Source organism: Rana temporaria (assembly GCF_905171775.1).
Source record: "Rana temporaria chromosome 2 unlocalized genomic scaffold, aRanTem1.1 chr2k, whole genome shotgun sequence".
NCBI lineage: Eukaryota > Metazoa > Chordata > Amphibia > Anura > Ranidae > Rana > Rana temporaria.
Window position 1 is genome coordinate 792,072 of NW_024404415.1, and position 52,262 is coordinate 844,333.

At 57.4% G+C, this 52,262-nt stretch overlaps 2 protein-coding genes across 2 annotated transcripts; one reads left to right on the forward strand and one right to left on the reverse strand.

Moving 5' to 3' along the window:
* Positions 1-8,108: 8,108 nt before the first annotated feature.
* On the forward strand, positions 8,109-9,584 carry LOC120921647 (proline-rich extensin-like protein EPR1). The gene has a single exon (XM_040334162.1). The coding sequence runs from the start codon at positions 8,109-8,111 to the stop codon at positions 9,582-9,584; it is 1,476 nt and encodes a 491-aa protein (XP_040190096.1).
* A 19,575-nt stretch (positions 9,585-29,159) lies between these two features.
* MAB21L3 (mab-21 like 3) lies at positions 29,160-45,542 on the reverse strand. Its single transcript, XM_040334150.1, has 6 exons — positions 44,660-45,542; positions 38,444-38,584; positions 35,518-35,809; positions 33,803-33,984; positions 31,826-32,020; positions 29,160-30,082 (listed from the first exon to the last, which is right to left on the reverse strand). The coding sequence occupies exons 1-6, from the start codon at positions 44,864-44,866 to the stop codon at positions 29,822-29,824; spliced, it is 1,278 nt and encodes a 425-aa protein (XP_040190084.1). The 5' UTR covers positions 44,867-45,542; the 3' UTR covers positions 29,160-29,821.
* Positions 45,543-52,262: the final 6,720 nt, after the last annotated feature.

Genomic DNA, 52,262 nt, shown 5'->3' on the forward strand with positions numbered 1-52,262 from the left:
TGTTTGGGGACCCGGGTCCTGTCCCAGGGGAGTGTTTGGGGACCCGGGTCCTGTCCCAGGGGGAGTGTTTGGGGACCCGGGTCCTGTCCCAGGGGAGTGTTTGGGGACCCGGGTCCTGCCCCAGGGGGAGTGTTTGGGGACCCGGGTTCTGCCCCAGGGGAGTGTTTGGGGACCCGGGTCCTGTCCCAGGGGAGTGTTTGGGGACCCGGGTCCTGCCCCAGGGGGAGTGTTTGGGGACCCGGGTTCTGCCCCAGGGGAGTGTTTGGGGACCCGGGTCCTGTCCCAGGGGAGTGTTTGGGGACCCGGGTCCTGCCCCAGGGGGAGTGTTTGGGGACCCGGGTTCTGCCCCAGGGAAGTGTTTGGGGACCCGGGTCCTGCCCCAGGGGGAGTGTTTGGGGACCCGGGTTCTGCCCCAGGGAAGTGTTTGGGGACCCGGGTCCTGCCCCAGGGGGAGTGTTTGGGGACCCGGGTTCTGCCCCAGGGGAGTGTTTGGGGACCCGGGTCCTGTCCCAGGGGAGTGTTTGGGGACCCGGGTCCTGCCCCAGGGGGAGTGTTTGGGGACCCGGGTCCTGTCCCAGTGGAGTGTTTGGGGACCCGGGTCCTGTCCCAGGGGAGTGTTTGGGGACCCGGGTCCTGTCCCAGGGGAGTGTTTGGGGACCCGGGTCCTGCCCCAGGGGAGTGTTTGGGGACCCGGGTCCTGCCCCAGGGGGAGTGTTTGGGGACCCGGGTCCTGTCCCAGGGGGAGTGTTTGGGGACCCGGGTCCTGTCCCAGGGGAGTGTTTGGGGACCCGGGTCCTGTCCCAGGGGAGTGTTTGGGGACCCGGGTCCTGTCCCAGGGGGAGTGTTTGGGGACCCGGGTCCTGTCCCAGGGGAGTGTTTGGGGACCCGGGTCCTGCCCCAGGGGGAGTGTTTGGGGACCCGGGTTCTGCCCCAGGGGAGTGTTTGGGGACCCGGGTCCTGTCCCAGGGGAGTGTTTGGGGACCCGGGTCCTGCCCCAGGGGGAGTGTTTGGGGACCCGGGTTCTGCCCCAGGGGAGTGTTTGGGGACCCGGGTCCTGCCCCAGGGGACATGTATCAATAAAAAAAAGTTTTAAAAACGGCAGTTTTTTTCGGGAGCAGTGAATTTAATAATGCTAAAAGTGAAACAATAAAAGTGAAATATTCCTTTAAATTTTGTACCTGGGGGGAGTGTATAGTATGCATGTAAAGTAGCGCATGTTTCCCGTGTTTAGAACTGTCCCTGCACAAAGTGTAATTTCTGAAGGAATAAAAGTCATATAAGACTGCTTGCGGCTATCATGAATTCTCGGGTCCCGGGGCAATATGGATGAAAATCATTGAGACCAATAGCATGGCTTTGACCGATTACGGCTCTCTGTACTGACGGCGCTGTGATTGGCCAAAGCATGCGGGTCATAGTGCATGCTTGGCCAATCATCAGCCAACAGTGCCCTGCGATGCCGCAGTGAATTATGGGGAGTGACGCGCAACTCGAATTTGGCGCAAACGGCCCGTAACGTTCGATCTTCATCAGCCAATGTTGGAGTCAAACTCGAAGCTCCTCCCTAATCACCATAGATAGATTTGTGCATTGCATGACTCTATCTCTGGTCGCCGCCCCCTATTCAGGAGTCCGGCCCCTTTTCGGGAGTCCGCCCCCTATTCAGGAGTCCGGCCCCTTTTCGGGAGTCCGCCCCCTATTCAGGAGTCCGGCCCCTTTTCGGGAGTCCGGCCCCTTTTCAGGAGTCCTCCCCCGATTCAGGAGTCCGGCCCCTATTCAGGAGTCCGGCCCCTTTTCGGGAGTCCGCCCCCTATTCAGGAGTCCGGCCCCTTTTTCGGGCGCCTGAATTGCAGTGGGCCATCGGCTCTAATAAGCGCGCAAAAAGGTGAAGAGCGGGCGCCATGCTGGGCATTCACAGTGCACTCAGCGTTGTGTTAGGAAAGCGAATGAATATTCTCTTTCTTCGCCAATCAGGTGCTCGGGTCTGTTATCTGTCACCTGATTGGCTGAAACGACAGGCGCTGTTATTGGACACCTATCAGGCATCCAATCATAGCAGAGGACGGGAGAAGACATTGAGGAGTGTGGAGAACATCGCCGCTGTGACCCGCTGCCCTTCCGAGACAGGGTAAGTGCCGGGCGGGCGGGGATGCACACTGGCAGCAATTGATGGGCACAGTGGTTGCGTTTGATGGGCACAGTGGCTGCATTTGATGGGCACAGTGGTTGCGTTTGATAGGCACAGTGACTGCGTTTGATGGGCACAGTGGCTGTATTTGATAGGCACAGTGACTGCGTTTGATGGGCACAGTGACTGCGTTTGATGGGCACAGTGGCTGTGTTTGATGGGCACAGTGGTTGCGTTTGATAGGCACAGTGACTGCGTTTGATGGGCACAGTGGCTGTATTTGATAGGCACAGTGACTGCGTTTGATGGGCACAGTGACTGCGTTTGATGGGCACAGTGGTTGCGTTTGATGGGCACAGTGGCTGTGTTTGATGGGCACAGTGGCTGTGTTTGATGGGCACAGTGGTTGCGTTTTGTGTCACAGTGGTTGCGTTTGATGGGCACAGTGACTGCGTTTGATGGGCACAGTGGCTGTGTTTGATGGGCACAGTGACTGCGTTTGATGGGCACAGTGGCTGTATTTGATAGGCACAGTGGCTGCGTTTGATGGGCACAGTGGTTGCGTTTGATGGGCACAGTGGCTGTGTTTGATGGGCACAGTGGTTGCGTTTTGTGGCACAGTGGCTGCGTTTGATGGGCACAGTGGTTGCGTTTTGTGTCACAGTGGTTGCGTTTGATGGGCACAGTGGTTGCGTTTTGTGTCACAGTGGCTGTGTTTGATGGGCACAGTGGCTGTGTTTGATGGGCACAGTGGCAGCAATTGAGGGGCACACTGGCAGCAATTGATGGGCACAGTAGCGGCAATTGATGGGCACACTGGCAGCAATTGATGGGCACACTGGCAGCAATTGATGGGCACAGTAGCGGCAATTGATGGGCACAGTGGTTGCGTTTGATGCGCACAGTGGCTGCGTTTGATGTTTTTTTCAGTTTGTGCCCCCCCAAAAAATGTGAGCACCAGCCGCCACCCCTTTTACCCATAACCTGACCTTGCGTTGTCCTTCTCAATCTCATACCTCCAGCTTAGTGCCCGGCGGCCACCTGGTGGTAGAAGAGGGAAGTACAACCAGACCGAACTTCGGGAGAAGTCACTACACTGTCCACTCCTGACAAGGGATACGGCGAGGATCTCCCTGACCACACCCCCAGGGGGCGCTACAATCACAGATAAAATACCAATAAAATACAATTACGCTTTTGGTTGTGAGACGACAAGATGTGGGAAATGGGGTATGAATACTTTTTCCAGGCACTGTAGATTTTATATACATTGGCCCAAATTCACGTAGAGCGGCGCATCTTTAGACCGGCGTAGCGCATCTCATATGCGCTACGCCAACGTAAATCAGTGAGGCAAGAACAGTGGGGTAGATTCAGGTAGCAATTGCGTCTGCGTAACCATAGTTACGCAGCGCAATTGCTTACTTGCGCCGGCGTTTCGAATGCTCCTGATTCAGGAACCTCGTTACGCCGACTGCAGCCTAAGATATGCGCGACATAAGGCTCTTATGCCCGCATATCTTAGGCTGCATTCTTACGTTGGCCGCTAGGTGGCGTTCCCGCTGTGCTCTGCGTATAGTATGCAAATTGCATACTCACGCCGATTCACAACCCTACGCGAGCCCTGCATACGCAGTTTACGTCGTTTGCGTACGTCGTTTTTTTGCGTAAGGCTGCCCCTTCTATAGCAGGGGTAGCCAATGCTAAAGTATACCCGTCGTTCCCGCGTCGCAAAATTTGAAATTTACGTCGTTTGCGTAAGTGAATCGTGAATGGCGCTGGACGCCATTCACGTTCACTTTGAAGCAAATGACGTCCTTGCGACGTCATTTACCGCAGTGCACGTCGGGAAAGTTTCCCGACGGAGCATGCGCACTACGCTCGGCGCGGGAACGCGCCTAATTTAAATGATTCCCGCCCCCTACGGGATCATTTAAATTGCGTGCGCTTGCGCCGGGCATTTTGCCGGCGCGCCCGTGCAATTTACGGAGCTTCTGCTCCGTGAATCAAGGGCAGCGGAGCAAATTTGCGGGGGCGCAGGGCAAAAACGTTGCCCTGCGCCTCCGTAATAAATGCGCAAATCTACTTGAATCCGGCCCAGTATTCACAAAGCACTCGCTCCCAAACTTGCGCCGGCGTAATGTAAATTGGCCGGCGTAAACCCGCCTAATTCAAAGTAGGAAGGCAGTTGGTGTGATCTAATAAAATGACGCGTGACCCCATGTAAATGAAGGGCCGAACGAACGGCGCATGCGCGCGCATGCTCAGAATCACGTCGCATATACTCCCTAAGATACGTCGGCTCAATGCGTACGACGCAAACGTAACCTACGCCCAACCCCATTCACGTACGACTTACGTAAACGGCGTAGATCACTGCGACGGGCGCAAGTACGTTCGTGAATTGGTGTATCTCGGTCATTTGCATATTCCAATGCGTAAATCTACTAAAGCGCCCCTTGCGGCCAGCGTAAATATGCGCCCAAGATACGACGGCGTAGGAGACTTACGTCGGTTGGATGGAGCCGAAATTCAGGCGTATCTGGTTTCAAGAATACGGCGCAGAGATACGACGGCGCATATTTGCACTTACGCGGCGTATAAGAAGATACTTTGGCGTAAGTCTTTGTGAATCCCGGCCGTTGTATTCATATTTTTGTTACACTTTCTATACTTTTCATGATACATTGTATATCACACACCCCGTGTACATTGTATACAGACTGATAAGGGCTCATTAAAGGGCCGGCGCCCTCCCCTCCCCCAGGCATTGTATATAATGAACTTCACATCCCATAAACCAACATCATAAAGAGACTTTACAACCCGGAGAGCGGAATATTCCGGATCGGATCCGCCCCGTCCGAAAATCCTCCACTGGGGGGGGTGAAGTATAAAGAAACCCGGGAATATATACAAAGCGGGGGATGGGACGTTCTCCCGGGGGGTCAGCTTACCCCAATCAGACCGACATGACCCCGGGGTCACCACACCCCCTGTTTTCCCCAATCAGACGGACATGACCCCGGGGTCACCACACCCCCTGTGTTCCCCCAATCAGACCCACATGACCCCGGGGTCACCACACCCCCTGTGTTCCCCCAATCAGACCCACATGACCCCGGGGTCACCACACCCCCTGTGTTACCCCAATCAGACCGACATGACCCCGGGGTCACCACACCCCCTGTTTTCCCCAATCAGACGGACATGACCCCGGGGTCACCACACCCCCTGTTTTCCCCAATCAGACGGACATGACCCCGGGGTCACCACACCCCCTGTTTTCCCCAATCAGACGGACATGACCCCGGGGTCACCACACCCCCTGTGTTACCCCAATCAGACGGACATGACCCCGGGGTCACCACACCCCCTGTTTTCCCCAATCAGACGGACATGACCCCGGGGTCACCACACCCCCTGTTTTCCCCCAATCAGACGGACATGACCCCGGGGTCACCACACCCCCTGTGTTCCCCCAATCATTCCGACATGACCCCGGGGTCACCACACCCCCTGTGTTCCCCCAATCAGACCCACATGACCCCGGGGTCACCACACCCCCTGTGTTCCCCCAATCAGACCCACATGACCCCGGGGTCACCACACCCCCTGTGTTACCCCAATCAGACGGACATGACCCCGGGGTCACCACACCCCCTGTTTTCCCCAATCAGACGGACATGACCCCGGGGTCACCACACCCCCTGTGTTACCCCAATCATTCCGACATGACCCCGGGGTCACCACACCCCCTGTGTTCCCCCAATCAGACGGACATGACCCCGGGGTCACCACACCCCCTGTTTTCCCCAATCAGACGGACATGACCCCGGGGTCACCACACCCCCTGTGTTACCCCAATCAGACGGACATGACCCCGGGGTCACCACACCCCCTGTTTTCCCCCAATCAGACCCACATGACCCCGGGGTCACCACACCCCCTGTGTTCCCCCAATCATTCCGACATGACCCCGGGGTCACCACACCCCCTGTTTTCCCCAATCAGACGGACATGACCCCGGGGTCACCACACCCCCTGTGTTCCCCCAATCAGACCCACATGACCCCGGGGTCACCACACCCCCTGTGTTCCCCCAATCATTCCGACATGACCCCGGGGTCACCACACCCCCTGTGTTACCCCAATCAGACGGACATGACCCCGGGGTCACCACACCCCCTGTTTTCCCCAATCAGACGGACATGACCCCGGGGTCACCACACCCCCTGTGTTACCCCAATCAGACGGACATGACCCCGGGGTCACCACACCCCCTGTGTTCCCACAATCAGACCCACATGACCCCGGGGTCACCACACCCCCTGTGTTCCCACAATCAGACCCACATGACCCCGGGGTCACCACCCCCCCTGTGTTCCCCAATCAGACCCACATGACCCCGGGGTCACCACACCCCCTGTGCTCCCCCAATCATTCCGACATGACCCCGGGGTCACCACACCCCCTGTTTTCCCCAATCAGACGGACATGACCCCGGGGTCACCACACCCCCTGTGTTACCCCAATCATTCCGACATGACCCCGGGGTCACCACACCCCCTGTTTTCCCCCAATCAGACCCACATGACCCCGGGGTCACCACACCCCCTGTTTTCCCCCAATCATTCCGACATGACCCCGGGGTCACTACACCCCCTGTGTTCCCCCAATCAGACCGACATGACCCCGGGGTCACCACACCCCCTGTGTTCCCCCAATCATTCCGACATGACCCCGGGTCACCACACCCCCTGTGTTCCCCAATCATTCCAACATGACCCCAGGGTCACCACACCCCCTGTGTTCCCCCAATCATTCCGACATGACCCCGGGGTCACCACACCCCCTGTGTTCCCCCAATCATTCCGACATGACCCCGGGGTCACCACACCCCCTGTGTTCCCCCAATCATTCCGACATGACCCCGGGGTCACCACACCCCCTGTGTTCCCACAATCATTCCGACATGACCCCGGGGTCACCACACCCCCTGTGTTCCCCCAATCATTCCGACATGACCCGGGGTCACCACACCCCCTGTGTTCCCTCAATCATTCCGACATGACCCCGGGGTCACCACACCCCCTGTGTTCCCCCAATCAGACCCACATGACCCCGGGGTCACCACACCCCCTGTGTTCCCCCAATCACACCCACATGACCCCGGGGTCACCACACCCCCTGTGTTCCCTCAATCATTCCGACATGACCCCGGGGTCACCACACCCCCTGTGTTCCCCCAATCAGACCCACATGACCCCGGGGTCACCACACCCCCTGTTTTCCCCCAATCAGACCCACATGACCCCGGGGTCACCACACCCCCTGTTTTCCCCCAATCATTCCGACATGACCCCGGGGTCACCACACCCCCTGTGTTCCCACAATCAGACCCACATGACCCCGGGGTCACCACACCCCCTGTGTTCCCACAATCAGACCCACATGACCCCGGGGTCACCACACCCCCTGTGTTCCCCCAATCATTCCGACATGACCCCGGGGTCACCACACCCCCTGTTTTCCCCCAATCATTCCGACATGACCCCAGGGTCACCACACCCCCTGTTTTCCCCCAATCAGACCCACATGACCCCGGGGTCACCACACCCCCTGTGTTCCCCCAATCATTCCGACATGACCCCGGGGTCACCACACCCCCTGTTTTCCCCAATCAGACGGACATGACCCCGGGGTCACCACACCCCCTGTGTTACCCCAATCAGACGGACATGACCCCGGGGTCACCACACCCCCTGTTTTCCCCAATCAGACCCACATGACCCCGGGGTCACCACACCCCCTGTGTTCCCCCAATCATTCCGACATGACCCCGGGGTCACCACACCCCCTGTTTTCCCCCAATCAGACCCACATGACCCCGGGGTCACCACACCCCCTGTTTTCCCCCAATCATTCCGACATGACCCCGGGGTCACTACACCCCCTGTGTTCCCCCAATCAGACCGACATGACCCCGGGGTCACCACACCCCCTGTGTTCCCCCAATCATTCCGTCATGACCCCGGGTCACCACACCCCCTGTGTTCCCCAATCATTCCAACATGACCCCAGGGTCACCACACCCTCTGTGTTCCCCCAATCATTCCGACATGACCCCGGGGTCACCACACCCCCTGTGTTCCCCCAATCATTCCGACATGACCCCGGGGTCACCACACCCCCTGTGTTCCCTCAATCATTCCGACATGACCCCGGGGTCACCACACCCCCTGTGTTCCCCCAATCAGACCCACATGACCCCGGGGTCACCACACCCCCTGTGTTCCCCCAATCACACCCACATGACCCCGGGGTCACCACACCCCCTGTGTTCCCTCAATCATTCCGACATGACCCCGGGGTCACCACACCCCCTGTGTTCACCCAATCAGACCCACATGACCCCGGGGTCACCACACCCCCTGTTTTCCCCCAATCAGACCCACATGACCCCGGGGTCACCACACCCCCTGTTTTCCCCCAATCATTCCGACATGACCCCCGGGTCACCACACCCCCTGTGTTCCCCCAATCAGACCCACATGACCCCGGGGTCACCATACCCCCTGTGTTCCCCCAATCATTCCGACATGACCCCGGGGTCACCACACCCCCTGTTTTCCCCCAATCATTCCGACATGACCCCGGGGTCACCACACCCCCTGTGTTCCCCCAATCATTCCGACATGACCCCGGGGTCACCACACCCCCTGTGTTCCCCCAATCATTCCGACATGACCCCGGGGTCACCACACCCCCTGTGTTCCCCCAATCATTCCGACATGACCCCGGGGTCACCACACCCCCTGTTTTCCCCCAATCATTCCGACATGACCCCGGGGTCACCACACCCCCTGTGTTCCCACAATCAGACCCACATGACCCCGGGGTCACCATACCCCCTGTGTTCCCCCAATCATTCCGACATGACCCCGGGGTCACCACACCCCCTGTGTTCCCCCAATCATTCCGACATGACCCCGGGGTCACCACACCCCCTGTGTTCCCCCAATCATTCCGACATGACCCCGGGGTCACCACACCCCCTGTGTTCCCCCAATCATTCCGACATGACCCCGGGGTCACCACACCCCCTGTTTTCCCCCAATCATTCCGACATGACCCCAGGGTCACCACACCCCCTGTGTTCCCACAATCAGACCCACATGACCCCGGGGTCACCATACCCCCTGTGTTCCCCCAATCATTCCGACATGACCCCGGGGTCACCACACCCCCTGTGTTCCCCCAATCATTCCGACATGACCCCGGGGTCACCACACCCCCTGTGTTCCCCCAATCATTCCGACATGACCCCGGGGTTACCACACCCCCTGTGTTCCCCCAATCAGACCCACATGACCCCGGGGTCACCACACCCCCTGTTTTCCCCCAATCATTCCGACATGACCCCGGGGTCACCACACCCCCTGTGTTCCCCTAATCAGACCCACATGACCCCGGGGTCACCACACCCCCTGTTTCCCCCAATCAGACCCACATGACCCCGGGGTCACCACACCCCCTGTTTTCCCCCAATCAGACCGACATGACCCCGGGGTCACCACACCCCCTGTGTTCCCCCAATCATTCCGACATGACCCCGGGGTCACCACACCCCCTGTGTTCCCCCAATCATTCCGACATGACCCCGGAGTCACCACACCCCCTGTGTTCCCCCAATCATTCCGACATGACCCCGGGGTCACCACACCCCCTGTGTTCCCCCAATCATTCCGACATGACCCCGGGGTCACCACACCCCCTGTGTTCCCCAATCATTCCGACATGACCCCGGGGTCACCACACCCCCTGTGTTCCCCCAATCATTCCTACATGACCCCGGGGTCACCACACCCCCTGTGTTCCCCCAATCATTCCGACATGACCCGGGGTCACCACACCCCCTGTGTTCCCCCAATCATTCCGACATGACCCCGGGGTCACCACACCCCCTGTGTTCCCACAATCATTCCGACATGACCCCGGGGTCACCACACCCCCTGTGTTCCCCCAATCATTCCGACATGACCCGGGGTCACCACACCCCCTGTGTTCCCCCAATCATTCCGACATGACCCCGGGGTCACCACACCCCCTGTGTTCCCACAATCAGACCCACATGACCCCGGGGTCACCACACCCTCTGTTTTCCCCCAATCAGACCCACATGACCCCGGGGTCACCACACCCCCTGTGTTCCCCCAATCAGACCGACATGACCCCGGGGTCACCACACCCCCTGTGTTCCCCCAATCAGACCCACATGACCCCGGGGTCACCACACCCCCTGTGTTGTTCTCTTCCTGGTCATTTCTGTAGTTTAATTTAATACTTTAAAGTTTTTTATTTTATATATGATAACTTTCCCGTATATCAGGAGCTCCACCCCGGGGGGCAGAAATAGAGGATATAAAATACATGCCCCCCCCCCCCCGATAGGGGATCAGCACTCCGGTGTTCACCCAATGCCCCTGAGATGGGGGTAGAGTGACACCCAGTGGTCATTCAGCTAAGTGCAGGGAGTGGTGATCACAATATAATAAAGATGAGAATTTTCTGCCTTTCCTCTTTGTGTTGGGGGATGGGGGGGGGGGCAGAATCTGGAGACGGACCCCCGACTGACAACGGGACACGAAAGTGGAGGGAAATCTGTGACATTGGAAGCATTTTGTCTCGATGGCACCAACACTGACTGTAGAGGAGTCCCTCTGACTCCAAGGACCGCCATCATTAACCCCTCCATACCTGGAGACCCCAATGGGCCCCTTCTCCTCGGGGTGAGGTGTACGCCAATGGGCCCCTTCTCCTCGGGGCGAGGTGTACGCCATTGGGCCCCTTCTCCTCGGGTGAGGTGTACCCCGATGTGCCCCTTCTCCTCGGGGTGAGGTGTACGCCAATGGGCCCCTTCTCCTCGGAGTGAGGTGTACGCCAATGGGCCCCTTCTCCTCGGGGTGAGGTGTACGCCATTGGGCCCCTTCTCCTCGGGGTGAGGTGTACGCCAATGGGTCCCTTCTCCTCGGGGTGAGGTGTACCCCAATGGGCCCCTTCTCCTCGGGGTGAGGTGTACGCCAATGGGCCCCTTCTCCTCGGGGTGAGGTGTACCCCGATGGGCCCCTTCTCCTCAGGGTGAGGTGTACGCCAATGGGCCTCTTCTCCTCGGGGTGAGGTGTACGCCATTGGGCCCCTTCTCGGGGTGAGGTGTACGCCAATGGGCCCCTTCTCCTCGGGGTGAGGTGTTCGCCAATGGGCCTCTTCTCCTCGGGGTGAGGTGTACGCCATTGGGCCCCTTCTCGGGGTGAGGTGTACGCCAATGGGCCTCTTCTCCTCGGGGTGAGGTGTTCGCCAATGGGCCTCTTCTCCTCGGGGTGAGGTGTACGCCATTGGGCCCCTTCTCCTCGGGGTGAGGTGTACCCCGATGTGCCCCTTCTCCTCGGGGTGAGGTGTACCCCTATGGGCACCTTCTCCTCGGGGTGAGGTGTACGCCAATGGGCCCCTTCTCCTCGGGGTGAGGTGTACCTCGATGTGCCCCTTCTCCTCAGGGTGAGGTGTACCCCAATGGGCCCCTTCTCCTCGGGGTGAGGTGTACCCCAATGGGCCCCTTCTCCTCGGGGTGAGGTGTACCCCAATGGGCCCCTTCTCCTCGGGGTGAGGTGTACCCCAATGGGCCCCTTCTCCTCGGAGTGAGGTGTACGCCAATGGGTCCCTTCTCCTCGGGGGCGAGGTGTACGTCAATGGGCCCCTTCTCCTCGGGGTGAGGTGTACACCAATGTGCCCCTTCTCCTCGGGGTGAGGTGTACGCCAATGGGCCCCTTCTCCTCGGGGTGAGGTGTACGCCAATGGGCCCCTTCTCCTCAGGGTGAGGTGTTCGCCAATGGGCCCCTTCTCCTCGGGGTGAGGTGTAGGCCAATGGGCCCCTTCTCCTCGGGGTGAGGTGTACGCCATTGGACCCCTTCTCCTCGGGGTGAGGTGTACGCCAATGGGCCCCTTCTCCTCGGGGTGAGGTGTACGCCAATGGGCCCCTTCTCCTCAGGTGAGGTGTACGCCAATGGGCCCCTTCTCCTCGGGGTGAGGTGTACCCCAATGGGCCCCTTCAGCTCGGGGTGAGGTGTACGCCAATGGGCCCCTTCTCCTCGGGGTGAGGTGTACGCCAATGGGCCCCTTCTCCCCGGGGTGAGGTGTACGCCAATGGGCCCCTTCTCCTCGGGGTGAGGTGTACCCCGACGGGCCCCTTCTCCACGGGGTGAGGTGTACGCCAATGGGCCCCTTCTTCTCAGGGTGAGGTGTTCGCCATTGGGTCCCTTCTCCTCGGGGTGAGGTGTACGCCAATGGGCCCCTTCTCCTCGGGGTGAGCTGTACGCCGATGGGCCCCTTCTCCTTGGGGTGAGGTGTTCGCCATTGGCTCCCTTCTCCTCGGGGTGTGGTGTACGCCAATGGGCCCCTTCTCCTCGGGGTGAGGTGTACGCCATTGGGTCCCTTCTCCTCGGGGTGTGGTGTACCCCGATGGGCCCCTTCTCCTCTGGGTGAGGTGTACACCAATGGGCCCCTTCTCCTCGGGGTGAGGTGTACGCCAATGGGCCCCTTCTCCTCGGGGTGAGGTGTTCGCCAATGGGCCCCTTCTCCTCGGGGTGAGGTGTACACCATTGGGTCCCTTCTCTTCGGGGTGAGGTGTACGCCAATGGGCCCCTTCTCCTCGGGGTGAGGTGTACACCAATGTGCCCCTTCTCCTCGGGGTGAGGTGTACGCCAATGGGCCCCTTCTCCTCGGGGTGAGGTGTACGCCAATGGGCCCCTTCTCCTCAGGGTGAGGTGTTCGCCAATGGGCCCCTTCTCCTCGGGGTGAGGTGTAGGCCAATGGGCCCCTTTTCCTTGGGGTGAGGTGTACGCCATTGGACCCCTTCTCCTCGGGGTGAGGTGAATGCCAATGGGCCCCTTCAGCTCGGGGTGAGGTGTACGCCAATGGGCCCCTTCTCCTCGGGGTGAGGTGTGCGCCAATGGGTCCCTTCTCCTCGGGGTGAGGTGTACGCCAATGGGCCCCTTCTCCTCGGGGTGAGGTGTACGCCAATGGGCCCCTTCTCCTCGGGGTGAGGTGTACGCCAATGGGCCCCTTCTCCCCGGGGTGAGGTGTACGCCAATGGGCCCCTTCTCCTCGGGGTGAGGTGTACCCCGATGGGCCCCTTCTCCACGGGGTGAGGTGTACGCCAATGGGCCCCTTCTCCTCAGGGTGAGGTGTTCGCCATTGGGTCCCTTCTCCTCGGGGTGAGGTGTACGCCAATGGGCCCCTTCTCCTCGGGGTGAGCTGTACGCCGATGGGCCCCTTCTCCTTGGGGTGAGGTGTTCGCCATTGGCTCCCTTCTCCTCGGGGTGTGGTGTACGCCAATGGGCCCCTTCTCCTCGGGGTGAGGTGTACGCCATTGGGTCCCTTCTCCTCGGGGTGAGGTGTACCCCGATGGGCCCCTTCTCCTCTGGGTGAGGTGTACACCAATGGGCCCCTTCTCCTCGGGGTGAGGTGTTCGCCAATGGGCCCCTTCTCCTCGGGGTGAGGTGTACGCCATTGGGTCCCTTCTCCTCGGGGTGAGGTGTACCCCGATGGGCCCCTTCTCCTCTGGGTGAGGTGTACACCAATGGGCCCCTTCTCCTCGGGGTGAGGTGTTCGCCAATGGGCCCCTTCTCCTCGGGGTGAGGTGTACACCATTGGGTCCCTTCTCTTCGGGGTGAGGTGTACGCCAATGGGCCCCTTCTCCTCGGGGTGAGGTGTACCCCGATGGGCCCCTTCTCCTCTGGGTGAGGTGTACACCAATGGGCCCCTTCTCCTCGGGGTGAGGTGTACGCCAATGGGCCCCTTCTCCTCGGGGTGAGGTGTTCGCCAATGGGCCCCTTCTCCTCGGGGTGAGGTGTACACCATTGGGTCCCTTCTCTTCGGGGTGAGGTGTACGCCAATGGGCCCCTTCTCCTCGGAGTAAGGTGTTCGCCAATGGGCCCCTTCTCCTCGGGGTGAGGTGTACACCATTGGGTCCCTTCTCTTCGGGGTGAGGTGTACGCCAATGGGCCCCTTCTCCTCGGGGTGAGGTGTACGCCAATGGGCCCCTTCTCCTCGGGGTGAGGTGTACGCCATTGGGCCCCTTCTCCTCGGGGTGAGGTGTACGCCAATGGGCCCCTTCTCCTCGGGGTGAGGTGTACGGCAATGGGCCCCTTCTCCTCGGGGTGAGGTGTACGCCAATGGGCCCCTTCTCCTCGGGGTAAGGTGTACGCCATTGGGCCCCTTCTCCTCGGGGTGAGGTGTACGCCAATGGGCCCCTTCTCCTCGGGGTGAGGTGTACGCCATTGGGCCCCTTCTCCTCGGGGTGAGGTGTACGCCATTGGGCCCCTTCTCCTCGGGGTGAGGTGTACGGCAATGGGCCCCTTCTCCTCGGGGTGAGGTGTACGCCGATGGGCCCCTTCTCCTCGGGGTGAGGTGTACGCCATTGGGCCCCTTCTCCTCGGGATGAAGTATATGCCATTGGGCCCCTTCTCCTCGGGGTGAGGTGTACGCCATTGGACCCCTTCTCCTCGGGGTGAGGTGTACGGCAATGGGCCCCTTCTCCTCGGGGTGAGGTGTACGCCGATGGGCCCCTTCTCCTCGGGGTGAGGTGTACCCCAATGGGCCCCTTCTCCTCGGGGTGAGGTGTACGGCAATGGACCCCTTCTCCTCGGGGTGAGGTGTACGGCAATGGGCCCCTTCTCCTCGGGGTGAGGTGTACGGCAATGGGCCCCTTCTCCTCGGGGTGAGGTGTACGCCAATGGGCCCCTTCTCCTCGGGGTGAGGTGTACGGCAATGGGCCCCTTCTCCTCGGGGTGAGCTGTTCGCCAATGGGCCCCTTCTCCTCGGGGTGAGGTGTGCGCCAATGGGCCCCTTCTCCTCGAGGTGAGGTGTACGCCAATGGGCCCCTTCTCCTCAGGTGAGGTGTACGCCAATGGGCCCCTTCTTCTCAGCGTGAGGTGTACGCCAATGGGCCCCTTCTCCTCTGGGTGAGCTGTTCGCCAATGGGCCCCTTCTCCTCGAGGTGAGGTGTACGCCATTGGGTCCCTTCTCCTCGGGGTGAGGTGTACGCCAATGGGCCCCTTCTCCTCGGGGTGAGGTGTACGCCATTGGGTCCCTTCTCCTCGGGGTGAGGTGTACGCCAATGGGCCCCTTCTCCTCGGGGTGAGGTGTACATCATTGAGCCCCTTCTCCTCGAGGTGAGGTGTACGCCATTGGGTCCCTTCTCCTCGAGGTGAGGTGTACGCCATTGGGCCCCTTCTCCTCGGGGTGAGCTGTTCGCCAATGGGCCCCTTCTCCTCGAGGTGAGGTGTACGCCAATGGGCCCCTTCCCCTCGGGGTGAGGTGTGCGCCAATGGGTCCCTTCTCCTCGGGGTGAGGTGTTCGCCAATGGGTCCCTTCTCCTCGGGGTGAGGTGTACGCCAATGGGCCCCTTCTCCTCGGGGTGAGGTGTACGTCATTGGGCCCCTTCTCCTCGGGGTGAGCTGTTCGCCAATGGGCCCCTTCTCCTCGGGATAAAGTATATGCCATTGGGCCCCTTCTCCTCGGGGTGAGGTGTACGCCAATGGGCCCCTTCTCCTCGGGATAAAGTATATGCCATTGGACCCCTTCTCCTCGGGGTGAGGTGTACGGCAATGGGCCACTTCTCCTCGGGGTGAGGTGTACGCCAATGGGCCCCTTCTCCTTGGGGTGAGGTGTACGCCAATGGTCCCCTTCTCCTCGGGGTGAGGTGTACGCCAATGGGCCCCTTCTCCTCGGGGTGAGGTGTACGGCAATGGACCCCTTCTCCTCGGGGTGAGGTGTACCCCGATGGGCCCCTTCTCCTCGGGGGAGGTGTACGGGGGGGTACTGATGTGAATAAGGACGAAGGCAGAAAGATCAGAATGAACACCCCAAATAAAATATTTGATTTTATTGATGCTGTAATTGTGTCTTTACACTGTTAACCAGAAACTCCTGAGGAAGCTCTAAAAAGCGAAACGTGTTGAGTGTTGTGATACATATAACCTTGATATGGATGGTCTCATTTCCTCATGTTTTTTACTTTTGTTAATAAAATATTCGATTTTATTGATGCTGTAATTGTGTCTTTACACTGTTTACCAGAAACTCCTGAAGAAGCTAAAAAAAAAGGTGAAACGTGTTGAGTGGTAGTGTCTGTATACATGCTGTGTTGTGGAACTTATAACCTTGACATGGATGGTCTCATTTCCTCATGTTTTCTTTTACTTTGTTAAAAAAATATTCGATTATATTGATGCTGTAATTGTGTCTTTACCAGAAATTCCTGAAGAAGCTCTAAAAAGTGAAACGTGTTGAGTGTTGTGGAACATATAACTTTGACATGGATGGTCTAATTTCCTCATGTTTTTTACTTTTGTTAATAAAATATTCGATTTTATTGATGCTGTAATTGTGTCTTTACACTGTTTACCAGAAACTCCTGAAGAAGCTCTAAAAAGCGAAACATGTTGAGTGCTGTGGAACATATAACCTTGACATGGATGGTCTCATTTCCTTTATTGATGCTGTAATTGTGTCTTCACACCGTTTCCACTCTGAACACCGTTAAAATCCTGAGGTTTGTTACCCCCCCTCATTTTTCGCTGTGGCACCTATTTGAGGGATATCAAACTCCCATTCCTCCTGCGACCGCTTGGAATCTGACTTTTTAGGTGGGGGTGCTCTGAACACACGTGTGACGTTTAATTTTCAAGTTTCTATACAGTTTTATAGCGGCCTCGCATAATATACATCTTACCAGAAACTCCTGAAGAAGCTCAAAAAAAAGGCGAAACGTGTTGAGTGGTAGTGTCTTTATACATGCTGTGTTGTGGAACTTATAACCTTGATATAGATGGTCTCATTTCCTCATGTTTTTTTTACTTTGTTAATAAAATATTAAATTTTTTTGAGGCTGTAATTGTGTCTTTACCAGAAACTCCTGAAGAAGCTCTAAAAAGCAAAACGTGTTGAGTGTTGTGGAACATATAACCGTCTCCACCCCCTCCTGACAGGAACCTGCTGGGCCCCTCCCACAGCTCTGCTCTCTCTCTCTCCTTGTGCTGGGGTAGTGGTCTTGTCTCTGCCCCCTCCTGTAGTGGGTGGAACCTACTGGGCCCCTCCCACAGCTCTGCTCTCTCTCCTTGTGCTGGGGTAGTGGTCTTGTCTCTGCCCCCTCCTGTAGTGGGTGGAACCTACTAGGCCCCTCCCACAGCTCTGCGCTCTCTCCTTGTGCAGGGAGACTGGTCTTGTCTCTGCCCCCTCCTGTAGTGGGTGGAACCTGCTGGGCCCCTCCCACAGCTCTTCTCTCCCTCTCTCCTTGTGCAGGGAGACTGGTCTTGTCTCCGCCCCCTCCCGTAGTGGGTGGAACCTGCTGGGCCCCTCCCACAGCTCTGCTCTCCCTCTCTCCTTGTGCAGGGAGACTGGTCTTGTCTCCGCCCCCTCCTGTAGTGGGTGGAACCTGCTGGGCCCCTCCCACAGCTCTGCTCTCTCTCTCCTTGTGCAGGGAGACTGGTCTTGTCTCTGCCCCCTCCTGTAGTGGGAGGAACCTGCTGGGCCCCTCCCACAGCTTTGCGCTCTCTCCTTATGCAGGGAGACTGGTCTTGTCTCCGCCCCCTCCTGTAGTGGGTGGAACCTGCTGGGCCCCTCCCACAGCTCTGCTCTCCCTCTCCTTGTGCAGGGAGACTGGTCTTGTCTCCGCCCCCTCCTGTAGTGGGTGGAACCTGCTGGGCCCCTCCCACAGCTCTGCTCTCTCTCTCCTTGTGCAGGGAGACTGGTCTTGTCTCTGCCCCCTCCTGTAGTGGGAGGAACCTGCTGGGCCCCTCCCACAGCTCTGCGCTCTCTCCTTGTGCAGGGAGACTGGTCTTGTCTCTGCCCCCTCCTGTAGTGGGAGGAACCTGCTGGGCCCCTCCCACAGCTCTGCGCTCTCTCCTTGTGCAGGGAGACTGGTCTTGTCTCTGCCCCCTCCTGTAGTGGGAGGAACCTGCTGGGCCCCTCCCACAGCTCTGCTCTCTCTCCTTGTGCAGGGAGACTGGTCTTGTCTCTGCCCCCTCCTGTAGTGGGAGGAACCTACTAGGCCCCTCCCACAGCTCTGCTCTCTCTCTCCTTGTGCAGGGAGACTGGTCTTGTCTCTGCCCCCTCCTGTAGTGGGTGGAACCTGCTGGGCCCCTCCCACAGCTCTGCTCTCTCTCTCCTTGTGCAGGGAGACTGGTCTTGTCTCCGCCCCCTCCTGTAGTGGGTGGAACCTGCTGGGCCCCTCCCACAGCTCTGCTCTCTCTCTCCTTGTGCAGGGAGACTGGTCTTGTCTCTGCCCCCTCCTGTAGTGGGAGGAACCTACTGGGCCCCTCCCACAGCTCTGCTCTCTCTCTCCTTGTGCAGGGAGACTGGTCTTGTCTCCGCCCCCTCCTGTAGTGGGTGGAACCTGCTGGGCCCCTCCCACAGCTCTGCTCTCTCTCTCCTTGTGCAGGGAGACTGGTCTTGTCTCTGCCCCCTCCTGTAGTGGGAGGAACCTGCTGGGCCCCTCCCACAGCTTTGCGCTCTCTCCTTATGCAGGGAGACTGGTCTTGTCTCCGCCCCCTCCTGTAGTGGGTGGAACCTGCTGGGCCCCTCCCACAGCTCTGCTCTCCCTCTCTCCTTGTGCAGGGAGACTGGTCTTGTCTCCGCCCCCTCCTGTAGTGGGTGGAACCTACTGGGCCCCTCCCACTGCTCTGCGCTCTCTCCTTGTGCTGGGGTAGTGGTCTTGTCTCTGCCCCCTCCTGTAGTGGGTGGAACCTGCTGGGCCCCTCCCACAGCTTTGCGCTCTCTCCTTATGCAGGGAGACTGGTCTTGTCTCCGCCCCCTCCTGTAGTGGGTGGAACCTGCTGGGCCCCTCCCACAGCTCTGCTCTCCCTCTCTCCTTGTGTAGGGAGACTGGTCTTGTCTCCGCCCCCTCCTGTAGTGGGTGGAACCTACTAGGCCCCTCCCACAGCTCTGCGCTCTCTCCTTGTGCTGGGGTAGTGGTCTTGTCTCTGCCCCCTCCTGTAGTGGGTGGAACCTACTGGGCCCCTCCCACAGCTCTGCGCTCTCTCCTTGTGCTGGGGTAGTGGTCTTGTCTCTGCCCCCTCCTGTAGTGGGTGGAACCTACTGGGCCCCTCCCACAGCTCTGCGCTCTCTCCTTGTGCTGGGGTAGTGGTCTTGTCTCTGCCCCCTCCTGTAGTGGGTGGAACCTGCTGGGCCCCTCCCACAGCTCTTCTCTCCCTCTCTCCTTGTGCAGGGAGACTGGTCTTGTCTCCGCCCCCTCCTGTAGTGGGTGGAACCTGCTGGGCCCCTCCCACAGCTCTGCTCTCTCTCTCTCCTTGTGCAGGGAGACTGGTCTTGTCTCTGCCCCCTCCTGTAGTGGGAGGAACCTGCTGGGCCCCTCCCACAGCTTTGCGCTCTCTCCTTATGCAGGGAGACTGGTCTTGTCTCTGCCCCCTCCTGTAGTGGGTGGAACCTGCTGGGCCCCTCCCACAGCTCTGCTCTCTCTCTCCTTGTGCTGGGGGAGTGGTCTTGTCTCTGCCCCCTCCTGTAGTGGGAGGAACCTACTGGGCCCCTCCCACAGCTCTGCGCTCTCTCCTTGTGCAGGGAGACTGGTCTTGTCTCTGCCCCCTCCTGTAGTGGGAGGAACCTACTGGGCCCCTCCCACAGCTCTCCGCTCTCTCCTTGTGCAGGGAGACTGGTCTTGTCTCCGCCCCCTCCTGTAGTGGGTGGAACCTGCTGGGCCCCTCCCACAGCTCTGCTCTCTCTCTCCTTGTGCAGGGAGACTGGTCTTGTCTCCGCCCCCTCCTGTAGTGGGTGGAACCTACTGGGCCCCTCCCACAGCTCTGCTCTCTCTCTCCTTGTGCAGGGAGACTGGTCTTGTCTCCGCCCCCTCCTGTAGTGGGTGGAACCTGCTGGGCCCCTCCCACAGCTCTGCTCTCTCTCTCCTTGTGCAGGGAGACTGGTCTTGTCTCTGCCCCCTCCTGTAGTGGGAGGAACCTGCTGGGCCTCTCCCACAGCTTTGCGCTCTCTCCTTATGCAGGGAGACTGGTCTTGTCTCCGCCCCCTCCTGTAGTGGGTGGAACCTGCTGGGCCCCTCCCACAGCTCTGCTCTCCCTCTCTCCTTGTGCAGGGAGACTGGTCTTGTCTCCGCCCCCTCCTGTAGTGGGTGGAACCTACTAGGCCCCTCCCACAGCTCTGCGCTCTCTCCTTGTGCTGGGGTAGTGGTCTTGTCTCTGCCCCCTCCTGTAGTGGGTGGAACCTACTGGGCCCCTCCCACAGCTCTGCGCTCTCTCCTTGTGCTGGGGTAGTGGTCTTGTCTCTGCCCCCTCCTGTAGTGGGTGGAACCTGCTGGGCCCCTCCCACAGCTTTGCGCTCTCTCCTTATGCAGGGAGACTGGTCTTGTCTCCGCCCCCTCCTGTAGTGGGTGGAACCTGCTGGGCCCCTCCCACAGCTCTGCTCTCCCTCTCTCCTTGTGCAGGGAGACTGGTCTTGTCTCCGCCCCCTCCTGTAGTGGGTGGAACCTACTAGGCCCCTCCCACAGCTCTGCGCTCTCTCCTTGTGCTGGGGTAGTGGTCTTGTCTCTGCCCCCTCCTGTAGTGGGTGGAACCTACTGGGCCCCTCCCACAGCTCTGCGCTCTCTCCTTGTGCTGGGGTAGTGGTCTTGTCTCTGCCCCCTCCTGTAGTGGGTGGAACCTACTGGGCCCCTCCCACAGCTCTGCGCTCTCTCCTTGTGCTGGGGTAGTGGTCTTGTCTCTGCCCCCTCCTGTAGTGGGAGGAACCTACTGGGCCCCTCCCACAGCTCTGCGCTCTCTCCTTGTGCTGGGGTAGTGGTCTTGTCTCTGCCCCCTCCTGTAGTGGGTGGAACCTGCTGGGCCCCTCCCACAGCTCTTCTCTCCCTCTCTCCTTGTGCAGGGAGACTGGTCTTGTCTCTGCCCCCTCCCGTAGTGGGTGGAACCTGCTGGGCCCCTCCCACAGCTCTGCTCTCCCTCTCTCCTTGTGCAGGGAGACTGGTCTTGTCTCCGCCCCCTCCTGTAGTGGGTGGAACCTGCTGGGCCCCTCCCACAGCTCTGCTCTCTCTCTCCTTGTGCAGGGAGACTGGTCTTGTCTCTGCCCCCTCCTGTAGTGGGAGGAACCTGCTGGGCCCCTCCCACAGCTTTGCGCTCTCTCCTTATGCAGGGAGACTGGTCTTGTCTCTGCCCCCTCCTGTAGTGGGTGGAACCTGCTGGGCCCCTCCCACAGCTCTGCTCTCTCTCTCCTTGTGCTGGGGGAGTGGTCTTGTCTCTGCCCCCTCCTGTAGTGGGAGGAACCTACTGGGCCCCTCCCACAGCTCTGCTCTCTCTCTCCTTGTGCAGGGAGACTGGTCTTGTCTCCGCCCCCTCCTGTAGTGGGTGGAACCTGCTGGGCCCCTCCCACAGCTCTGCTCTCTCTCTCCTTATGCAGGGAGACTGGTCTTGTCTCTGCCCCCTCCTGTAGTGGGAGGAACCTACTGGGCCCCTCCCACAGCTCTCCGCTCTCTCCTTGTGCAGGGAGACTGGTCTTGTCTCCGCCCCCTCCTGTAGTGGGTGGAACCTGCTGGGCCCCTCCCACAGCTCTGCTCTCTCTCTCCTTGTGCAAGGAGACTGGTCTTGTCTCTGCCCCCTCCTGTAGTGGGAGGAACCTGCTGGGCCCCTCCCACAGCTTTGCGCTCTCTCCTTATGCAGGGAGACTGGTCTTGTCTCCGCCCCCTCCTGTAGTGGGTGGAACCTGCTGGGCCCCTCCCACAGCTCTGCTCTCTCTCCTTGTGCAGGGAGACTGGTCTTGTCTCTGCCCCCTCCTGTAGTGGGTGGAACCTGCTGGGTCCCTCCCACAGCTCTGCTCTCTCTCTCCTTGTGCAGGGAGACTGGTCTTGTCTCTGCCCCCTCCTGTAGTGGGAGGAACCTGCTGGGCCCCTCCCACAGCTCTGCGCTCTCTCCTTGTGCAGGGAGACTGGTCTTGTCTCTGCCCCCTCCTGTAGTGGGAGGAACCTGCTGGGCCCCTCCCACAGCTCTGCTCTCTCTCCTTGTGCAGGGAGACTGGTCTTGTCTCCGCCCCCTCCTGTAGTGGGAGGAACCTGCTGGGCCCCTCCCACAGCTCTGCTCTCTCTCTCCTTGTGCAGGGAGACTGGTCTTGTCTCTGCCCCCTCCTGTAGTGGGAGGAACCTACTGGGCCCCTCCCACAGCTCTGCTCTCTCTCTCCTTGTGCAGGGAGACTGGTCTTGTCTCCGCCCCCTCCTGTAGTGGGTGGAACCTGCTGGGCCCCTCCCACAGCTCTGCTCTCTCTCTCCTTGTGCAGGGAGACTGGTCTTGTCTCCGCCCCCTCCTGTAGTGGGTGGAACCTGCTGGGCCCCTCCCACAGCTCTGCTCTCTCTCTCCTTGTGCAGGGGGTCTGGTCTTGTCTCTGCCCCCTCCTGTAGTGGGAGGAACCTACTGGGCCCCTCCCACAGCTCTCCGCTCTCTCCTTGTGCAGGGAGACTGGTCTTGTCTCCGCCCCCTCCTGTAGTGGGTGGAACCTGCTGGGCCCCTCCCACAGCTCTGCTCTCTCTCTCCTTGTGCAGGGAGACTGGTCTTGTCTCTGCCCCCTCCTGTAGTGGGAGGAACCTGCTGGGCCCCTCCCACAGCTCTGCTCTCTCTCCTTGTGCAGGGAGACTGGTCTTGTCTCCGCCCCCTCCTGTAGTGGGTGGAACCTGCTGGGCCCCTCCCACAGCTCTGCTCTCTCTCTCCTTGTGCAGGGAGACTGGTCTTGTCTCTGCCCCCTCCTGTAGTGGGAGGAACCTACTGGGCCCCTCCCACAGCTCTGCACTCTCTCCTTGTGCAGGGAGACTGGTCTTGTCTCTGCCCCCTCCTGTAGTGGGAGGAACCTGCTGGGCCTCTCCCACAGCTTTGCGCTCTCTCCTTATGCAGGGAGACTGGTCTTGTCTCCGCCCCCTCCTGTAGTGGGTGGAACCTGCTGGGCCCCTCCCACAGCTCTGCTCTCCCTCTCTCCTTGTGCAGGGAGACTGGTCTTGTCTCCGCCCCCTCCTGTAGTGGGTGGAACCTACTAGGCCCCTCCCACAGCTCTGCGCTCTCTCCTTGTGCTGGGGTAGTGGTCTTGTCTCTGCCCCCTCCTGTAGTGGGTGGAACCTACTGGGCCCCTCCCACAGCTCTGCGCTCTCTCCTTGTGCTGGGGTAGTGGTCTTGTCTCTGCCCCCTCCTGTAGTGGGTGGAACCTGCTGGGCCCCTCCCACAGCTTTGCGCTCTCTCCTTATGCAGGGAGACTGGTCTTGTCTCCGCCCCCTCCTGTAGTGGGTGGAACCTGCTGGGCCCCTCCCACAGCTCTGCTCTCCCTCTCTCCTTGTGCAGGGAGACTGGTCTTGTCTCCGCCCCCTCCTGTAGTGGGTGGAACCTACTAGGCCCCTCCCACAGCTCTGCGCTCTCTCCTTGTGCTGGGGTAGTGGTCTTGTCTCTGCCCCCTCCTGTAGTGGGTGGAACCTACTGGGCCCCTCCCACAGCTCTGCGCTCTCTCCTTGTGCTGGGGTAGTGGTCTTGTCTCTGCCCCCTCCTGTAGTGGGTGGAACCTACTGGGCCCCTCCCACAGCTCTGCGCTCTCTCCTTGTGCTGGGGTAGTGGTCTTGTCTCTGCCCCCTCCTGTAGTGGGAGGAACCTACTGGGCCCCTCCCACAGCTCTGCGCTCTCTCCTTGTGCTGGGGTAGTGGTCTTGTCTCTGCCCCCTCCTGTAGTGGGTGGAACCTGCTGGGCCCCTCCCACAGCTCTTCTCTCCCTCTCTCCTTGTGCAGGGAGACTGGTCTTGTCTCTGCCCCCTCCCGTAGTGGGTGGAACCTGCTGGGCCCCTCCCACAGCTCTGCTCTCCCTCTCTCCTTGTGCAGGGAGACTGGTCTTGTCTCCGCCCCCTCCTGTAGTGGGTGGAACCTGCTGGGCCCCTCCCACAGCTCTGCTCTCTCTCTCCTTGTGCAGGGAGACTGGTCTTGTCTCTGCCCCCTCCTGTAGTGGGAGGAACCTGCTGGGCCCCTCCCACAGCTTTGCGCTCTCTCCTTATGCAGGGAGACTGGTCTTGTCTCTGCCCCCTCCTGTAGTGGGTGGAACCTGCTGGGCCCCTCCCACAGCTCTGCTCTCTCTCTCCTTGTGCTGGGGGAGTGGTCTTGTCTCTGCCCCCTCCTGTAGTGGGAGGAACCTACTGGGCCCCTCCCACAGCTCTGCTCTCTCTCTCCTTGTGCAGGGAGACTGGTCTTGTCTCTGCCCCCTCCTGTAGTGGGAGGAACCTACTGGGCCCCTCCCACAGCTCTCCGCTCTCTCCTTGTGCAGGGAGACTGGTCTTGTCTCCGCCCCCTCCTGTAGTGGGTGGAACCTGCTGGGCCCCTCCCACAGCTCTGCTCTCTCTCTCCTTGTGCAAGGAGACTGGTCTTGTCTCTGCCCCCTCCTGTAGTGGGAGGAACCTGCTGGGCCCCTCCCACAGCTTTGCGCTCTCTCCTTATGCAGGGAGACTGGTCTTGTCTCCGCCCCCTCCTGTAGTGGGTGGAACCTGCTGGGCCCCTCCCACAGCTCTGCTCTCTCTCCTTGTGCAGGGAGACTGGTCTTGTCTCTGCCCCCTCCTGTAGTGGGTGGAACCTGCTGGGCCCCTCCCACAGCTCTGCTCTCTCTCTCCTTGTGCAGGGAGACTGGTCTTGTCTCTGCCCCCTCCTGTAGTGGGAGGAACCTGCTGGGCCCCTCCCACAGCTCTGCGCTCTCTCCTTGTGCAGGGAGACTGGTCTTGTCTCTGCCCCCTCCTGTAGTGGGAGGAACCTGCTGGGCCCCTCCCACAGCTCTGCTCTCTCTCCTTGTGCAGGGAGACTGGTCTTGTCTCCGCCCCCTCCTGTAGTGGGAGGAACCTGCTGGGCCCCTCCCACAGCTCTGCTCTCTCTCTCCTTGTGCAGGGAGACTGGTCTTGTCTCTGCCCCCTCCTGTAGTGGGAGGAACCTACTGGGCCCCTCCCACAGCTCTGCTCTCTCTCTCCTTGTGCAGGGAGACTGGTCTTGTCTCCGCCCCCTCCTGTAGTGGGTGGAACCTGCTGGGCCCCTCCCACAGCTCTGCTCTCTCTCTCCTTGTGCAGGGAGACTGGTCTTGTCTCCGCCCCCTCCTGTAGTGGGTGGAACCTGCTGGGCCCCTCCCACAGCTCTGCTCTCTCTCTCCTTGTGCAGGGGGTCTGGTCTTGTCTCTGCCCCCTCCTGTAGTGGGAGGAACCTACTGGGCCCCTCCCACAGCTCTCCGCTCTCTCCTTGTGCAGGGAGACTGGTCTTGTCTCCGCCCCCTCCTGTAGTGGGTGGAACCTGCTGGGCCCCTCCCACAGCTCTGCTCTCTCTCTCCTTGTGCAGGGAGACTGGTCTTGTCTCTGCCCCCTCCTGTAGTGGGAGGAACCTGCTGGGCCCCTCCCACAGCTCTGCTCTCTCTCCTTGTGCAGGGAGACTGGTCTTGTCTCTGCCCCCTCCTGTAGTGGGAGGAACCTACTGGGCCCCTTCCCCCAGCTCTCCGCTCTCTCCTTGTGCAGGGAGACTGGTCTTGTCTCTGCCCCCTCCTGTAGTGGGAGGAACCTACTGGGCCCCTCCCACAGCTCTCCGCTCTCTCCTCGTGCAGGGAGTGAATTACTTATATAGCGCTACAAATGTGAACTGAATCGCCTCAAGGCGCTTGGCATCCATTTCCCTTCTGTTTGACCCTCAGAATCGGGGGGTCCTTCGTTTTTTTCTGAAGGCCAGGTGATCAAAAATCCACACCAGACCCTTATCCGAGCACGTTAACCTGGCCGGCCGCAGAAAAGAGGGGGGGACAGAGAGCAGCCCCCCCCACTCTCCTGAACCGCACCAGGCCACATGCCCTCAACATGGGGAGGATGTTGATGGGGACAAGGGCCTCATCCCCACAACCCTTGCCCGGTGGTTGTGGGGGTCTGCGGGCAGGAGGGCTTATCAGAATCCGGAAGCCCCCTTTAACAAAGTTCTTTTAGTAAAAAAAATAAAAAAAAAATTCAGCGCCTTTTATGAGTCCGGCCCGCCGCTATGAATGATTCCACCTCCGAATGACGCCTGAGCTGTCTGACAGTTCTTAAATAACTGAGGGCCGTGGACGGGTGACCCCGCCCCCTCTGTCGCAACAGGGTTTCCGGCGGTCTCCCCGTGGTGTCATGAGCGACCCCGCCCCCCCCTCTGATGCATCAAGGAAACCCCCCCTTTTTTTCCTGCGGTCTGCCAGGTTGCGTGGTCGGATAAGGGGCTGGTGTGGATTTTTGGGGGGAACCCCATTGCATTTTTTTTATTTTGGCGTGGGGTTCCCCTTAATATTCATACCAGACCCAAAGGGCCTGGTAATGGACTGGGGGGGGGGGATGCCGTTTTTTTTCAATGAGTTTTCTCTGTATTGCCGGGACCTGACAATTCATGAATAGCTACGAGTAGTTTTAAATGACTTTTATTCCTTTAGAAATGTAGTTTTGTGCAGGGACAGTTCTAAACACGGGAAACATGCTCTACTATAGACACCCCCCAGGTACGAAATTTAAAGGAATATTTCACTTTTATTGTTTCACTTTAAGCATTATTAAATTCACTGCTCCCGAAAAAACGGAGCAGGACCCGGGTCCCCAAACACTCCCCTGGGGCAGGACCCGGGTCCCCAAACACTCCCCTGGGGCAGGACCCGGGTCCCCAAACACTTCCCTGGGGCAGGACCCGGGTCCCCAAACACTCTCCTGGGGACAGGACCTGGGTCCCCAAACACTCCCCTGGGGACAGGACCCGGGTCCCCAAACACTCTCCTGAGGCAGGACCCGGGTCCCCAAACACTCCCCTGGGGCAGGACCTGGGTCCCCAAACACTCCCCTGGGGCAGGACCCGGGTCCCCAAACACTCCCCTGGGGACAGGACCTGGGTCCCCAAACACTCCCCTGGGGACAGGACCCGGGTCCCCAAACACTCTCCTGAGGCAGGACCCAGGTCCCCAAACACTCCCCTGGGACAGGACCCGGGTCCCCAAACACTCCCCTGGGACAGGACCCGGGTCCCCAAACACTCCCCTGGGACAGGACCCCGGTCCCCAAACACTCCCCTGGGGCAGGACCCGGGTCCCCAAACACTCCCCTGGGACAAGACCCGGGTCCCCAAACACTCCCCTGGGGCAGGACCTGGGTCTTCAGGTATATATAGAATGTACAAGACGTAGAATATATTTTTTCTAAACATTGATAATTTTATTTACAGTTTATTGACCTCATTTACATGCAGTTCTGCAAAAATGTGTAGATACCCTTTAAGTGGAATGGGGGGGGGGGGGTATCGCTCTAGGGAGGGTGTCAGACATTTCCCGGTTGGTTTGGATGGAACGTCCGGGGGGGCTCTTGTCGGAGGTCTGGTGTCGGTGAAGATTGTCGGAGATCTGGTGTCGGAGAAGGTTGTCGGAGGTCTGGTGTCGGTGAAGGTTCTCGGAGGTCTGGTGTCAGTGAAGGTTGTCGGAGATCTGGTGTCGGAGAAGGTTGTCGGAGGTCTGGTGTCGGAGAAGGTTGTCGGAGGTCTGGTGTCGGAGAAGGTTGTCAGAGGTCTGGTGTCGGAGATCTGGTGTCGGTGAAGGTTGTCGGAGATCTGGTGTCGGTGAAGATTGTCGGAGGTCTGGTGTCGGTGAAGGTTGTCGGAGATCTGGTGTCGGAGAAGGTTGTCAGAGGTCTGGTGTCGGAGATCTGGTGTCGGAGAAGGTTGTCGGAGATCTGGTGTCGGAGAAGGTTGTTGGAGGTTAGGTGTCAGTGAAGGTTGTCGGAGGTCTGGTGTCGGTGAAGGTTGTCGGAGGTCTGGTGTTGGTGAAGGTTGTCGGAGGTCTGGTGTCAGTGAAGGTTGTCAAAGGTCTGGTTTCGGTGAAGGTTGTCGGAGGTCTGGTGTCAGAGGTCTGGTGTCGGTGAAGGTTGTCAAAGGTCTGGTTTCGGTGAAGGTTGTCGGAGGTCTGGTTCGGTGAAGGTTGTCGGAGGTCTGGTTCAGTGAAGGTTGTCGGAGGTCTGGTGTCGGTGAAGGTTGTCGGAGGTCTGGTGTCGGTGAAGGTTGTCGGAGGTCTGGTGTCGGTGAAGGTTGTCGGAGGTCTGGTGTCGGAGAAGGTTGTCAGAGATCTGGTGTCGGTGAAGGTTGTCGGAGAAGGTTGATGAATAGGGACGGACAGATTGGGGTCACAATGTACTTTTTATTATATTTATAGATCTCATCGTTTAGTTGGGTTTATTTCTCATATCAGGTCAATGGCCTCAGCAGAGGGATGAAGGGACGTCTATGAAGGGCCCCTGTTGGCTTCGTAGAGCGGTGAGTGACCCCCACCCTCCCATACAGACTCACCAGTAGGTCTGTCCTTGCCATGGCAGCCATGGAGAAATATCTCCTCATTATAGATAATCCACAGTCCATGGGCCACCTCTCCTTGGTCTGGGGACATCGCCTGTTGGCTCCATAGAGCAGTCCTTCACATAGGACCCTAACCCCCCATTACATCACCTGTTGGCTCCATAGAGCAGTCAGTGAGATACTCGGGTCAGTCAGTCAGAGGAGGTGGCATGCACAGAAGCTGGGCTGCACCCCGGAGGAGAAACCAGAGGTAGCCTATTGTTCCCTATGGGCTCTATGGGCTCCCTGGTTGCATAAATAGCTGTGCCTGCACGGGTCCCTTGCAATATGACCGTGGCCACCTGGGTAGGAGGGGCGTGGCACATGGAGTAACCAATACGTCAATTTATCTCTTGCCACTCTGAATGCCTGCAGGAGGAGGAGAAGCGGGATGAGAAACGGACGGTTCGGTTCCCCTAGGTGCTGCCCAGCCACCCCTCCCACCCAGACGGCCACCACCCACCGGACAGCTGCTTTGGACCCCAGGAGCCCCAGGCGCAGAGTAGGAGGAGGAAGTTAAATCCTCCTCTGCTCCCAACGCTAGGCAGAGAGGGAGTCGTGGCCATGACGGCACTGGTTGCAAGGCAGCTCTAGTAACCAGTGGCCAGAAATAGTCAGAGCCAGTGCTACCGCGGGTGCAGTCTGTCCCAGTCCCCTGCATTCCAGACTGCTCCCGGAGTCAGTTTTTTTTAATTGGGGGGGGCACAGTATAATTTTGGGGGGGTCATGGCCCCCCCTGCCCCCCCTAGTTATGCCACTGGATACGACCCTAAACACCCATTACACCCTCACCATCCAGGCTCAGTTACCAGCAGGTCTGTCCCTGTCATGGCAGTCATGAGGGAAATATCTCTTGATTAGGGAAGCTTTGTGACCAGTCCATGGGCCCTTGTTCCTCAGCTCCTCCCTGAAGGGCCCAGTAGAGCCGTGAGATACGATAGAGAGATATGATGGAGGAAGGAGTGCCCCTTTACTAAGGGAGGCTGGTGAAGAGTCCATTGTTCCGCAGTCCATGTTCCTCAGTAGCCCCTCCTTCACTCAGTCAGACCATGTGACGCCACAACTCCAAATGATAGGATAATCCTCGGGGGCCGGGTTCTGTGCAGAGGAGGTCACATGATTCGGAAAAGCCCATGGACAATTCAATGTCCACCATGCCCCCCTTGTACTGGGCTAGAGGGGCCCTTTGGGGGGCTCTTTATGTCCTGAGCTGAAGGAGGAGGGGCTTTCGGTGATGCCTCGCCTTCCGTGCTCCGCAGGGGCCGTCTTTAACAAGTAAAGGAGTGGCCGTGGAGTGAAGCCATGTCCAGAGAAGGCTTCTGCAAGAAGCGGGCCAGTTTGTCAGCGAGGTTGTCCAGCTGGTTGGCATCGGCATTTTTCAGCAGATTCGCCCGTCGGACAAAGTAATGGCGCAGGAAGCGTTGCCTGGAACATTTCAGAAGTCTGCGGACCAGGCGAAGGAAACAGGATCCGAAATCCAGCCATGACTTGGAGGACGGGTTCCGTTCACATTCCCAGAGGAGGACCATCTGCCGAGAAGAAAGAAAGATGGTGACACGGATATGGAGAGGCTCCTCCTACTATGGAGGGTCTCCTCCCACTATATGGAGGGTCTCCTCCCACTATATGGAGAGGCTCCTCCCACTATATGGAGAGTCTCCTTCCACTATATGGAGAGGCTCCTCCCACTATGGAGGGTCTCCTCCCACTATATGGAGTGTCTCCTCCCACAATATGAAGAGTCTCCTCCCAGTATATGGAGTGTCCCCTCCCACTGTATGGAGAGGCTCCTCCCACTATATGGAGGGTCTCGTCCCACTATATGAAGTGTCGCCTCCCACTATATGAAGTGTCGCCTCCCACTATATGAAGAGTCTCCTCCCACTATATAAAGAGTCTCCTCCCACTATATGGAGAGGCTCCTCCCACTATATGGAGAGGTTCCTCCCACTATATGGAGGGTCTCCTCTCACTATATGGAGTGTCTCCTCCCAGTATATGGAGGGTCTCCTCCCAGTATATGGAGGGTCTCCTCCCACTATATGGAGGGTCTTCTCCCACTATATGGAGTGTCTCCTCCCACTATATGGAGAGGCTCCTCCCACTATGGAGGGTCTCCTCCCACTATATGGAGAGTCTCCTCCCACTATATGGAGAGTCTCCTCCCACTATATGGAGAGGCTCCTCCCACTATATGACGAGTCTCCTCCCACTATATGGAGTGTTGCCTCCCACTATATGGAGAGTCTCCTCCCACTATATGGAGGGTCTCCTCCCACTATATGGAGAGTCTCCTCCCACTATATGGAGGGTCTCCTCCCACTATATGGAGAGTCTCCTCCCACTATATGGAGAGTCTCCTCCCACTATATGGAGTCTGTCTCCTCCCACTATATGAAGAGTCTCCTCCCACTATATGGAGGGTCTCCTCCCACTATATGGAGAGGCTCCTCCCACTATATGGAGGGTCTCCTCCCACTATATGGAGGGTCTCCTCCCACTATATGGAGAGTCTCCTCCCACTATATGGAGTCTGTCTCCTCCCACTATATGAAGAGTCTCCTCCCACTATATGGAGGGTCTCCTCCCACTATATGGAGGGTCTCCTCCCACTATATGAAGAGTCTCCTTCCACTATATGAAGAGTCTCCTCCCACTATATGGAGAGTCTCCTCCCACTATATGGAGAGTCTCCTCCCACTATATGGAGGGTCTCCTCCCACTATATGGAGAGTCTCCTCCCACTATATGGAGAGTCTCCTCCCACTATATGGAGGGTCTCCTCCCACTATATGGAGAGTCTCCTCCCACTATATGGAGGGTCTCCTCCCACTATATGGAGGGTCTCCTCCCACTATATGGAGTGTCTCCTCCCACTATATGGAGTCTGTCTCCTCCCACTATATGGAGAGTCTCCTCCCACTATATGGAGGGTCTCCTCCCACTATATGGAGGGTCTCCTCCCACTATATGGAGGGTCTCCTCCCACTATATGGAGTGTCTCCTCCCACTATATGGAGTCTGTCTCCTCCCACTATATAGAGTCTGTCTCCTCCCTCTTCAGTCACTGAGAGGTAGAGGTGGGGCGTCTGCCCCTCGGTCCTCAGGATGACCCTTGTTACTGCAAGGACCTCGGGATGTACAAATGAATACCCCCCAGTTTCGGGGGGGGGGACACGTAGTAAAATGATGGAACCCCCATAGACACAATATGAACCCCCATAGACACAATATGAACCCCATCTTTTCCTTTTCTAGAAGAATCGCGGTACCTGGAGATGTTGGGATGTGATGACGGGCCGAGTTCCGGGACACCAAACGTCCTCCTTCAACTGCCGAACGACCCGCAAACATTTCATCCGACACCCTCCGTCCTCCTCCATCCCCTCCAGCAGGAGGCGCTCAGCGCGCAGGAAGGACAACTGCCAGTGGTAATTGGTCCGAGCGATGAGGTCAAAGCCAAAGGACTGGAAGATTGAGGAAGGGATCAGATGTTAGTTATTTGGAGTGGAAGGATGAATGGAGGTCCGAGAGGGTAAGAGGGGTAAGAGAGGCGAGAGGGGTAAGAAGGGTAAGAGGGGTAAGAGAGCTAAGAGGGGTAAGAGGGGTAAGAGAGGTAAGAGGGGTAAGAGAGGTAAGAGGGGTAAGAGAGGTAAGAGAGGTAAGAGAGGTAAGAGGGGTAAGAGAGCTAAGAGGGGTAAGAGGGGTAAGAGAGGTAAGAGGGGTAAGAGGGGTAAGAGGGGTAAGAGTGGTAAGAGGGGTAAGAGAGCTAAGAGGGGTAAGAGGGGTAAGAGAGCTAAGAGGGGTAAGAGAGGTAAGAGAGCTAAGAGGGGTAAGAGGGGTAATAGAGGTAAGAGAGGTAAGAGGTGTAAGAGGGGTAAGAGAGGGGTAAGAGAGGGTAAGAGGGGTAAGAGAGGTAAGAGGGATAAGAGAGGTAAGAGAGGTAAGAAAGTAAGGGACAAACCATCAAACCATCAGGGGGGGGTGGAAGTGGGTGGGTATGGTTTATATTATCAACTAAATAAAACGAGAATACGTAAAATAATTAATATAATGGGAGGGGGAGGGGAAAAAAATACATAAAACAATATGTGAAACACCACAAATGATGCAAAACCAAAAGTGGAGACGGAATTATGAATAAAATCATGAGCAAGTCTCTTGCTGTGGTTGAGTCTGAGGTGGAAAAAAAAGAGGGGTAAGAGAGGTGAGAGGGGTAAGAGATGTAAGAGGGGTAAGAGAGCTAAGAGAGGTAAGAGGGGTAAGAGAGGTAAGAGAGGTAAGAGATGTAAGAGGGGTAAGAGAGGTAAAAGAGGGGTAAGAGAGGGGTAAGAGAGGGTAAGAGGGGTAAGAGAAGTAAAAGAGGGGTAAGAGGGGTAAGAGAGGTAAGAGAGGGTAGGAGAGGGTAAGAGAGGGGTAAGAGAGGTAAGAGGGGTAAGAGAGCTAAGAGGGGTAAGAGAGGTAAGAGAGGGGTAAGAGTGGTAAGAGAGGTAAGAGGGGTTAGAGAGGTAAGAGGGGTAAGAGAGGTAAGAGGGGTAAGAGAGGTAAGAGAGGGGTAAGAGTGGTAAGAGAGGTAAGAGGGGTTAGAGAGGTAAGAGGGGTAAGAGAGCTAAGAGGGGTAAGAGAGGTAAGAGAGGGGTAAGAGTGGTAAGAGAGGTAAGAGGGGTTAGAGAGGTAAGAGGGGTAAGAGAGGTAAGAGAGGTAAGAGGGGTAAGAAAGGTAAGAGGGGTAAGAGAGGTAAGAGGGGTAAGAGAGGTAAGAGAGGGTAGGAGAGGGTAAGAGAGGGGTAAGAGAGGTAAGAGGGGTAAGAGAGCTAAGAGGGGTAAGAGAGGTAAGAGAGGGGTAAGAGTGGTAAGAGAGGTAAGAGGGGTTAGAGAGGTAAGAGGGGTTAGAGAGGTAAGAGGGGTAAGAGAGGTAAGAAAGGTAAGAGGGGTAAGAGGGGTAAGAGGGGTAAGAGAGGTAAGAGAGGTAAGAGTGGTAAGAGGGGTAAAGAGAGGTAAGAGGGGTAAGAGATGTAAGAGGGGTAAGAGAGGTAAGAGGGGTAAGAGAGGTAATAGAGGTAAGAGGGGTAAAGAGAGGTAAGAGGGGTAAGAGGGGTAAGAGGGGTAAGAGAGGTAAGAGGGGTAAGAGAGGTAAGAGGGGTAAAGAGGGGTAAGAGAGATAATAGGAATCATTTTTATTCGGATTTTCCATCACCAGAAATATCTTATAAAAGTCTCCACATTTTGGTGTCACTGCCGTCCTCCCACCTTCACACATCTCGCCTTGTCCTTGGAGGGCCATCTTTTGAAGAAGCGGGGCCAGCGGGCCGATCGGGGCCAACCGCTGGGAACTTCTACCACAGGAACCAACTCCACGTCCACCGTCTGGATGGAAGTCTCCACATTCACTCTGATGATCGGGCCAATGGACTCCATCACACTCACCTTGTCTGTAGGAGGGCAAAACATGGACAGTGGTGAGCAATTATAATGAGAGTCACCTCTCCATGTTCCAGCATCAGTCCTGTCCTTCACTCAGCGTGCTGCCGCCATCCAAGAGGCAAATCTCATGACTCCTGTGCTCCTATCTCACCAGTTCCCATGTGTCTCTAGTGACCTCTGTGTGCTCCCATCTCACCAGTGACCCCTGTGTCTCCAGTGACCCCTGTGTGCTCCCATCTTACAAGTGACCCCTGTGCTTTCAGTGACCCATGTGTCTCCAGTGACCCCTATCTCACCAGTGACCCCTGTGTGCTCCTATCTCACCACTGACCCCTGTGTCTCTAGTGGCCCCTGTGTGCTCCTATCTCTCCAGTGACTCCTGTGTCTCCAGTGGCCCCTGTGTGCTCCTATCTCACCAGTTCCCCTGTGTCTCCAGTGACCCCTGTGCCTTCAGTGACCCCTGTGTCTCCAGTGACCCCTGTGTCTCCAGTGACTCCTGTGCCTTCAGTGACCCCTGTGTCTCCAGTGACCCCTGTGCCTTCAGTGACCCCTGTGTGCTCCTATCTTGCCAGTGACCCCTGTGTCTCTAGTGACCTCTGTGTGCTCCTATTTCACCAGTGACCTCTGTGCCTTCAGTGACCCCTGTGTGCTCCTATCTTGCCAGTGACCCCTGTGTCTCCAGTGACCCCTGTGTCTCTAGTGACCTCCGTGTGCTCCTATCTCGCCAGTGACCCCTGTGTCTCCAGTGACCCCTGTGTCTCCAGTGACCTTTGTGTGCTCCTATCTCATCAGTGACCCCTGTGTCTCCAGTGACCCCTGTGTCTCTAGTGACCTCTGTGTGCTCCTATCTCACCAGTGACCCCTGTGTCTCCAGTGACCCCTGTGTCTCCAGTGACCTTTGTGTGCTCCTATCTTGCCAGTGACCCCTGTGTCTCTAGTGACCTCTGTGTGCTCCTATCTCGCCAGTGACCCCTGTGTCTCCAGTGACCTCTGTGTACTCCTATCTCACCAGTGACCCCTGTGTCTCCAGTGACCCCTGTGTCTCTAGTGACCTCTGTGTGCTCCTATCTCACCAGTGACCCCTGTGTCTCCAGTGACCCCTGTGCCTTCAGTGACCCCTGTGTCTCCAGTGACCCCTGTGCCTTCAGTGACCCCTGTGTGCTCCTATCTTGCCAGTGACCCCTGTGTGCTTCTATCTCACCAGTGACTCCTGTGTTTTAAGGGACCCCTATGCCCTTCTGTGTCTTCATATAGCCTGGTGACCCCTGTGCAATCCACTTGTGTCTCCTCACAGTCTCCAGTACATCCAGCCATTGTCTGGCCAGCTACACCCCACCCTCAGGTACTCTCCTCCAATCACTTGGACTCTCCTCTTCTCTGTCACAAAGGGAGGAGCTGACTTCCTGAGAACTGGTAACTCTAATTATTCTAATAATTGGGTTCCGATGAAATGAAATCAGATGAGAGTCTTTTGATCGTGGAAGGATTGGCAATAGAAACGATCGTAGGTTCAGAGATGGAGGGGAGACAGGTCCTCTTACCAGACAGGTGACAGGCGGGAATGGCTCGGAGGAGGAGCCCATGGAAGACGTTCACCACTCGGGCGGGCACCACATCCCCCTGAATGTTCACATCCCCGTCATGCCACTGGGGGGTGCTCTTCTGGAACTGCTCCACTTCCAGCCATTGGTGGAGTTTCTCGGGCTCCATGACCGGGGTGAGGAGGCGGACCCCACTGGGGGTGTAATACCGCCAACGCCGAGAACGTCTATGGCGGAAACCACTGAGGCCTCGAAGGGGAACTGTGACCAGAAGCTGGGAGGGCGCCATCACCTGTCAGGAGGAATAGAGAGAGACATGACCCCGCTGAGAAATCAGCAACCGGACCGCACTATTGTGATAGTAGTGACAGTGCTGGGTATATATAGTATAATATACAATGAAGATTTTGGACATAGAAAAGGGGGGATGGGGTGGATGGGTGGGGGGGAGGTTGTACCGGTGGGTGAGGATCAAGTAATTGATGCTGTGATTGATTCCCCCCCCCCCGTGATAATTGTCTGTCCAGAACTCCTCCCCATTCTCTGATATTACACCCGGAACACACAGTCGGGGTCCTGGCGAGGATCCGGGTTGAGGGGGGGAGGGATCAGCATGCAGCGGATCAGGGTGACACCCACTTTCTATAAATTCCCGGTTACCTGTATACAGGGGTGCAGTGAGCGGCGCCCCCTCAGCAGCGCCATCCAGTGGGCCAGTAAGTCCGGCTGTTCCTGATTTCACACGCAGCGAAGGAGAGAGAGAAGATGTGACAATGACAGGAAAGGACCGCCTGCCAGCCAGGTAGTGTAATGGGGTCCCTCTTATGTCCCTCCCCATCCGATCCCTTCCCCAAAGTGCCACACAGGTGGTGTAATGGGGTCCCTCTTATGTCCCTCCCCATCTGATCCCTTCCCCAAAATGCCAGACTGGTAATGTAATAAGGTCCCTCCTATGTCCCTTCCCATCAGATCCCTTCCCTAAAATGCCAGACAGGTATTGTAATAGGGTCCCTCTTATGTCCCTCCCCATCTGATCCCTCCCCCAAAGTGCCAGACAGGTAGTGTAATGGGGTCCCTCTTATGTCCCTCCCCATCTGATTCCTCCCTTATGGTGCTGGATATGTGATGTAATGGGCCCCACTTATGTCCCGCCCATCTGATCTCTCCCTTACAGTGCCAGACAGGTACTGTAATGGGGTCCCCCTTATGTCCCTCTTCATCTGATCCCTTCCCCAAAATGCCAGACAGGTAGTGTAATGGGGTCCCTCTTATGTCCCTCCCCATCTGATCACTTCCCCAAAGTGCCAGACAGGTGGTGTAATGGGGTCCCTCTTATGTCCCTCCCCATCCGATTCCTTCCCTAAAATGCCAGACAGGTATTGTAATAGGGTCCCTCTTATGTTCCTCCCCATCTGATCTCTCCCTTACAGTGCCAGACAGGTAGTGTAATGGGGTCCCTCTTATGTCCCTCCCCATCTAATCCCTCCCCAAAGATCCAGACAGGTGGTGTAATGGGGTCCCTCTTATGTCCCTCCCCATCCGATTCCTTCCCTAAAATGCCAGACAGGTAGTGTAATGGGTCCCTCTTATGTTCCTCCCCATCTGATCCCTCCCCCAAAGTGCTAGACAGGTGGTGTAATGGGGTCCCTCTTATGTCCCTCCCCATCTGATTCCTCCCTAATGGTGCTGGATATGTGATGTAATGGGCCCCACTTATGTCCCGCCCATCTGATCTCTCCCTTACAGTGCCAGACAGGTAGTGTAATGGGGTCCCTTTTATGTCCCTCCTTATCTGATCCCTTCCCCAAAATGCCAGACAGATAGTGTAATGGGGTCCTTCTTATGTCCCTCCCCATCCGATCCCTTCCCCAAAATGCCAGACAGGTAGTGTAATGGGGCCCCTTTTATGTCCCCACCTATCTGATCCCTCCCTCACAATGCCAGACAGGTGGTGTAATGGGGACCCTCTTATGTCTCTCCCCATCTGTTCCCTCCCCAAAATGCCAGACAGGTGGTGTAATGGGGTCCCTCTTATGTCCCTCCCCATCCGATCCCTTCCCCAAAATGCCAGACGGGTGGTGTAATGGGGTCCCTCTTATGTCCCTCCCCATCTGATCCCTTCCCCAAAATGCCAGACAGGTAGTGTAATTGGGTCCCTCTTATGTTCCCCCCATCTGATTCCTCTCCCCTGGTGCTGGTGCATGGTGATATGTGATGTATTGGGCCCCACTTATGATCCCTTCCCCTTCCTTGCCAGACAGGTAGTGTAATGGGGCCCCTCTTATGTCTCTCCCCTATCTAACTCCTTCCCCATTGTGCTGGATATGTTTTGGAATTTGGCCCCTCCTATGTCCCCCATCTGAACCCTCCCCCACAGTGCTAGACATGTGGTGTAATGGGGTCCCTCCCCTATCTGATCCCTCCTCTATAGTACCAGACAGCTGGTGTAATGGGGCCCCTCTCATGTCCCTCCCCAATCTGAGTGACTGGAAAGTTGACGAATGCCTGAAGCTAAAAAAAAAATGTTTCCTCATTTCAGATACAGCGGGGGCGGGGTCACCACTCCTGTCAGGAGTCCCATTGTGGAGAATTCCCTTCACTTCCTGTTTCAGAGACACAACAGGAAGTGAGAGGGAATCCCCACTCACCAGAACAGGTCTCCTCATTGGGAGATTTCCCCTCTGTTCTTCTTCTGTATTGATCCCCTATCACTTCCTGTTTTGGTGACACCGGGACAGATAGAGATTAAATCTCACCAGTGGAGACAGCAATAAAAACCTGACAGAGTGTCTAACCCCCTCCCCTCCCCACTCCATCCAAAACTGAAAGAAGTTTAGGCTCTGCACACACTTCACTCCCCCCCCTCTGCTCATTCAGTCCCGCAGGGCGGCGCTGTCGGGTCACAATGGTACTTGGGGGGTCTCACCTTTAGGTGGTCGCTGTGGATGCCGGAGTTGGAAATGCTCTGAAATCGGGAATCCCAGGAACTGACCTGCGCTGTCAGCGCCACCATGATCGTCTGCACCTCCTCCACCATGCGGGCCACGCGGCGGCGCCGGACGTCCCCCTGGGGGGCAAAGACATGACAGTCAGGATTAAAGGATCGTGGGGGGGAGGGGAACATTTTCATGGCCGCGGAGCACTTCCCAATGAATGTATGGCGTAATGTATGGTGATAGAGGGGTATGGGGGGCCCTCTAGAAGCTCCTTGTATGTCAGACAGTGCAGGTACACCCCCGCTGAACATAATTCTCCATAAAAGTCTATTGTCAGATCTCTGTCCATAGACAAACACTGCGCCACATATGGCCACTAGATGGCGCTAAGAACCATAGGGAATTCCTATAATTGATTTAAAATTAAAAAAACACATTTGGCCACTAGGTGGCGCTAAAAACCATAGGGAATTCCTATGATTGATTTAAAATAGAAAATACCACATTGGGCCACTAGATGGTGCTAAGTATCAAAGGGAATTCCTATGAATTTCATGGATTTAAAATGAAAAAATACCACATTGGACGACTACGTGGAGGGGGTTGTATGATGAGTGGGGGGATTGGACGGAGTGTGTTGGATGGAAGGAATCTTCATCAGTGCAGGAAGTTGTCCTCGCGGTCGGTGTTTATTCTCCTCGTATTCTATTATTAGATCTGGTTTACTAGAAACGTTCAGGTCGGGGTGACCCGGCAGCCAGGAGAACCTCCCCCCCCTCCCCCCTCCTCCGCAGCATTTCTATTTCTGGGACGGTTCTGGCTCCTGCCGATCGGAGATCAGAGAAGGTTCAATTTCTGTCATCTCTGGAGGAAGTGAGAATCCCCCCAATTCACAAACTGAATCCTCCCCTCCTGTATTCCACATCGATTTCCCCCCGTTCATCCCAGTCACCCCTATTCCCGATTCTCGGATGAAATCCCATTCCTGAGTGAACTCCTCCAACTCCCTCCAGACTCCCCAACTTCCTCCAACTCCCCCCAGACTCCTCAACTTCCTCCAACTCCCTACAGACTCCCCAACTTCCTCCAACTCCCTCCAGACTCCCCAACTCCCTACAGACTCCCCAACTTCCTCCAACTCCCTCCAGACTCCCCAACTTCCTCCAACTCCCTCCAGACTCCCCAACTTCCTCCAACTCCCTCCAGACTCCCCAACTCCCTCCAGACTCCCCAACTCCCTCCAGACTCCCCAACTTCCTCCAACTCCCTCCAGACTCCCCAACTTCCTCCAGACTCCCCAACTTCCTCCAACTCCCTCCAGACTCCCCAACTTCCTGCAACTCCCTCCAGACTCCCCAACTCCCTCCAGACTCCCCAACTCCCTCCAGACTCCCCAACTTCCTCCAACTCCCTCCAGACTCCCCAACTTCCTCCAGACTCCCCAACTCCCTCCAGACTCCCCAACTTCCTCCAACTCCCTCCAGACTCCCCAACTTCCTCCAACTCCCTCCAGACTCCCCAACTTCCTCCAACTCCCTCCAGACTCCCCAACTCCCTCCAGACTCCCCAACTTCCTCCAACTCCCTCCAGACTCCCCAACTTCCTCCAACTCCCTCCAGACTCCCCAACTTCCTACAGACTCCCCAACTTCCTCCAACTCCCTCCAGACTCCCCAACTTCCTCCAACTCCCTCCAGACTCCCCAACTTCCTGCAACTCCCTCCAGACTCCCCAACTCCCTCCAGACTCCCCAACTCCCTCCAGACTCCCCAACTTCCTCCAACTCCCTCCAGACTCCCCAACTTCCTCCAGACTCCCCAACTTCCTCCAACTCCCTCCAGACTTCCCAACTTCCTTCAACTCCCTCAAGACTCCCCAACTTCCTTCAATTCCCTCCAGACTCCCCAACTTCCTGCAACTCCCTCCAGACTCCACAACTTCCTCTAGACTCCCCAACTCCCTCCAGACTCCCCAACTTCCTCCAACTCCCTCCAGACTCTCCAACTCCCTCCAGACTCCCTAACTTCCTCCAGACTCCCCAACTTCCTCCAACTCTCTCCAAACTCCCCACCTTCCTCCAGACTCCCCAACTTCCTCCAACTCCCTCCAAACTCCCCACCTTCCTCCAGACTCCCCAACTTCCTCCAACTCCCTCCAAACTCCCCAACTTCCTCCAACTCCCTCCAAACTCCCCACCTTCCTCCAGACTCCCCAACTTCCTCCAACTCCCTCCAGACTCCCCAACTTCCTCCAACTTCCTCCAGACTCCTCAACTTCCTCCAACTCCCTCCAGACTCCCCAACTTCCTCCAACTCCCTCCAGACTCCCCAACTTCCTCCAGACTCCCCAACTTCCTCCAACTCCCTCCAGACTCCCCAACTTCCTCCAACTCCCTCCAGACTCCCCAACTTCCTCCAACTCCCTTCAGACTCCCCAACTTCCTCCAACTCCCTGCAGACTCCCCAACTCCCTCCAGACTCCCCAACTTCCTCCAACTCTCTCCAGACTCTCCAACTCCCTCCAGACTCCCCAACTTCCTCCAACTCCCTCCAGACTCCCCAACTTCCTCCAACTCCCTCCAAACTCCCCAACTTCCTCCAACTCCCTCCAAACTCCCCAACTTCCTCCAACTCCCTCCAGACTCCCCAACTCCCTCCAGACTCCCCAACTTCCTCCAACTCCCTCCAGACTCCCCAACTCCCTCCAACTCCCTCCAGACTCCCCAACTTCCTCCAACTCCCTCCAGACTCCCCAACTTCCTCCAACTCCCTCCAAACTCCCCAACTCCCTCCAGACTCCCCAACTTCCTCCAACTCCCTCCAGACTCCCCAACTTCCTCCAACTCCCTCCAGACTCCTCAACTTCCTCCAACTCCCTCCAGACTCCCCAACTTCCTCCAACTCCTTCCAGACTCCCCAACTTCCTCCAACGCCCCCCAGACTCCCCAACTTCCTCCAACTCCCTCCAAACTCCCCAACTTCCTCCAACTCCCTCCAGACTCCCCAACTTCCTCCAGACTCCCCAACTTCCTCCAACTCCCTCCAGACTCCCCAACTTCCTCCAACTCCCTCCAGACTCCCTAACTCCCTCCAGACTCCCCAACTTCCTCCAACTCCCTCCAGACTCCCCAACTTCCTCCAACTCCCTCCAGACTCCCCAACTTCCTCCAACTCCCTCCAGACCCCCCCAACATCCTCCAACTCCCTCCAGACCCCCCCAACTTCCTCCAACTCCCTCCAAACTCTCCAACTTCCCTCCAGACTCCCCAACTTCCTCCAGACTCCTCAACTTCCTCCAACTCCCTCCAGACTCCCCAACTTCCTCCAGACTCCCCAACTTCCTCCAACTCCCTACAGACTCCCCAACTCCCTCCAGAGTTTGTAGGGGGTCTTCGGGGAGCAGAGGACACGGCCTCTTATTTTGGGGGGGTCTTTGGGGAGAGGAGGACACGGCCTCTTATCTTGGGGGGTCTTTGGGGAGCGGAGGACACGGCCTCTTATCTTGGGGGGTCTTCGGGGAGCGGAGGACACGACCTCTTATCTTGGGGGGTCTTTGGGGAGCGAAGGACACGGCCTCTTATCTTGGGGGGTCTTTGGGGATCGGAGGACGCGGCCTCTTATCTTGGGGGGTCCTTGGGGAGCGGGGGACGCGGCCTCTTATCTTGGGGGGTCTTTGGGGAGTGGAGGACACGGCCTCTTATCTTGGGGGTATTTGGGGAACGGAGGACACGGCCTCTTATCTTGGGGGGTCTTTGGGGAATGGAGGACACGGCCTCTTATCTTGGGGGATCTTTGGGGAGCAGAGGACACAGCCTCTTATCTTGGGGGGTCTTTGGGGAGCGGAGGACACGGCCTCTTATCTTGGGGGTCTTTGGGGAACGGAGGACACGGCCTCTTATCTTGGGGGGTCTTTGGGGAGCCGAGGACACGCCCTCTTATCTTTGGGGGGTCTTTGGGGAACGGAGGACACGCCCTCTTATCTTGGGGGGTCTTTGGGGAACGGAGGACACGGCCTCTTATCTTGGGGGGTCTTTGGGGAGCGGAGGACATGGGCTCTTATCTTGGGGGGTCTTTGGGGAGCGGAGGACATGGGCTCTTATCTTGGGGGGTCTTTGGGGAGCGAAGGACACGGCCTCTTATCTTGGGGGGTCTTTGGGGAGCGGAGGACACGGCCTCTTATCTTGGGGGTCTTTGGGGAACGGAGGACACGCCCTCTTATCTTGGGGGGTCTTTGGGGAGTGGAGGACACGGCTGGGAGAGGGAGGGGTCAGAGGTGGAGTCATTAACTCATTGCAGCCAATCAGTGCACAGGACTCCGCCTTCCCTCTATCGGAGGGTCCCGTGAACTGTTTTGTAGCCGGAGGGTTTCCCTGTCGGGAATTCCCGGCCGCGATGTTTCCGTGTTTTCGGCGTTGACACTAAACGATCGTCCCGGGCGCGGTGTACACACAACACGCGGCGTCCCCCATCCCCCTCCCTCTCTGTGTACAGACCAATCACAGCTGCTGTTTTGTGTCAACAAAGTCACTTGAAGGGAATGCGGGACGTTCAATAAAAGTCCAAACGATCGACAATTTTATGGCGCAATCTCAAGAAAAAACGCCAAAAGGCATTAAAAACGCATCGGGGGGGAATGTGACCTACCAAGGGGGACCTAATAAAGGGGGTCCAACCCGCTACTAGCAAGGGGGACCTAATAAAGGGGGTCCAACCCACTACTAGCAAGGAGGACCTAATAAAGGGGATCCAACCCACTACTAGCAAGGAGGACCTAATAAAGGGGGTCCAACCTGCTACTAGCAAGGGGGACCTAATAAAGGGGGTCCAACCCGCTACTAGCAAGGGGGACCTAATAAAGGGGTCCAACCCGGGACTAGCAAGGGGGACCCAATAAAGAGGGTCCAACCCACTACTAGCAAGGGGGACCTAATAAAGGGGTCCAACCCGGGACTAGCAAGGGGGACCCAATAAAGAGGGTCCAACCCACTACTACCAAGGGGGACCTAATAAAGGGGGTCCAACCCGCTACTAGCAAGGAGGACCTAATAAAGGGGATCCAACCCACTACTAGCAAGGAGGACCTAATAAAGGGGGTCCAACCCGCTACTAGCAAGGGGGACCTAATAAAGGGGGTCCAACCTGGGACTAGCAAGGGGGACCTATTAAAGGGGGTCCAACCTGCTACTAGCAAGGGGGACCTAATAAAGGGGGTCCAACCCACTACTAGCAAGGGGGGCCTAATAAAGGGGATCCAACCCACTACTAGCAAGGGGGGCCTAATAAAGGGGATCCAACCCACTACTAGCAAGGAGGACCTAATAAAGGGGGTCCAACCCGCTACTAGCAAGGGGGACCTAATAAAGGGGGTCCAACCCACTACTAGCAAGGTGGACCTAATAAAGGGGGTCCAACCTGGGACTAGCAAGGGGGACCTATTAAAGGGGGTCCAACCTGCTACTAGCAAGGGGGTCCTAATAAAGGGGGTCCAACCTGCTACTAGCAAGGGGGACCTAATAAAGGGGGTCCAACCCGCTACTAGCAAGGGGGACCTAATAAAGGGGGTCCAACCCGCTACTAGCAAGGAGGACCTAATAAAGGGGGTCCAACCCGCTACTAGCAAGGGGGACCTAATAAAGGGGGTCCAACCCACTACTAGCAAGGTGGACCTAATAAAGGGGGTCCAACCCGCTACTAGCAAGGGGGAGCTAATAAAGGGGGTTCAACCCTCTACCAGCAAGGGGGGCCTGATAAAGGGGGTCCAACACACTACTAGCAAGGGGGACCTAATAAAGGGGGTCCAACCCGCTACTAGCAAGGGGGACCTAATAAAGGGGGTCCAACCCGCTACTAGCAAGGGGGAGCTAATAAAGGGGGTCCAACCCGCTACTAGCAAGAGGTACCTAATAAAGGGGCCCAACCCGCTACTAGCAAGAGGTACCTAATAAAGGGGGTCCAACCCGCTACTAGCAAGAGGTACCTAATAAAGGGGCCCAACCCGCTACTAGCAAGGGGGACCTAATAAAGGGGGTCCAACCCACTACTAGCAAGGGGGACCTAATAAAGGGGGTCCAACCCTCTACTAGCAAGGGGGACCTAATAAAGGGGGTCCAACCCTCTACTAGCAAGGGGGACCTAATCAAGGGGGCAGTCGGTGTACACTCTATATACAGACAGACAGATGGTGTTGGACAGACGGAGGGGTGAGTACCGTGTTGTGTAGGAAGTTGTTGAGCTCCTCCTCGGTGATCTTCGCCTTCTTCTTCATCTCTCCTCCGGGGTCCTCTCTGTAGAACCAGAAGAACCCGACACCCTCCGATACCACGGTGCCAACCAATGTACCAACTCCACCACACAAGGATCCCAGAATCTCACCGCCTGCCGGGTTCATGTATCTCCACCAACAGTCCCTAAACATCGACCCAACACAGCGACTCACATACCGTCTCCGTTGTACTGATCACCCCGGACTGGCCGTCCAACCAATCCTCTACCAACCGTGTATGACCGCCGTCACCACCGTAATCACCATGACAACTGCACTGCCGGGACCAACACAACTAACCTGCCAGACCCACACAGGCTTATCTGTTGCTACCCCACGGCTCTACAACTACCACCACCACCTTACAACGATCACCACAACCCTACAACTACCACTACAACCCTACAATGATCACCACAACCCTACAACTACCACCACAACACTACAACTGCCACCACAACCCTACAACTACCACCACAACCCTACAATGATCACCACAACCCTACAACAATCACCACGGCTCTACAACTACCACCACAACCCTACAACTACCACCACAACCCTACAACTACCACCACAGCCCTACAACTACCACCACGACCCTACAACTACCACCACGACCCTACAACTACCACCACGGCTCTACAACTACCACCACAACCCTACAACTACCACCACAACCCTACAACGATCACCACAACCCTACAACTACCACCACAACCCTGCAACTACCACCACAGCCCTACAACTACCACCACGACCCTACAACTACCACCACGACCCTACAACTACCACCACGGCTCTACAACTACCACCACAACCCTACAACTACCACCACGACCCTACAACTACCACCACGACCCTACAACTACCACCACAGCCCTACAACTACCACCACGACCCTACAACTACCACCACGACCCTACAACTACCACCACGGCTCTACAACTACCACCACAACCCTACAACTACCACCACAACCCTACAACGATCACCACAACCCTACAACTACCACCACAACCCTGCAACTACCACCACAGCCCTACAACTACCACCACGACCCTACAACTACCACCACGACCCTACAACTACCACCACGGCTCTACAACTACCACCACAACCCTACAACTACCACCACAACCCTGCAACTACCACCACAGCCCTACAACTACCACCACGACCCTACAACTACCACCACGACCCTACAACTACCACCACGACCCTACAACTACCACCACAACCCTACAACGATCACCACAACCCTACGACTACCACCACAACCCTACAACTACCACCACAACTCTACAACTACCACCACAACCCTACAACGATCACCACAACCCTACAGCTACCACCACAGCTCTACAACTACCACCACAACTCTACAACTACCACCACAGCCCTGCAACTACCACCACAGCCCTGCAACTACCACCACAGCCCTGCAACTACCACCACACCCCTGCAACTACCACCACAGCTCTACAACTACCACCACAACACTACAACTACCACCACAGCTCTACAACTACTATCATGGCTCTACAACTACCACCACAACTCTACAACGATCACCACAACCCTACAGCTACCACCACAGCTCTACAACTACCACCACAACTCTACAACTACCACCACAGCCCTGAAACTACCACCACAACTCTACAACTACCACCACGACCCTGCAACTACCACCACAGCCCTGCAACTACCACCACAGCCCTGCAACTACCACCACAGCCCTGCAACTACCACCACAGCCCTGCAACTACCACCACAACTCTACAACTACCACCACAACCCTACAATGATCACCACAACCCTAGAACTACCACCACAACTCTACAACTACTCAAATAGCTCTACAACTACCACCACAACCCTACAATGATCACCACAACCCTAGAACTACCACCACAACTCTACAACTACTCAAATAGCTCTACAACTACCACCACAGCCCTGTAACTACCACCACAACCCTACAACTACCACCACAGCTCTACAACTACCATCACAGCTCTACAACGATCACCACAGCCCTGCAACTACCACGACAGCCCTGCAACTACCACCACAACACTACAACTACCACCACAACTCTACAACTACCACCACAGCCCTGCAACTACCACCACAACTCTACAACTACCACCACAACCCTACAACTACCCCGCAGCTCTACAACTAACCTGCCAGACCCACACAGACTTATCTGTTACTATCCTAACAGCTCTACAACTACTATAACTGCCCTAGCAGCTCTACAACTACCACCACAGCTTTACAACTACCACCAGAACAGCTCTACAGCTCCCTAAAGACAGAATCCCTCTCTAGCAGTTTTACAACTTCCCTGCCAGCTCTGCTTCTGCCACATCAGCTTCACTACGACCTTACCAGCGGTATAACTACCACACAGCTCGAGAAGTACAATACCAGCTTTATACCGATCCTACCAGCCGAGTAACTTATTCTGCAATCCGTCCATATCCATGATCAGCTCTATGATGATTGGGAGGACAGCGGTGGTCCTCTATGATGATTGGTAGGACAGCGGTGGTCCTCTATGATGATTGGTAGGACAGCGGTGGTCTTCTATGATGATTGGTAGGACAGCGGTGGTCCTCTATGATGATTGGTAGGACAGCGGTGGTCTTCTATGATGATTGGTAGGACAGCGGTGGTCCTCTATGATGATTGGTAGGACAGCGGTGGAGGTCGGGATGTTCCTCCTCTGGTGTCCTCGGTGTGTATGAGGATCACACTTTCCTGTACAATCAATATCACCAGCTCTCCCCTCCCCACCACTCTCCTCCAACAAGATTTACTGTAAACACTCAGCAATTGTCACCATCACACCCAACATCCTCCTCCATCACACCCAACATCCTCCTCCACCTCACAGACTCACATTGGTCACATGACTCACACTGCTTTCATCATACAGCTCATGTGTGACACTGTACTCATAGGAGAGCATAGAGATCATAGAGATGATAGGAGAGCATAGATTTCATAGGAAGCCATAGAGATCAGAGGAGAGCATAGAGATCAGGGGAGATCATAGTAGAGAGTATAGAGATCAGGGAAGACCGGGGAGATCAGAGGAGACCATAGAGATCAGGGGAGACCATAGAGATCAGGGGAGAGCATGGAGATCAGAGGAGACCATAGAGATCAGAGGAGATCATAGTAGAGACCATAGAGATCAGGGGAGACCATAGAGATCAGAGGAGACCACAGCAGACCAGATTGGGGACCCAGTCGATCACTGGGCCTGCACAGCAGATCAATTGCTTCAGGCCAATGTGGTCACGGAACCAGGAACACTGCTGCCCACGCACACCCCGGCCAGGAGGGCCATATGCAGGGGTGTTGTGGAGTGGCTACCCCAATGGTGGGCGCTGCACGAGGAAGAAGAACCTCAAGGCAATGGCGTCTGCCCCCTTTATACCCCTCCCCAGCATGCACAGCGAGGCAGCCAACCCCTGACTGGCTGCTAAGGAGTGGTACTCACTTGACCCTACTGCTGCCACCTGCTGTCCGGAGGGTGACCTGAGTCCCCGAACAAAAGGTTAGCCCACAGCACAGCCAAGCTAGAGCAGAGACCCCAAATTTACACAATCCAACGAATCCAGAGCCAAATATTTCCCTGAATTCTCCCTCTAAATTTACCATGAAAGTAGCCCGGCGCTACATTCCCCCGTCTCTCTGCCCTCAGCCTCGTCCAAGGTGCCCCTTCCATTTCCTGCCGCCCCTCCCCCGTGTCATTATTGATGGTGGGGATATCTGGGTCATCCCCCGCCTGCAGCCATACTGATTGATGTGCGTCCCCAGAGAGGAGGGGCGCCGCACATCTCCAACCATTAGGATAAAGTTCTGCCTCCGGGGGGAAGACATTTCCTGCTGCACACCCCACTTCCACCCAATTATTCTCCATTGATTATTCCAGAAAGGAAAATGCCATTTATAGCAGATATGCTGTGACCGCGCTATCCACTCCCCTCCCCCCCATATCTCCAATCCTTGGCTGTGACCACACTGTCCACTCCCCTCCCCCCCATATCTCCAATCCTTGGCTGCAGGGAGACCAGAGACTGCGACCGGGGGGCGGAGACACCAGCAGTGAGCCACAGGGAGACCTGAGACCTGGGGCGGAGACACCAGCAGGGAGACCAGAAGCTGAGACCTGGGGGGCGGAGACAGCAGCAGTGAGATGCAAGGAGATCTGAGACCTGGGGGGCGGAGACAGCAGCAGTGAGATGCAGGGAGACCACAGACTGAGACATTGGGGGCGGAGACACCAGCAGTGAGATGCAGGGAAATCTGAGACCTGGGGGGCGGAGACACCAGCAGTGAGATGCAGGGAGATCTGAGACCTGGGGGGCGGAGACACCAGCAGTGAGATGCAAGGAGATCTGAGAACTGGGGGGCGGAGACACCAGCAGTGAGATGCAGGGAGATCAGAGACTTGGGGGGTGGAGACACCAGCAGTGAGATGCAAGGAGATCTGAGACCTGGGGGGCGGAGACACCAGCAGTGAGATGCAGGGAGATCTGAGACCTGGGGGGCGGAGACACCAGCAGTGAGATGCAAGGAGATCTGAGAACTGGGGGGCGGAGACACCAGCAGTGAGATGCAGGGAGATCAGAGACTTGGGGGGTGGAGACAGCAGCAGTGAGATGCAAGGAGATCTGAGACCTGGGGGGCGGAGACAGCAGCAGTGAGATGCAGGGAGACCACAGACTGAGACATTGGGGGCGGAGACACCAGCAGTGAGATGCAGGGAAATCTGAGACCTGGGGGGCGGAGACACCAGCAGTGAGATGCAGGGAGATCTGAGACCTGGGGGGCGGAGACATCAGCAGTGAGCTGCGGGCAGACCAGAGACACCAGCAGGGAGACCAGAGGATGAGACCTGGGGGTGGAGACACCAGCAGTGAGATGTAGGGAGATCTGAGACCTGGGGGGCGGAGACACCAGCAGTGAGATGCAGGGAGATCTGAGACCTGGGGGGCGGAGACACCAGAAGTGAGATGCAGGGAGATCTGAGACCTGGGGGGGCAGAGACACCAGCAGTAAGCTGCAGGGGCCCTGAGACCTGGGGGGCGGAGACACCAGCAGTGAGATGTAGGGAGATCTGAGACCTGGGGGGCGGAGACACCAGCAGTGAGATGCAGGGAGATCTGAGACCTGGGGGGCGGAGACACCAGAAGTGAGATGCAGGGAGATCTGAGACCTGGGGGGGCGGAGACACCAGCAGTAAGCTGCAGGGGGACCTGAGACCTGGGGGGCGGAGACACCAGCAGTGAGATGCAGGGAGATCTGAGACCTGGGGGGCGGAGACAGCAGCAGTGAAATGCAGGGAGATCTGAGACCTGGGTGGGCGGAGACATCAGCAGTGAGATCTGAGACCTGGGGGGCGGAGACAGCAGCAGTGAGATGCAGGGAGACCAGAGACTGAGACATTGGGGGCGGTGACACCAGCAGTGAGATGCAGGGAGATCTAAGACCTGGGGGCGGAGACACCAGCAGTGAGATGCAGGGAGATCTAAGACCTGGGGGTGGAGACACCAGCAGTGAGATGCAGGGAGATCTGAGACCTGGGGGGGCGGAGACACCAGCAGTGAGATGCAGGGAGATCTGAGACCTGGGGGGGCGGAGACACCAGCAGTGAGATGCAGGGAGATCTGAGACCTGGGGGGCGGAGACACCAGCAGTGAGATGCAGGGAGATCTGAGACCTGGGGGGCAGAGACACCAGTACTGAGCTGCAGGGAGACCAGAGACTGAGACCTGGGGGGTGGAGACACCAGTACTGAGCTGCAGGGAGACCAGAGACTGAGACCTGGGGGGCGGAGACACCAGTACTGAGCTGCAGGGAGGTCAGAGACCTGGGGGGCGGAGACACCAGTACTGAGCTGCAGGGAGACCAGAGACCTGGGGGGCGGAGACACCAGTACTGAGCTGCAGGGAGACCAGAGACTGAGACCTGGGGGCAGAGACACCAGCAGGGCAGCACAGACCGCTGCCGCAAGGAGACCAGAGCATCCTTTCACCCTCTGCTTCCCATCGCTGATCACTGGAGGAATTCTGTGGAGAGACTGAAGGGGTCCCTTCTATAGCGAGCGTTCACCGATGCACCCCAAGGACTGGTGAGGGCGCACTGCCCATTGTTCACACTGCTAATAGGGACTGAAGCAGGACATTAGGTATACCACATCTTTACTACATACAGGTTTACTAAAACGGTCGTTAAGTGCACCAACGCTTCTTAAAGGGCCCCAACAATAGCCAGCAGAAGAACAACATAAAGGACTGCCCCTCCAGTAAAACCACCAAGTCCCCTTTTCCTAGGGACACGCCCACCCAGCTCAGGACTGGTAGAGCCGCCATTAGTGCACATTGGCAGTATAGTCCCAGCAAGGTGTTAGATGGGTATTGCAGGTATTGCACTTCAGGTGGCGCCACGGTCTATGCCGACCTGGGCGTTACGTGTCGTTTATCTCATCCAATGCAGAGGGGCCCCAGTTATCAGACACTCCGCCCCCATCCAATGCAGAGGGGCCCCAGATATCATCCACTCCGCCCCCATCCAATGCAGAGGGGCCCCGGGGATCAGCCACTCCACCCCCATCCAATGCAGAGGGGCCCCAGTTATCAGACACTCCGTCCCCATCCAATGCAGAGGAGCCCCAGTTATCATCCACTCCACCCCCATCCAATGCAGAGGGGCCCTGGGATCAGCCACTCCACCCCCATCCAATGCAGAGGGGCCCTGGGATCAGCCACTCCACCCCCATCCAATGCAGAGGGGCCCCGGAATCAGACACTCCACCCTCATCCAATGCAGAGGGGCCCCAGGGATCAGCCACTCCACCCCATCCAATGCAGAGGGGCCCGGGGATCAGCCACTCCACCCCCATCCAATACACAGGGGCCCCAGGGATCAGCCACTCCACCCTCATCCAATGCAGAGGGGACCCCGGGATCAGCCACTCCACCCCCATCCAATGCAGAGGGGCCCCGGGGATCAGCCACTCCACCCCCATCCAATGCAGAGGGGCCCCGGAGATCATCCACTCCACCCCCATCCAATGCAGAGGGGCCCCGGAGATCATCCACTCCACCCCCATCCAATGCAGAGGGGCCCCAGGGATCAGCCACTCCACCCCCATCCAATGCAGAGGGGCCCTGGGATCAGCCACTCCACCCCCATCCAATGCAGAGGGGCCCCGGGGATCAGCCACTCCACCCCCATCCAATGCAGAAGGGCCCCGGGGATCAGCCACTCCACCCCCATCCAATGCAGAAGGGCCCCGGGGATCAGCCACTCCACCCCCATCCAATGCAGAAGGGCCCCAGTTATCATCCACTCCACCCCCATCCAATGCAGAGAGGCCCCGGGGATCAGCCACTCCACCCTCATCCAATGCAGAGGGGCCCCAGATATCAGACACTCCACCCCCATCCAATGCAGAGGGGCCCCGGGGATGAGCCACTCCACCCCCATCCAATGCAGAGAGGCCCCGGGGATCAGCCACTCC

What these genes read in the sequence shown, in the direction of transcription:
- LOC120921647 (XM_040334162.1), top strand. Translation starts at nt 8,109, where the DNA reads ATGACCCCGGGGTCACCACACCCCCTGTGTTCCCCCAATCATTCCGTC.
- MAB21L3 (XM_040334150.1), bottom strand. Translation starts at nt 44,866, where the DNA reads ATGTTTAGGGACTGTTGGTGGAGATACATGAACCCGGCAGGCGGTGAG. An exon ending in TCCCGCCTGTCACCTGTCTG is followed by an intron (nt 33,985 to 35,517) that starts GTAAGAGGACCT and finishes GCCCTCCTACAG; the next exon opens with ACAAGGTGAGTGTGATGGAG. An exon ending in ACAAGGCGAGATGTGTGAAG is followed by an intron (nt 32,021 to 33,802) that starts GTGGGAGGACGG and finishes TCAATCTTCCAG; the next exon opens with TCCTTTGGCTTTGACCTCAT.